General features: G+C 30.6%; 4 protein-coding genes across 8 annotated transcripts; 1 reads left to right on the forward strand and 3 right to left on the reverse strand.

Moving 5' to 3' along the window:
- Nucleotides 1-5474: 5474 nt before the first annotated feature.
- LOC148308134 (organic solute transporter alpha-like protein) lies at nt 5475-6544 on the reverse strand. The gene is made up of 3 exons (XM_088262222.1): nt 6403-6544; nt 5661-5809; nt 5475-5568 (listed from the first exon to the last, which is right to left on the reverse strand). Exons 1-3 carry the CDS (start codon nt 6460-6462, stop codon nt 5475-5477), a joined length of 303 nt encoding a protein of 100 aa, XP_088118348.1. The 5' UTR covers nt 6463-6544.
- A 6752-nt stretch (nt 6545-13296) lies between these two features.
- LOC148308135 (organic solute transporter alpha-like protein) lies at nt 13297-20405 on the reverse strand. The gene is made up of 7 exons (XM_088262187.1): nt 19913-20405; nt 17993-18144; nt 16508-16656; nt 15670-15756; nt 15487-15583; nt 14762-15017; nt 13297-13821 (listed from the first exon to the last, which is right to left on the reverse strand). The coding sequence occupies exons 1-7, from the start codon at nt 20028-20030 to the stop codon at nt 13700-13702; spliced, it is 981 nt and encodes a 326-aa protein (XP_088118313.1). The 5' UTR covers nt 20031-20405; the 3' UTR covers nt 13297-13699.
- Nucleotides 20406-24467: 4062 nt separating this feature from the next.
- Nucleotides 24468-29390, forward strand: Prosalpha7 (proteasome alpha7 subunit). The gene is made up of 5 exons (XM_088262217.1): nt 24468-24642; nt 24910-25116; nt 26633-26881; nt 27633-27745; nt 29060-29390. The coding sequence occupies exons 1-5, from the start codon at nt 24622-24624 to the stop codon at nt 29235-29237; spliced, it is 768 nt and encodes a 255-aa protein (XP_088118343.1). The 5' UTR covers nt 24468-24621; the 3' UTR covers nt 29238-29390.
- A 108-nt stretch (nt 29391-29498) lies between these two features.
- On the reverse strand, nt 29499-60311 carry LOC148308137 (organic solute transporter alpha-like protein). Of its 5 annotated transcripts, XM_088262216.1 has the most exons (9): nt 60070-60083; nt 58507-58882; nt 41387-41538; nt 38754-38902; nt 37853-37942; nt 37660-37756; nt 35866-36118; nt 35283-35395; nt 29499-33409 (listed from the first exon to the last, which is right to left on the reverse strand). In XM_088262216.1, exons 2-9 carry the CDS (start codon nt 58649-58651, stop codon nt 33380-33382), a joined length of 1029 nt encoding a protein of 342 aa, XP_088118342.1. In that variant the 5' UTR covers nt 58652-58882; nt 60070-60083; the 3' UTR covers nt 29499-33379. The 5 variants fall into 5 exon arrangements, with proteins under 5 accessions (XP_088118342.1, XP_088118339.1, XP_088118341.1 ...); XM_088262213.1 differs by lacking the exons at nt 29499-33409; nt 60070-60083 and adding an exon at nt 60223-60311 and having other exon boundaries at nt 33427-35395; nt 58507-58778; XM_088262215.1 differs by lacking the exon at nt 29499-33409 and having other exon boundaries at nt 33427-35395; nt 58507-58778; nt 60059-60206.
- Between the last annotated feature and the right edge of the window lie 637 nt (nt 60312-60948).

The raw sequence follows: 60948 nt of genomic DNA on the forward strand, positions 1-60948 counted from the left end.
TATAACTGCTGACGAGAAAGCGAATATGCCAGAAAATTCAAATTAATTGTAAATGAATTTTTTTTATGGGATTTGCAACTCTTTTTTGCGTGTGATAAATTAGACTCACATTATTATTGATTCTATTAAAGTTTTTAGGGACTTTTTTTTAAATAATGGCAAAGAAAACAATAGCAAAAAAAAAACGCCATATTTTTATGTCATTCATCTTCGATCTATAATATCAGCGAACATTTAATTTTCGCAAGTAAGGCATCATTAAGATCTATATATTATGTCCTTACTTTGTATATTTCATGTTGTGTAATTATCTTTTACTTGTATACTGTATCGTGTTTAATTATGAATTGAAATAAATAAGCAAAAATGTAATATAAATGTTTTTTCTAAGTGTATGTATACAATTCTTTGAAATTAAATTATTTTTAAATTTTTTATTATTTAATTAAACATACATATTTTGTTTGTTGTAACAATGTAATTACAGTTTATTGACATCTCAACATCTGGACGAAGAAGACAAATATAGAAGTCTGGGATTTTCCATGGATTAAGGGCTGTCATAGGCTGATTAAAGTGATCACTTTGTACACGAGTAACATTTACAATTCTACCCATAATTGAAAACCACACTACTCAAATTTTCGGAAATTGTATATAATTATGACACGTTCGTTCACATGTGAGTTCTCTTACTCAGACTTCCATCTTCTTCTTTATCTTTGTTGAGATATCAATACAAATAATTCTTAAGTGGAGAAACCCAGATTTGTGAATATACATTTGGACACATTCAAAATATTGTAATTAGAGTATCTTTGTCTTTTTCGTCTTGAGCAGTAAAAATTGGCATGGTCTCCTGCAATTTCTACGACGTGTTGCACGATTCGCCCCCATTTCCTCGATCCTGGGCCAAGCTGAATACAGCGTTTAATCAAAATAATGTGACGAATGAAAGGGAGAGTGTTAAAAACTTAATTGTTATGTCCATCTTATAGGAAAACGTAGTCTTGATGGCTCCCCTCAACTTTCCTATTCATTACCACAAACTTTTCGATGCTTTAATCTTCCTGGAAATATACATAATACAATTCCATAATGGTTTTTCATTGTCCTGCTCTAAAAAGAGTAATTTTTTACAATTTTCGTCTGATCTTTGTATTTAGAATGATAGACACCTATTGATATATATTTGAAACAACTTATAATAGTTGGTTTGATTCTTTAATTCTTGCATGCTTTGATGTTAAGATTCGTCAACAGAGGGCAGTAGTAGTATAGAAAACTGTTTTCATATGTACATATTAATTATATGACAACAGAGTCCGAAATCATAACGTGTATTTTTTACATGTAGGTATATTAAAATACCAAGCATAGGTATTTTTTATACTCTGAATATTATTTTCTTTGTAAGGTTTTAACATTTTTTTTTTCCTTAATCATTCTTAGTTTTTTACTCTTTACCTTTTTTCCACCTATGATTCTGGTTTAAAATTACAGTATATACTCAGGCTATGTATACATGGGATTTTGTGAAGTTTTAAATATATATACCAAATATAATATAAATGAGTATATGAACCATAAATATGAGAAGTTATAAGTATATAAACAACAACAAAAATTAAATAGTTACGTAATATGTTAAGAAATATATTTAATTAAATTAAATACAATAATATTCGTCAGTCTTAAAAGGTTTATTAAAATGGCACTAGCTCATATTTTAATTAATGAATTTTCCAATCCTAATATTTTTGAATCCTTAAATTAACTAAAAGTTTAAAATCAACTTATCACTTAAACGTTTTTTATTTAATTATTATTAAAACATCATAATTATAAAGTTACAGTAAAAAAAAAAAACGACAATTAGAATTTTCAGTAGCCTAAACATATAATTTTAACTAGACACACCACGGTTTCCTTATATTTTATTATTTTTCTGCAGGGTATAACTGCAAATGAGTAGAGAAATTCATCTCTGGTTCAGTGTTTACAATGCTATAGCTAGGTGGTGCAGGTCGGACATCTTGTAATTCATATTCTAGATCAGGAAGGATCCGTTTATATAAGCTTCTAGCCCAACATGCAAGAATTACGGTCTCCACAAGCATCACACAGTTGTAGATCACTGAAAGAAATGAGAAAAATATATTAATAGCCATGCAATTAACAAAACATGTATATTATAATGTGCTTAGTTTTGAGATATTATTCGTAGAGTGTACAAACAATTATCACAATTCCATCAGCTTTAAGGCCTAACTTACGATAAATCAAGACTTAATTTTATTTAACCCTAGTAACATTTGCGTAATTGAAATTTTTGCTTAAAATACTTTTTATTTTGGTATTGAAAAAATAAGTTACTTTGAAATAAAAAGAAAAGTCTTACTAAAAGTTATGAAGTATTTTTTTTCTATTTATTCTTTAAAAATGTCACATTCCTAAATATTCTAAAAAAAATTAACGCAGAAAATACGTGTGATTACTAGAGCAGGCAGTTGCTTACTGAATTGGATTTTCATACTCGTAAAAACCGCAAATTCTCCCTTAACTACAACAATTGGATTTTTTCTTAAATCGTCAGCTAGAGAGTTGAACAATATTTAACATTGTACGAAAAAATAAATAGATACCCGTCAAGTTCTTGTATAAAGAAGATAGCATGATGATTAGTACGTCGTATACCTGAAATAATGACCGGTACGGAAGCAAACGTGTCCGCGTTGTTACGATTGATTGTTATGATAAATACCAAAGTTTGTATACGAACACAGCACCGAAAGAAGAAAAATAATGAATATGAGAAGAACTTCATGATTTCGTGTTTAACAAGAGGGAATCATCTACCCGCCCGACATTATCTTCTTCCTGGCTCCATCCCAACTTATCGTCTTTGTAGACTGTTAAGGTCAGCTCTCCTCGTCCTCAGGTATTAGGTCCTTCTATCACATGCAACGTCACTTAAGCCATGCCTTCGAATCATCTTTTTGTAGCATCCATTAATTTTTTGGTCATCCTCTTGATGTATTTCGAGGAAGATCCATCCGCCCGACATGATTGATTCATTATAATAATTCATCCTAACCCTCATTCGCACCCGATGGTGCATAGGGCACTGCATCATATAAACGCAGTGTTACTTGATCGTTAAAACATGGAGAAAAGGTGATCAACCCTCCGCTTCAGGTACCACTCCAGTGAAAATTCACTCATATTTATTTAACTCCCCCTGGGAATCGAGCCCGCGACCTCCAGGACGGTAGCTGAGCGTGCTGACCATTACACTATAATAATAGCATACGCAAATTTAAATAATTTTTTAAATAATGTGTCTTCTAAAATTAATATGCAAATATGTAAATCTTGATTATTGACACTTACAACTGCCAAAAACTGCAGGATTCAGTGGTGAATAGCAAGGCAAGGCATTGGTGGATATTAGAATCCTCGTCAAAAGTCCCAGGAACTGGGAGGACAACGGTACAAGTTGTAACGCCAGGAACTTTCCGGTCAGGCAGTATCCATCCAGGACTCCGCGCAGGACGTTCGTCGTCATCCTCATGGCCCAAATTCCAGTAAATATTGTGGTCAGTACTATGGGTTGCCAGTACCCGAGATTCACTTCGTAAGGTCTCTGTAACACAAATAAGAATAAATAAATAAACAGTTAAAAACTGACATGTCAACATAGATGATGAAGAATATGGAAGTAAATCATAGATGGCTCTTGTGAATTCAATCGTAGAACGTCATGAGATTTATCATTTACGCCTGACTTCCAGAATTATAGTAGTGTGGTTGTCAATCATGGTTAGAATGTTGCACGTGTGTAAAATAATCCGAAAAAAGAGCTGATTAGGTTAAAGCCAATAATTAAAAAAAAAAACATGTATACATATGTATATTTGAGACTCTTGCGCATTAGAAGTGTATCTTTTTATTCACAATTTTTTTATAAATAAAAATAGCTGCTCAAAAAATAAACTGAAAAAACAATGAAAATTGCATATATCCAAATAAAAGGGTCACTGCTAAATAAAAGCTTTCTCAATCCAATCATAGATGGCTACAGTGAACTCACAAGTACAGATTAATGATATATGTATGAATTCCAAAATTTTAGTAATGCGGTTGTCAATCATGGGTATAATGGTGAATGTTACAAGGGTGTAAATTGATCATTTAAACACCCTATTACAGGTCGTAAACCCCGTAAATACCCTGACTTCCATATTTTTCATTATCTTTCATGAAATGTCAACAACAACAATAAAACTCCTAAATGGAAAAACCTAGATTTGTGAACAAGTATTTGGACACATTAAGAATATTGTAAATAAGAAAATACTAAAAAACTTTTTTTCTATTATAAAAAAAAATCTAATAAATATGACAATGTTTTTATCAATAAATAAAGAAAAATAATACTTGTCTATCTGCCCATCCTACAAGGGATATCAAATAGAGGATTCCTTGTACTAATGGTAACTGAATTATCAAAATTCTCAGCGTAAGCAGGGTTTTACTGAAAAAAATAAACAAAACAAACTTATCATTTCCACACATTTACGTTACGCTTTAATTTAATTTATAAATAAAAATTTAAAAAATATTATTTTATTTTATTTACACGGAGACAGAGATATACATAAGTTTATTGCAGGGGAGACCAGGTCCAATATAACAACGAGCGGTTGTAACACTTATGCAATACTGAAATATATCGCTCACAGGAGTGAGCTGAAAGTGAGTTGTGAATTGAAAGGATTCAACAACGACATATATCAAAAATCGTCAATTTTTAGTTGCGCGTGTTTTCGGAATGCCCACACAATGGTATTATATCCCAGCAAAAGCTGCATATTTCTAACTTAATGTTTATCCGCTACAGGGCAGAAAGTGTTGTTTTTGCATTTTGAAGAAAAGGTATTGTTTAACTTTTTTTTCAATATACTAAATATTTTTCAAATGGAGAAAAAAATACAGGTTTTAACCTAAAAAGATCTGTTAAATGAAATGCATTGAAAATAAATATCAAGCCACTTATTGAACTTTTTACTGTGCAACAGATCTTTTTATGTAAAACCTGAATGTTTTTGCTCCATTTGAAAAATAAAAAGTTAATTTAAAAAAAAATAAACAATAAACTATTCTTTAAAATGTAAAAACAATACTTTCTGCCCGGTAAAGGGTAAATATTAAGTTAAAAATATGCCGCTTTGGCTGGGATATAGTACATTTTCTGGGCATTCCGAAAAATGCACAACTAAAAATTGTCGATTTTTGATATATGACGTTGTTTAAAAAAGTTAGCGATTTATGAGGAGATTCATGAATGTGGAAGAATCCAAGAATGTTTGCAAATACATAGTGATGTGGCGATCTTTTCTCTCTGCCACCCCTGAAGCGGCGTGAAAATTACGTTGAGTTAATTTTTTTTTTTTTTTTTTTTTAAATGGTGCTTACTTGTTTACGGATATTTTGGGTAAAACGGAACAACACGGCCAACAGCAACAAGGAGGAGCTTTTGGATCCAGCATGTTTGGATTCACCCTCCTGGAAAAGAAAACAAACAGCAAATCAATACAACCCTCCATTTTTAGTTTCGCATTTTGTTAAATTATGTTCATTGTGAATATTATTCTAACCTGATCATTTCTGATTCTCCTCCACAGTAAGCTAGAAATAATCGGAACATTTGGTACACAGCGCACATGAACATTATTTGTGCCGCTGTTTCTGCTAAAATGAAGGCTCGAGGGACAAGAAGGGCGCAAAATGTCACTAATGCGACAACCTGAAAATATTTTAATATTATTTTTTTTAAATAAAGACATATCGCCAATTAAAATAGGTATTTTAACAACATTTTGAGTGTGTCCAAATACTTGTTCACAAAACTGGATTATCTCCAATTACAGGAGTTAATTTTCATATTATTTTTTTCACATCTCATCAAAGATGAAGTCTATATGGAAGTCTGGGCATTTACGGGGCTGACGACCGTCATAGGCTGGTTTTAGTGATCACTTTACACAGTGTAACATTCACCAATTCTACCCATTATTGACAACCATACAACTCAAATTCTTTGAAGTTCTATAAATATGAACCAATTCAGACACATTGTTCTTGATTCGCTAGAACTTTTTCATCTCATCAATAGATGTCTCTAGTGAATGTACTGAAACCCGGTCACTGGTCAAATAAAATACATGTGGAAGGAATTAAATACATACTTAGTTGTTATTTTATTATTTCGCTTTGAATTAGTTGGAATAAAAATAATAACAATCTTTGTTACACATTTTTAACCCTTATATGTATAATATCTGAATATATCATCAAAAATTAAATTAACATCATAAATCGAAATATTTGAATTCTTACTGGATATATGCTAATGATGATGGCTGTAGGAGTTTTAGCCCTCGACATGGAATGCTTCATAACGAACTTTAATGTGTCGACATAGATACATAATATTATAACAAACGCCCCAGCTCCATACGTCAGTAATATCCTTCCATAAACATCCATGGCTGAAATATAATTAATTAATATTTTCTTCTAAAATCGCAAAATATATATGGCAACATTTCTTCCACTATCAAAATGATACTTTCATGATCTGTTTTAAACTTTTAATTTTTATATGGACATATTTATAATATAGATATTTTTGAAATGTAATTATTTAATATCTCCCATGAATTTTTTTTTAATCGACTTAACATAACTGTGGAATAAAAATATCATTAAGTTATTATCAATATGCTTAAAGTTAATATTTTTCTTACAAGAAATGAACTGAAAAGCATAAGGAAATTACCGCATTTTCATGTGTAAAAGAACGTTAATATATCATTTCAAACATTTTCCGTATATTTTCCACTTAATGTTCACATATCAGTAATTTATTGGTTTATAATTTTACTGCACATCTAAAACTCATTTCGAAAGATACGATTAGGGGATTCAAGTATACCATGACAAAAATATTTATCATCAGACCTTTTATAGATTATCAGTTTCAATAAACCATGATTATCTATACATTATGACTTAACTTTTATCAGAAAATTGGATCAGGTGACTAGGAAATAGGTACTTATTCATTGAAAAAAATCGCTTTATTTATTAAAATATGCATGTAGTCACCTCTATTTTAACGTGAATTATAAATTCAGTTTTTCGATCCCTTGTGTCTCTTTCGCACTTTCGACGTGTGCATTTAAGTTGAATGAGAAGAGCATTTGATATTATGATTCTCAATGCAAAAACAACTCTTAACCAATAAAAGTTTTCTTGGCGACTGGTTTAAAAACTTTTTATTACCTTCATAAAAAGTATATGTGTTTATGTTTGTGTATTGTTGTAATATTGTGTATTTTGAAATGAAAAAATATTTGTAGACTTTTGTATAATGATATCGAGAAAAACAAAAAAAAATACAAATGAAATAAAACTTATTATTTGATTTAAGTTTTGTACTGACATTTATTAATGGAACTGGATTTTATATAATAAAATAACGACTTCGTAATTTCTTCCACACGAATTATTTAGAATTACAAAGTTGTTATTTAATTATATAAATTAATACTTACATATGTATTTAATGCTTATTTAAAGCATCTTTTCAAATTTATTGTTGCTATTGAAAAAATCATATGCTTATATTAATATCATTTTCTATCAACGATGTATAAATTTTATTTTAATTGTAAGGAGATCAGTCCCATACTCCAATTCTTTTTAATAATTTAAATTAGAAAAATAGTAGCAAAAGGTACTATAATATTGTGCTCACTCCAAGTTGATTGCCCAGTATAAAAGAGTAACAACTCAATAAATATAGTTTTAAAATAATCAATATTGAATACGCAATTATCGTTCCAAATTTTCAATATCGTTTAAAATTTGACGTACATTAGAAGGAAATATTACTGTTTTTACTATCAATTATAAAAACTAACTAACTAACTAACCATCACGCCGCTTCCCCGCAGGGATAGGCAGAGAGAATAGAGCGCCACACCACTCTGTCCTTGCAAAAATTCTTCGCCTCTTCCACGTTCATGCATCTCCTCGTACATACCCGCTGATTGTTACGACTCCTAACCTGACCACTTTCAAGTATTTGGCATACCTGATCGTGCCATGTTTTTCTCGGTCTTCCTCTGCTTCTTTTCCCGCTAACATTCGCCTCATAAATTTGTTTTACCGTTCTTTCCTCACTCATTCGTCCAAACCATCTCAACACACCTTTCTTAATTTTATCGATAATGCTTATCTCAGCTTTGCATTCCTTCCTTATTTCACTATTCGCACATCTATCATACATCGTTTTGTCACACATTCTTCTGAGAGATCGCATTTCGACTGCATTCAGTCAACTTTCATCCTTCTTTTGCCAACTCTATCTCATGTAAAAGAATCTCAAAAGTTTTCTCCAACTTTTAGACTTGCTACCCTTTTATATGAAGCAATTTGAATAATGTATGTAATTTAATAAATAAATCAATAACCTCATACCTGTTGTATATGTGTAAAAATCTGGAACACTTCCGTTCGTGCAGTAATCGTGTAATTTGGTTTCATTTTTTATGAAATTCACACTATTTTCTGTAGCGTTCATATCGTTAGAATTTATACCATATTCCAACATTCTTGCCAATAATAAATATGCGTCTGTATTTTCTAAAAATGCCTTTTGCTTTCAATGAGATCCTTAAATCCACTTTTTAATACAACAATATCACTTCACAATCATGTTTGGTCACATTTTTAGGAAAAGAATATAAATTTTATATTAAATCACTTCTGCATTTAATTTTTGTATGAAAATTTAATCTTTTCATATACAAGTACATGACAATATTTTTATTAAAAGCTGTGTTTGGTAATTTGTGATTTGAGTTAAACAACTTTTATTTTTATCGTATTTTATCGCAGCAAAATTTCAGGACTATGTCCAAAAGATAACTGAGTAACTCCATGTGATAATGTTCAGCGTTCTGTTCGAATGATAGCAATCAAGTTTGTTATCATTCAACTAAGCCAAAATAATTATAACACTCCTCAATTTCTGAGTAAAACCAATATATTTTTTATTACTCACAATCCAGTATTATCTCATGATCATAATTAAATTAGCTCCACTCGATTTGGTGTAAAATCATAAGGACATATATTTTTATATTATTTATGATAGTACCCAAAATGCAGATAGTTCATATACAAAGAACATTTGATACTTACGGTCCAATATTCGTTATGTCGCAACATAATTTTCGTAATTAATTTTTTTTCTAAAACATTGCTTTTGCATTGAAAAAAAAATTATTTGAAATAATAGTATGGTTATCAAAAAAATGAGTGATTGAAAGAAAAGGAGTTAAAAAATATATTTAAAACTAAAAATCTCTATACATTCTGAAAAACAAACAAAAAATCCAATATCATCCACTCTTTAAAAAAAAATCGGCGTGAAGAGACGTGTGACCACTCCGGTGGTCGGCGGGTGATTAACCTTAACCTTCCGCCCTTAGATGCTGTGTGCTTATGTGTTGTGCATGCAAAAAAATGCATGCACAACACAAACCTATATTTGTCATCCGTCGAGTGTTGGTATATTTTTCTTCCAACCCTTACCCACACCCAGTGGTACATAACTTACTGCATTGTATCGACGCAGTGTTATCTTGATCGTTCATTGCAGGCAAAGTGATCAGTCTTCCACTCCTTGAACCAATATAGGGTGATATGAAATAAATGTGACAATAAAAATCAAAAACATTTATTTTAAGCCTCCAGAAAATCGAACCCGGGACCTCCAACACTGTAGCCTTTAACGTGCAATTAACGATCAAGATAGCAGTGTTATGTTGATCGTTAATTGAATGAAGGCAAGGTGATCGGTTCTACGCATCTTTTATCAGTTCAATATGTTATTAAATAAATATGAGAGTGAAAATTACCCATATTTATTTTAACCGCCTTGGAATCGAACCCGGAACCTCCACCGCGGTACTAGCGCACTACGGAGATATGATATAAAAATGTGATATACAGAATTTTGGAAATACGTCCACATGTCTGATAACACAAAATCTAATGACACAAAATAGATTATCGAATAAAGCACAATAGATAATCGAATAAAGTATAAAATATTCATAAAGTACAATATAGACAATCGAATAAAGTACAAAATGTTCATAAAGTCTAAAATAAATAATCGAATACAAAAGATGTCAAAATGTTTATGTTTATGGTAGCTGAATTCCTTTGTCAATATAAAGATAAACCTGCTGTTGAGTTTTAAATGTGTATTTTTCTTTGTTTCATTTATATTTCTCTAATGATAATAAATTAAATATATGGAAAATCTTCAAGATATGTTTTATTTTATTTTATTATTATTATTTATTTATTAGCATTTGTTCTAAAAATAACCCCACGCCCTAAAACACAACTGTTCAGAAAGTATAATTAGTTTGACCTACAACACTATAAATGATTAGATTACCTCATTTTAAATCAAAATCATTTTAATTAACTTAATTAATGCTCAATTTCACATAAACTGCTACAATTTTTCCTTGTAGTTCAAAAGTTCATATTAAAAATGTATTAAGCATATTCTCATCCCTTGTATACTGCCCTTATCCATTCCAGTAAATTACCGTCGCTCAGTACCCACCTCCGAAAAAGAGGACCAAATGCAACAGAATTTATTGCGTCAGCAAAATCTTTAACGACAACAAATTGTAAAACTCTATTTTTCTGAGCTTTCTCTAAGCTTATTTTCTCAATTTGCCAGTAAGGTTTTATTAAATTGGTATTTGCTCGCTCTATTACAATTTCAGAAGAAAATATCGTTTTACGATCTGAAAATGTTATATACACGCTATACCTGTACGAAAAATACTGTGGAGTAACGAATCGAGAACATGTGAGGTTTTTTTCGTATTGAAAATTATCTTATATCACTTACAGTATCCCGATAAACCAAGATAAAAACGTGGTTTACTTTTGTGTAGAATGAAAAGATAACCATGGTACTTATTTAAGTATTTTCCCGGAGTATTCTCGACTATTTGAAATAGATAAAACTTTGGAATAAAGGAAGAAATGAATATTTTATTAAAAACCTAAAACATGTTTTAGATTGTTGTTCGTTGATTTATATGTTTTCTGATAATGTTACCTTTTTGTTTTTTCAATACCTACCTGTATATGGCCTATCCCGTTGAAAAAGGTGTTTTCATTCATTTTCTATATATAAAGGGTCCGCCAAATAACTTTTTTTTTTGAAAATGCTATAAAAAAAAAACTAACTAGCTTCGGCTGTGTGGCACGTAGCGCCGTCCTGTTGAAACCAAATGTTGCCAATATCCTCCTCTTCAATTTTTGTGAACAAAAATCCGTTCAACATGGCCCGATAACGATCGCCATTGACTGTAACGGCCACTCCTTGCTCATTTTCAAAGAAAAATGGCCCAATTATGCCTCTGGACCAAAATCCGCACCAAACAGTGACTCGTTTTGGGTGTACCGGCTTTTTAATGTATGCGTGCGGGTTTTCTGTGCCCCAAATACGACAATTTTGCTTGTTTACATACCCGCCAAGATCAAAATGAGCTTCATCCGAAAAGATGATTTTTTTGGCAAAATCGGCATCTTCTGTAAGTCGATCGCAGGCCCACTCAGCGAAGCGAAAACGCATTGGATGGTCAGTTGGCTTCAACTCCTGAACCAATTGGACTTTGTATGGCGTCATACCAAGGTCTTTATGCAAAATTCGTCTCAATGATGTCTCCGAAATGTTCAATTGTTGAGAACGACGGTGAATTGATGTTGATGGCGCTTCACGCACACTTTCTGCCACAACATCGATATTCTCGGGTGTACGCACTGTTTTTGGCTTTTCACGCTTTGGTTTATCGATGAGGATGCCAGTTTCTTTCACTTTTTTCACAAGATAACGAACATACGGAGCTGACGGTGCTTCTCTTCTTCCAAAAACCGTACGCAATTTTCGCACACATTCTGCAACATTACCATGATTTTCAAAGTAATGTCGCAATATTTTCCAGCGTTGTTCAAGCGTATACACAACCATATTCGCTCAGCGGAAGGATAAAACTAATTATCTGTCAAATCAGACATGAGCTAAGTGTTACCATTCACGAAATAAGCACTAGTTGAAAAAAAAAACTTTAGATGGCGGACCCTATATATATATATATATATATACATATATATATTTTTTTTTTTTTTTTTTTATTGGAAGGAAGAACAACAGTTACAATATATGATACATACAGAATACAAAAAATAAAATCATGAGTACCAATTATAGTTCTTCACAACTATACATAAGAGAGGTCTATATAAAGGAAGAGACATGAGACAAGGATGGGATAAAGAGAAAAGGAGATGGCAGTGATAGGAAAGAAAGAAAAGGAAAGGACAAGGAATAGAATTACTTTTTTAGGTTTATAAGATTTCGAACAATTTAGCTTTAAATTTTGAAAGATTGGAGTAGAACATATCAAGGTGTGTACAACATTCATTAAATTTCCCACAACTTCGATAAATAAAGGAATTTTTTGAATAGTTCTTTGTTGGTGCTGGATTATAAAAGGTATGACTATGCCTATTGATTCTAATTGGACAGTGAAAAGGTATCTGCGCAAGAAGATAGGGGCTCTCAGTCATATTATTTATAACTTTATACAAAAAACATAAATCTGATATATTCCTACGTTTACTAAGTGAATATATATATATATATATATATATATATATATATATATATATATATATATATATATATATATATATATATATATATATATATATATATATATATATATATATATATATATATATATATATATATATATATATATATATATATATATATATATATATATATATATATATATATATATATATATATATATATATATATATATATATATATATATATATATATATATATATATATATATATATATATATATATATATATATATATATATATATATATATATATATATATATATATATATATATATATATATATATATATATATATTAATATACCAATCCAGGATAATATTCAATAAGCATTAAAATAATTGAATTTCGACACACTTCCATATTCTTCTTCATCATTGTTAATATGTCAGAAATGTAAAAATAACCCCTAGATTAAATAAAAACCCACATTTGTGAATATGCATTTGGACTCAAAAATTAGTGAAAAAATTTCTGTAAAAAGTTGTGTTTATTTATTTTCACACTCCTAGAAATCGAACCAGGTATATTCGCCAAGGTTTTCCTTTGAACATTTTAACTATATCTTTGTAATTTTAACAAATTCAGATACAAAATCATTCAAAAAAATATTATCTTGTGATGTAAGTCTCTCTTGTTATCTATCTTTCTTTATCTTACTTTCCCTGGTGATTCAATAACAATCGTTTAATTGATTACTTAAAATTGCTTGTAAAAATATTTCGTAAAAGAAGAAAAATAATTTGGTCTAATACGATTTTATTTACAATTTTTCATAGCATTAGAGATTCAAGCAAGTAGTCACACAAAATATGTACAAGTTTCACGCGTGTTAAGGAATTTATATAATAAAGTCTCCGTCAAAGTGAAAAAATCAAATACTTTCTTGTGCATCAACTTGCCACACATCTGTCTGTGGAAGAGGTCTCTTGTACAGACTCCTCGCCCAGAATCCAAGAACGATCATCTCCAAGAGTAGTATGGAATTGTACATCACTGAAACACACATTTCCACATACTTATTTCAAGTTAGATGTATGGAAATTTATCTGAAAAGATATATATTTGCATTTTTCCAATAGGGTGATTTACCAATTATTGACATACCACAGATTATTTGTAGAGTAAAATTAAAATTAATATCAATAGGATCGGACAGTTCAGACTATTGCAATTTTAACTGTATATATATTTTTTTCATTTAAAAACTCTGGCGTCGTAGCTTAGGTGGGTAGAGATACCCAACTTCAAAACTGGCGTCTCAGCTTCACTATTCCTGACTATTGGAAGATTCATTTTCAAGCGTTTAAATATTTGTTATGTTTTTTTTTTATATCTTTGTTCCCCGTCCTCGATTTACTAACAAGCTTTTGGAATGCAGATTTGAGGATTATCCGTCCGTTTTTAGATATTAGTACTGTTTTTCTTCATTTATTCGGTAATAAAGTCATTTAAATACTTTATATGTTAACGTTTTGATAGTATTACATTTCAATAACTACATTTTGTATGAAATATAAAAGATAAAAAATCTGGGATAAGTTCAGCACTCTCTGATGAGAATAAAGTGGTAGATAAGCACTCAACTAATTTATTAAAATTTTACTTTCAAATAAACAAGTAAACCGTATTGGATTATTCTATTTTAACTATTACTCATTGAAAATACATAGTTGTAATTGCTTTTGAAGGAATAACCCACAAAGCGTCTATTTTAGATGCTTGTCTGCAATTAGGATAGGGAAGGTAAATGCGAAAAATACATCACAAACACCCAGACCAATGAAAAATAAATGTTTTTTTAATTGATTTTGCTGTAAATATTGCTGAAAACAGTATATTAATTTGTATTTTGCTGTGTCAATAATTGGTTGTATTTGCCTATTTACCGTATTAAGCAAAGTTATCTTAAACGTTAAATTTGATAGTTACTTACAATTGGCGAACACAATGGGTGTGAATGGAGGAAAACAAGGGAAGACATTCGTCTCCACTAGAATTCTTGCCAACATTCCGAACATGCTTGACGATATCGGGACTAGTTTCAGGGCCGCGAACTTCCCTTTCAAGGAATGACTAGGATGAAGGAAGTCCTCGATTAGATTGATCATCATGAAAAGTGCCCAAACTGCTATCATTATGGATATCAAAATCATAGGCTGGATGAATGCGAAATTCGTTTGGTAAGTTACCTGAAAATAAATGTTACATTTGTAAACAACGAAGTTCTTTTTTCATAATTTTTTTAATTAATCACTTTTTCCAAATTACACAAAAAAAAGATATGTTGGGTTTGAAAATGTATGATGAGATGCCTGAATGTATGAAGAATGAAAAGAGTCTGAAAGAATTTTAAAATAAATGTTTTGTTTACTGTAGGAAAATGTAAATACATTTATATAAATGTATATATATATATATATATATATATATATATATATATATATATATATATATATATATATATATATATATATATAAATATATATATATATATAAAAATATATATGTATATATATATATATATATATATATATATATATATATATATATATATATATATATATATATATATATATATATATATATTATATATATTTTTGTATACGTATATATATATAAATGTGTGTGTGTAATCAATAAGTAAAATAAAACAAATACCTGATTTTCGGCCCAAACAACGAGAATGATTAAATATGATATCCCCTGAACAACGGGTAGTTGAAGTATTAAAATCCGTAAAATCTGTAGACTTGATCTGTAAAAAATAAATAATATTAATCATGAAAGCTTATCAAAATGTATTGAAATTAAGTTAGAAAAAATATTACTTATTATACCTACTTATTTACAACTACCCTTGGAAACAGACAACAAGGCCAGCAACAGCAGGGGAGTGTTTTAGGGTTGATTGTTTTAGCTTTTATAAGTCTGAAAAGAAAGCTCATTTAGTACAATATGTCTTAGTATAATTATTATGCATTATTTTAAAGTGAAACTTCTTTAGGCGTGGTTAGGTAAAGTGGTTTGGATCAGAGAAAAAGTTTACCTTAAAAAAAAAACGCTTTACCTTCACTGTCCTAAATTCTTGGTATTTAAAGGGCTTACGACCTGTCATAGGCTGGTTAAGTAATCACTTTACATAGTGCAAATTCACCATTCTACCCTTAATTGACAATCTCGATACTGAACATTTAACCCTTTGCTGCATAGTGTATCAAATTTGTTACATACCCAAAAGTTAAAACGTTATTTAAAAATATAAGCAATCATTCTTTGTTGTTACTGATTAGATACATTCATAACTCACGTATATAGTTCATAATTTAGCCAAAAGACGCGCTATGAACGCCAAAATAATAACTTCACTTGTCTCTCGAAGACGAACTGTCAATGCAGTCATGCAGTCATGCAGTGAAGGGTTAAGGACTACTACATATATAATTAATTTCATTACACTTTATGTGAGTTCATTAGAGCCATCTATTGTGGGATGAGGAAAACTTTTATTTAGCCGGGCCCCTGTTATTTGGATATATACAATTTTCTTTTTTTTTCAGTATATAATTAGACCCAGTTTTTTTTAACAATATTTTTGTGAACAAAAAGATATACTTTTCATGCGCAAGAGTCTCATATATACATGTGTTCATATGTTTTTTTTTAATTTATTGGCACTCACCTAATTAGCTCTTTTTCCCCACCGCAGTAAGCCACATACACACAGAACAGGTGATACATTCCACATGAGAACATTCCCTGTCCGGCAAATTCTGTCAAGAGGTAAGCTCTCGGGACCAGAATACCACATAACGACGCGACAGCAACTACCTGAAAGTATTCACAAATAATAATAAAAAATGATTATCAATTGGGGAAGGTTTTTTTGAAAATGTAACGTTCATACATTTTTGACATCTCGACACAGTTGAAGAAGAATATGTAAGTCTAAGTTTTTACAGGGCTTATAAACCTATCATAGGCTGGTTAAGTGATCACCTTACACACGTGCAACATTTATCATTCTATCCATGATTGAAAACCCACTGCTCAAAATAAAACTTCTACATATCGCTCACTCCTTTCAAGAACGTCATAAATCAAAAATCATCAATTTTCAGTTGTGCACGTTTTCGGAATGCCCAGAAAATGTACTTTATCCCAGCAAAAGTGGCATATTTTTAACTTAATATTTACCCGCTACAGGGCAGAAAGTGTTGTTTTTGCATTTAGAAGAAAAGGTATTGTTTAATTATTTTTTTTTAAATATACTAAATATTTTTCGAATAGAGAAAAAACCTTCAGGTTTTACCTAAAAAGATCTGTTGCACAGTTAAAAGTTCAATAAGTAGTTTGATATTTATTTTTAATACATTGTATTATATTTTTAAACTTTAAAAACGTTCTCCTGAGAAATCAAGTTTTTTGATTTATGACGTTCTTGAAAGGAGTGAGGGAAATGTCAAAAATCTCATGACATTGTATAAGTGAGTTTACTGAATTCATTTATGGTGAACTGAGAAAGCTTTTACTTAGCGGAAACCCTTTTATTTGCATGTATGCAATATTCTTACCAGATTATTTTACAAACTGGCAAACGCCATTGATTGATTGAAAAATTACCCCTAAATAACTCTAAATTGGAGAAAACTGTGATTTTTGAACAAGTATTTAAACACACTTTAAATGGTGTGAGGTGTGAATGTATGAAATACGCCTTCGCTGATAACTTTAAAGAAACGTCTGAGACATTACTATATATGATTAGAATCCTAACTGTCCATCAAACCTCATTCCTAAGTTTTTCCTGTACCTCCTTCCCTAAACTCCCTTTACCCTTTGCCTTCCTTATTATCATTAATTAGCAATTTTTACAAATATTCAAAATTAATTAGTTGCTTCATTAATACAGCAGTAAATTGTAAATTACGATTTTTTTCTTTCTCATTTATACTTTATGTTCAAACACAATCTACTCTCTGATTGCAAACATCTATATAAGGTATCAAAAATTTTGACCAATAAAACAGTATGTTTTTGGTTGGTTGGAAAATATTATTTCTTAGCAACAAGCCCACCAACGTACTTTTTTCCGAACATGAAAATAAAATAAATAATAAAAAATAAATTGAATAAAATCAATGCAGAATAAAACTCTGTTTCTTACCGGATATGCGCTGACGATAACTGTGGTGGGGGTTTTAGCTCTCGATGAAGCAAATTTCAAAACGTATCGTAATGTGTCGATGTACACAAGGAATGTTAAGAGCACCGCGATTATACATACCACTATTATGCATATCACGTAAATTTCAAGAGCTGAAAAAAATGCAGTACGTCAGAGAATTTGACTTTCCACATATATCAACAACAAAAAATAATCATAATATATTCAAACATCTACTAATTCATAGGTGAGGAAATATCTAATTATGATAACATTTTTCGAATGAGTCACCAAAGAACTGTAAAACAAATACAGTGAAACGTATATCTATCGTTTTTAAAGGAACCTATTGAAATAAAGTATGAATACGGGTTTAAGAGGTCATATACACAAGGAGATACGATCGAGTTTGGGTATCATCCTCCCAACCTTCATACCCACTGGTAGGTTAAAATTCTAAGAAGAATTCATGTTTCAGATGTGAATTAATGAATTTATTTTTTTATAAGTTTATTACATTATAAATAATAAAATGAATTAAATGAAATACATTAAAATGTCCGCCTCTGTAGTGTAATGGTCAGCACGCTCGGCTACCGTTCTGGAGGTCCCGGGTTCGATTCCCAGGGGGGTCAAATAAATATTAGTGATTTTTTCACTGTAATATTTATTTAATATTACCCTGGACTGGTACCTGAAGCGGAGGGCTGATCACCTTTCCTTCGTGTGTAAACGATCAAGATAACACTGTGTTCATATGAAGCAGTGCCCTATGCACCATTGGCGTGCGGATAAGGGTTTTATTATTATTATTATAAATAATCTCTTATCGATATTTGGTTGTTTAATGTTTTATTTCCGCAAGTAAACAGTATATTTTCAGCTTTCCAAATAATATTTTTTTCGGCATGAATTATTGAATGTGCGTAGTAGAAAGTTTTTAATTTTTCAAAGAGTGTGCGTGTTTCTGAAAATTAAGGTACAGGCAGCGGCCCCTCTTCATCAATATCGACCTCTTCTGCTGTATCCATCAACCTTGCGTCACACAAGCTTTAGAAAGCTTTTGTTGAAGCTTCGTCGAATGTAAAAAATATATAAAATTTACAAGAATGACAAAAAAAACACAGATAAAATATATCAAATATGCAGCGTAATTCAAACGATGAATGGGGTAAAATGATGATAGAGAAACGATCAATGCGATTTTTGTATGAAATGAATTCGGGGTAGGATAAATAAACGATAAATCTGGGAAAGCGATTTTTCAAGGAACGATACGAGAAGTTTCACTGTATATGTATAAAGCGAATGTGTTTAGATAGAGGACCAGAGGAGATGGAATACATGATCAAGTATTTCAAGTACTCGAAAGCGGTCAGGCCAGGAGTCGAAATAATCGGCGGGTATGTATGCGAAGATGCATGAATTTGGAAGAGGCGAAGAAAGATTGGTGTGGTGTTGTATTCTCTCTGCCTACCCCTGCGGGGAAGTGGCGTTATAGTTAGTTAGTAAGTTATTTAAAGTATGGTATACTCGAGGTTTTTTAATGATGTAATTGCCATTAACAAAAAAAAAAATTATCAAAAAAAATAACTACTAACCATCACGCCGCTTCCCAGCAGGGGTAAGCAGAGAGAACACTACACCATTCTGTCTTTATATACAATCTTCACCTCTTCCATATTCATATGTATCTCCTCATACATACCCGCCGATTCCGACTCCTGACTTGACTACATTCAAGTAATTTAAATACTTAATCATGCAAAGTTTTCCTCTGTCTTCGTCTGCTTCTATTGCCGACCATATTTGGCTCATAAATTTATTTAACTATCCTCTCTTATTCATTTTTAAAAAATATTTACTTTTTCATTTTAAGTTACATTTTTTATCTCTAGTAAAATTTTAACTATCACTTACCCGATGTGTATGTTTCAAAATCCGGCATTCTTTGAGCCGTACATTGATAAGAAGTGTTATCATTATTATTTATTAACAATCTGCTCACATCATCATGACTGGTTGTGTTTAACTCCATTGCTTAATAAAGTTACCGTTATATTAAACGAAAAACAATTTTTAATTAATTTAATGAAGAAATCGTCCTGTGACTACACCAGTGACATTCCTGTGCACTTAAATATATAAATTTTAAATCGATATATGTTTCCAGGTTATGTACACAAAATATTATTTCCGAAACGCACAAATTTTATATAAATATTACAAATATTCTCGAATAACGTCTCTTTTTTGTAAAAATTAAGCGTGAACTTTTTTTATAAATTGTTGACAAACATGTATTATTTTAAAATCACTCTTAAAAATGACAATCGTTAAAATAAATTATTATGTTGTAAAAAAATATGGAAACTACAATACATTTCAACACTCTCGTAGCTCGCTGATAACTGAATTACTATGTAAACAATAATTCAGCATTTGGTCATGATGTTTAATAAAGGAACAAAATTAAATAATATACAGAGTGTTGAATAACTATACATAACTTTACATTTAATAATAGATTTATATTATCCACTGACACTTCGTGATGGAATTGCATTTTAATATATTATTAGATTAAAACCAATATTTGTAGCTTTTCCACTTTATTTTTATTTGACCAGCGACCGGGTTTCGTCGTTACCGACATCATTAGACTGGTGGGAGGCTATACAAATTGTTGTGTTATATATAAAACAAGGCAGGAGTTGATAACCATGATTTGATATAATTTTGTTGAGAAACCCGGTCGCTGGTCAAATAAAAATAAAGTGGAAAAGCTAAAAATATTGGTTTTAATCCAATAATATGTACATTTAATAGTTTACCTTAGGAATGTAGAATTCCGTTTTCAATCAACGCAAAAAATATATACACTTTTGACATCATTAACAGTGCTTATGACCTGTCACTGGTTGGTAAAGTGATCACTTTACACAAGTGCACATTCAAAATTCGCCCATGTGCTGTATAACTATGGGTATAATATTTTACCTTAAGAATGTCTTCGGTAAACGCATTTTTTTACATTTTTGACATCTCAACAAAGACGAAAAATAATATGGAAGTGTGGGTATTAACAGACCTTACGACCTGTCATTGGCTAGCTAAGTGATCACTTTTCAAACGTGCACATTGACCATTCTACCTAACATCAACAACTACACTACTAATTTTTTGGATCTCCTTCATATATCATTAATCTCATGACACTACGTGTGAGTTCACTATGGTTGGATTGAGGAAATTTTTATTTAACAGAGACTCTTTTATTTGAATATATGAAAGATCCTAACCGGATTATTTAATATGCTAGGAATCGCCTGAAAACATAATTTTCAATGTCAAAAATGTATATAATCAATTCAATGCAGTACTATATAAAACTTTTTCTTCTTATTCTTCTTCTTCTTTCTTCTTCGAGGATCGGTCTGTTTCGTTTTCCGTATCTTGTGACGTAGACTGCCAGCTGTCACGCCATCGCTTTGGAGGTCTTCCAGGAGGTCTTCTTCCGTCTGGGGTTCTCTTCGAAATTCGACCAAGTTTATTTTCTTGTATTCTACTGACATGGGCATTCCTGAATCGTCATCGCTGTCTTCCCCGTCTGACTATATCCTCCGTACTACGTTATGCACATGAATGTCGTCCTTTCTAAAGTTCTAAGAGGAAATTTGGTTCTCGCTGTGTCTGCTCTAGGCCCTATCCCATATGTGGCAATTGGTCTTACACATATCGCTCACTCTTTCGAGAGCGTCACTAATCAAAAAACATGATTTTTGAGGAGTTTTTAAAGTTAAAAAATATAATACAATGTATTGAAAATATATATTAAGCCACTTTTTTAACCTTTTACTGTGCAACAGAACTTTTTTGGTAAAACCTGAAGATTTCTTCTCTATTTGAAAAATATTTAGTATATTTAAAAATAATAATTAAACAATACCTTTTGTTCAAAATGCAAAAACAACACTTTCTGCCCTGTAGCGGGTAAATATTTAGTTAAAAATATGCCTCTTTTTCTGGGATATAGTACATTTTTTGAGCATTCCGAAAACATGCACAACTGAAAATTTACGATTTTTTATTTATGAGGTTCTTGAAAAGAGTGAGCGATATCTTATATGTTTTTATTATGCATTCATGTGCCTTTTTCTTTCAATTATTTCCTCTTAGGTACTTCGATATTGCAGCCACTTTATTGAACTGTCTTGTGAAGTATAAAATACGATAAATGTTTTGTTTTATGACATTTTTATAAGCGAAAATGTATTCGATTTTTTTATATTAATTGTGAAACTCATTGAACACCATGTATAAAACAAGGAAGATCTATATCTGTTATTTTATCTATTTTATAAACCTCAGCAAATCGCTTTATCATAATAGAAACATGTAACTCATTTTTTATTAATAAAATTTTACCGTTAAAATTACTTTCAATTATAAAAGGCATAATTTCCCTTTTCCTTCCGCCCGCCCCTCTTTCAGGTATTTATATTTAACGACATAATATGTGAAATTTTGTAAATGGAATTTTACAATTACCTGTTTTTTGTTACTCATTATTGTTAATGTATTTACGTTACGGTTCTGTGAAATTTCCAAATTCCTTTATACAATAAAATAATAAAATAATAATAACTCATTTATATTTGAAGCACTAACTTTGTGATTTTCCATTTTATAGTTAAAATGTAACTTTGTTTTAAAGTAACTTTAAATATTTTATTATAACTTAATTATAATGTCTACCGGTTTCGAAGCTAACCGCTTCTTTATCAAGACTGATTAATACTAAAAATTTGTATTCATTAATATTAATCATATTAATCAGTCTTGATAAAGAAGCGGTTAGCTTCGAAACCGGTAGACATTATAATTAAGTTACAATAAAATATTTATAGTGATTTTGAAAGCAAAGTTACATTTTAATTATAATAATAACTCGACTACAGTGTTAAATTTTTTGAGTTTCTAAATTCAGTCACATCACCAATCTATTGCAACAACTGCACTAGTTACGCTTTCCCCAAAACGGTCGAGTATAAACTCTGTCTACTCATGTATAAATCAATACATAAAATGGCACCAGAGTATTTAAAAGAGCTGTGTATTCCAGACGAACTGTTTGATAGACATATCACGTTTCAACCGGCTTCAGCGACTAATATGGGTAAGTGATATTACCAGCTCGCAACCAGCGCGCAAAATTTGGCAAGCGTGCCTTTGCTGTTGCAGAGTGATGGCGTGGAATACTCTTCCACTAGTAGTTAGAAATAAAAGAGTGAGATGATATTAAGAAAAAAACTAAAAACCCATTTGAAAGCTAGATCATTTGCACTACCTCCTTTCCCCAATTAAATCACAATTCGATCACAGTTCACGCCCTTGAGGTAGTGTTTTTACGAAAATAGCGTTATATAAATGAACCAAAATTACTATTATTATAACTGTTACAAAGATATAGAATACTTCGTTTCCAGTTAAGACTATAATCCGTAGCTACTATCTTTGAAATAAATAATAATAATGTGCTTTTTTGCCGAGTTAATTCTTGTGTAAACACTACTTATCTTATCTTAAGTACTTGGCGATACATTATGACCTACCTACCTTGATTTTAAATGTATTAATTTTAAAAAAAACAGCAAAGAGGCGACATGCCTCAGTTTAAGGCCAAGAGAAGGAAGTAAGTATTATTATATTTTAATTTGTAGTTTCTGCAGGGAGGCGTGCATAAGAGAATCTGCAAATTTTTCTGATTTGCCTGGTGTGGAATATGTAGGCACCACGAATTTTAAGGCAATAGGGCGTTTGTGCACTATACGGGATTTTACCGTCCGGCAGTCCGATTTTGAAATTTGAAAGCGACTACGACAGTTTAGCGTGATCGAATTTACGCCCAACGTGTTCACGTACCGATCCGAAGAAAGATGGATAAAAGCACAAGCCAATCATCCGTTTTATATGCTAACTGAAGTGCCGGACGTTAAAATTCCGTGAAGTGCACAAACGTCCATACTCCCATACACAGAATTCAATCAGCGGCCTACCGCCCCAGAGGTAACACGTCTCTCCGCGCCCGATTTTTCTAAATAATGTATTTTGGATATTTTTTTAGATTATATATTAAAAAAAAAATTTAAACTCCTTGCCTTTCAATTACTCTTTTCTTTTCAAAACCATATAATTATTTCGAAGAAAAACCAAATTTTTTCAATGCAAGAACGGTGTTTTAAGAAAAATATCAATATCGTAAAATGTTACCTGGATTTAGAGAAAATTAAGTTGCGACTTAACGAATACTGGGCCTTAATGATAATAATACTACGCCAAATTCACTAATAAGCTTTATAATTTTATACTGACATCTACCGGCAATAAATAAAATTAATAAGATTCGGTTGGTAACATCAAACACTGTTATAACTCTACGGCTTTTCGCAGTTCTCTAAATATACAGCAGGTGTCTCTAGTCTCTCGTACTTACGTGCTGAGAATTGAGAACGAAATTTGGCATTGTCATTTGTCAGAAACAAACCGATTTTGCTGTTGCATTTTTTAAAAAGACGTTCGTGTTGCTGAATTCACTATATTTATACTATTAATAATAACAAATTAAAATGAGTTCCATCGGTACCGGCGTAAGTACTACAGAAATTTCTTATTTATTTTTTGTTGGTTTGTAGGTTATAACTTAAAATTGGGGTTTTGAAGGTACCGATTTCATGCTGTTTATTCTATTAATCAAGAACAAATATATTCCTACTATAAAAATCGTATGAATTTTATGTTTTGTTTTATGCTTTTTGTCCAAATTGTGGTTTTCATAAGTTGCTAGTCATTTCTTTCTAGGTTATGTTCGATACTTTTTTTATCTCAAAATGAATCGTTTATGTTCTCTTTTGCAGTACGATCTCTCAGCATCACAGTTCTCTCCTGATGGCCGCGTATTTCAAGTGGAATATGCAGGAAAGGCCGTGGAAAATTCTGGAACTGTCATCGGACTTAGGGGCAAGGATGGAGTTGTTTTTGCAGTGGAGAAATTAATCACTTCCAAGCTTTATGAACCGAAGGCAAATAAGAGAATATTTGACATTGATCAGCACATCGGAATGGTGAGTTTATCTCAATATTGTAGCGTTCATAACAAATAAATAAAATGTAATTTTTGCTTGTAATTTAAAGGTCACATTTTGTGCAATAATGTTAAGTAGCTATGTGAAACCATATAATATTTTTTTAATGTAGTGCTGCAATTGCACACTACAGTCGTAGTTTTCATTCTATATATGAAGGTTTTGCTTTTGTGTAGCTTAACACATTGTTTGCGGGAAACACTTAAAAGCGTCTTTTACATACTGTTGGTAGAGAGCGACAGACGCTAATAAGTATTCTATTTGCTTACTTTTGGTAAAGCACGAGAGACGCCAAAAAACATTATATAGTTCGAAATTGGGTTTGGGTTACTTGTGAATAGTATACTGAGGGTTGGGTGGCATTCCATCCTCTCTGCTTACCCCTGCGGTTAAACGGTGTGATGGTAGTAGTAGTATATGAGTAAACGCTGTTATGCAGCACTGAAACCTGATAGATGTTTCATCCTTTTTATATCTTATTCTTCTTCTTCATGAGCCCTCTGACCTCCACTGCTGGATATAAGCCTCTTCCCCTTCTTTCCATTTCCTCCGGTTGGTTGCTGCTTGCACCCAGTTTTCACCCCCTATAGTGACTATTTCGTCGGACCATCTCATTTGGGGTCTTCCGACACCTCTTTTGTTCTCCCAAGGTCTCCATCGTAAAATTCTTGGGGTCCATTCTTGGGATCCATCTTGCAATATGTCCTGCCCATTGCCATTTGAGTTTTGCCACGCGATTTATGATATTCTCTACTTTGGCTCTTTTCCTGGTATCTTTTTATTTTATTTTATCCCTCAGGCTTAAACCAAGCATGGATATTTCCATGGATCGCTGTATGCATTTGAGCTTCTCTGCATTTCTCTTAGTCAGAGCCATAGTCTCCAGTGCATATCGCTCACTCCTTTCAACAACGTTATATATCAAAAATCGACAATTTTTAGCTGTGCATGTTTTCAGAATGCCCAGAAAATGTACTATATCCCAGCAAAAGTGACATATTTTTAACATAATACTTACCCGCTACAGGGCAGAAAATATTGTTTTTTGCATTTTGAAGAAAAGGTATTGTTTAATTAATTTTTAAATATACCAAAAAAATTTCAATTCGAGAAAAAACATTCAGGTTTTACCAAAAAAGATTTGTTGCACAGTAAAAAGCTCAATAAGTGGCTTGATATTTATTTTTAATACATTGTATTATATTTTAAACTTTAAAAACTATCTCCTGAAAAATCTTTTTTTTTATATATATGACGTTGTTGAAAGGAGTTAGCGATATGTGTTCACTGGTAGTATGCAGGATTTGTACAGTTTTCTTTTTAGACAGGTCGGAATCTATTTATTTTGCGAATCTGTTTGAGTTTGCAAAACCCGCCCAACTCAGTCCTATTCTTCTAAGTAACTCCGCCATTTGGTTCTCCTTTTTATGTCTACTGGTAAAATCAAAACAATTTTTCAATTTTAAAAATATGTATGCTTTTAATATGTTTATAGGCAGTATCAGGTTTGATTTCCGACGCCAGACAGATAGTAGAGACAGCTCGCTCAGAAGCTGGTAACTACAGCTCTCAATATGGAGTGCCAGTTCCCTTGAAGTACCTGAACGAGCGCGTAGCCATGTACATGCACGCCTACACCCTGTACAGTGCGGTCCGCCCGTACGGATGCTCGGCTGTTATGTGCTCGTGGAACAAGTTTGATGGACCAACCATGTACATGATTGATCCCAGTGGTGTTTCATACGTAAGTTATCTTATGAGTGTTTTATTTATTTTTAGATAGGCTTTTGGAAAAGTTATGATAGATAATTGGGGCTCTTCTACCACTGATCTGTTACACTTTACTGACTGCACGGTTTTGCCAGAAATTTACGCCTGAAACCATTTGTTTTTTTTTGCAAAAATTAGCACTTTAACCACTGCATACTCCACATTGGCGTCCTATATCATCCTTGGCATCCTTAAATATATGCAACTTGGGTTACAAAAAACATCTAATATTTATGCTTCCAAATTTCACCACTGGTCGGGAAGATATACGTATGAAATATCGATTAATGATTTTGAATTTTTTTTTAATCCTTGTTTTCGACAGATGTCAGTCATTTTAACTATACGCTGTGGTTAAACTATGAATTTCAAATGTATATGTAATATTCAAATATGGAGATTAACACATAGAGATTAACATTTAAGATATTTGGAAATAGTTCTAGTGTAGCATTTTTTCTTTTTTTACCTAATGTGTTGTGTTTCGATCGTATTTTTTTTTAATTTAGTTCAGAAATACATATCTCTGATTAGCAATCTATATAAAATATTGTCCTTTCCGATATTTCTCCATTTTGTTTTGTATTCACATTTTTCCCCTTTTTTTATTATTCTTCACCTGTCATCGCCAAAATGTTATACATCTTTTTAATTATTGTATGATATATATTTTATTTTGTATTAATAGTAGTATTTAGTACAACTTTTATATTCATTATTTTCAGTCCTATTTCGGGTGTGCTGTTGGCAAAGCAAAACAGGCTGCTAAAACAGAAATCGAGAAGCTTAAACTAGCTGATATGTCCATCTCAGATCTTGTCAAAGAAGCCGCTAGAATGTAAGTATCTAGGATTTTTTTTAAAAACAGAATTGTTGTATTGTGCACCAGGAGAGATAAACTTAAAGAAACTCACTCCATTATAATTGTAAATTTTTACAATTTTTATGTTAATAGGATGTTTATAGGATGGGACTATTTTTTTCAATTCTAGCTAACGAAACAAGCTTACAGAGATCATTATATTTAGAAATTTATACAAATATTGAGCTTTATTGAAAGTGGCACGAATACTTGCCACAAAACTACATATAAAGAGTTTTACCGATTTTATACTTTTATGTGTTTCAATAGCACACTCATTCATTGCCAAAAATAAATTTCAGTTGATTTTCTTGTAGGATAATTGTGTTGCCTACTTTCGAAATCCGCCAGATCCGATTTTATAAGATTTAAAAATAAATACTTTATCGCAATGCTCATTGTGTGTTTTATTGTTTAAAATATTTATTTAATTGAAAACCCTGCTAAAAATACTTTAAAATAGCGTTGTATTTCATAACAATAATAATAATAAAACCCTTATCCGCACCCCAATGGTGCATAGGGCACTGCGTCATGTAAACGCAGTGTTATCTTGATCGTTTACACATGAAGGAAAGGTGATCAGCCCTCCGCTTCAGGTACCAGTCCAGGGTAATATTGAATAAATATTACAGTGAAAAAATCACTTATATTTATTTTACCCCCCCTGGGAATCGAACCCGGGACCTCCAGAACGGTAGCCGAGCGTGCTGACCATTACACTACGGAGGCGGACAAATTGAATTGTATTTCAAATTCTGCTATATTCATGGAACTTGCCTTCTGACCCATATCGGCCAATCAGAGATCGGGGATATGTCAAAAAATGAAGATGACGTCATTATCGGTTTGTGTCTTGTGTTTTTTTTTTGATACTGAAAAAAGGGAAAATTCACCATATTATCTAAAGATAGACAAATCTTTTTAACATAAATGTAACCTGGAAAATTTTGCATTTTTTGTAAAATAGACTTACATGGATCTGGCGGATTTTGAAAGTAGGTGACACAATTATCCGCTACTGATAAAAGACTTCAAAACATTACATTAATTTTCGTAGTTTTTAATTTAAAAGTCTTCAATTTTCTGGATTAATATTTCAGTGTTCACCTGATTGTTAATTATACAAAAACATCCAATTTGAAATAAATCACTTAATTTGTTATGACCTGTCCCCTAGAAATCAAACTCAGGACCTCATACCTATTGGCTAACACACTAATCAACATACTTAAAAGCTGGACTTGTCATGTGTCAAAAATTTTGCCTTAAATTCCTTTGTTCTTTTAGTATCTACCTTGTCCACGATGAACTTAAGGACAAGAACTTTGAACTGGAACTGTCGTGGGTGGGAGAAATAACTAATGGGGTTCACCAGAGAGTCCCTGTCAACATTCTACAGGAAGCTGAACGAACAGCCAAGCAGGCCTTACAAGAAGACTCCGATTCTGATAATGAAGACATGTAGATCAATATTTAAATCAATTTCCTTGAAACACGATTTACAGTAACCCTGTAGATTTGTGCATCAACTCTGCCCCGAGTATTTTTCTTGCAGAAAGTTAATTCATTATTGGTTTAACATTTTTTTATAATATAAGATAAATAAAACTTTTATATATAATTTCCAATGGTTTTATTTGCATATGAGCTGGTATCCCCATTGATAGAATAATCTACTGAGACAAATTTATTGAAATCCTCTTATTGGTATTATATATATATATATATATATATATATATATGTCGTAGTCGTACAGGAGAAAGTGACCAAGTGCATTTTTTACAAAAAACGTGATCATTGACTATTTGATATCTTACTAGCTTAATATTGCCCTGAAAAAAAAACCCAAAGGATTTTAAACTTGAAAGTAAAATATATTGACTTGTTAAAAATGACTAACTGCATTGATGTTTATTTTCTTGCCTAGCAAAAGTGACTTAAATGGCCCTTCTGAACATTTTAAGTTTTGTTAGTTGGTCACTTTCTCCTGTACGACTACGATGTGTGTGTGCATTATTATTATAGTTTTTAAATATCGCTTATTATTTTCACATGCACATGCTATAAAAATACATTGTTATATGACATATCCTTCACAAAATTTACAATTAAAACAAGATTGGGTTTACTATAGTGCATATATTTATTTACACAAAACACATGTTAGTTCTACTCGTTATGACCATTTTTACATACACAATTATGTTTTATATTTATACATTCTACTTCATTCAATTAATACTAGGTTCATTAGAAGCATAATCATTTTTAAACGCACTTTCAGTCCAAAGAAAATGATAATATGTATATAGGTTGTAAGAAATAATGTTTGAATTTTTTTATTCCGTGGCCCATTTGACTAACAACTATGTCACCAGAATCATATCAACATTATAATTAATGAGGTAAAAAAAAATATTTTTCACAGTATGAATTTAAAATCAATAAAAAATTAATATGCATATATGTATTTCGATACAATTTTTTTATTATTAACACACTAAAGACGGGAAAGGTATTTCTATCCGTTCGGTCGAGTGATGCTTAAGGACAGGAAGGGTATTTTTACATTCAGCACCCGCCTCATTTTAAAGTCAGAAAATGAGTTATTTAATGTTTTCATATGAATATTATTTACCAATCTCTTTGTTGAGGTTTAAACTATATATGTATACACAATTATCAAATCCCGTCGCTAGCGGTCTGCAGGCGTTAAAAACATCCGTTTGGAAATGTGTTAATTTCAATATTATTTTTTGCTGGTTTTACTTTAAAGTGGCTGCCGAATCAATTAATAAAGACATTAAAAATCTTTAAATAATTTTAAAATAATTTCATTAATTGATTCGGCAGTCACTTTGTGGTAATATCTATCCATTTTTAATTAATGTTTTACTTAGTAAATACCACTATTTCTTAAAATCTACTGTGACACAAGATTCGATGCATTCCGCATCTGTTTAAAAATGATGCGGAATGCATCGAAACACATGTCACTGTAGATTTCAAGAAATAGTGGTATTTACTAAGTAAAACAATAATTAAAAATCTTAAAATAAGTTTAATAAATATTAATACACAATTTTGTAATACAATTTCTGCAACATGCCACATAAAAACAATTGTTAGTAAAAGGTTAATGCAGAGGTATAAATGGGAAAAATGTTAGGAAGCCTTCTTTGTTGAGAGAAACCATAACTAAGACAATACAAGCCTATATTATACTTCATATTTACATGCATAACTCACCTTGGCATGTATCCACTGAGAAATAATAAATATTTCTGTAAAAGATACATATTATAGTCGAACATCTGCAGAAAAGCTGACCTAATCATTCCTCAAGCATTTTAATCTCTTATTTGGATACCTCATATGTTTTAGTGTGGTGAATTCATTAGATACACCACAAGTATACATACATTTGTTCAAAATGATTGTGCGTACTCATTTCTTTATTTATTGTTTCGGCATTAACTTTGTGGTAAGACATGTTACAATGATTAAAGAAAACACTTCGTTTTTTACCACTTGAGTTTTATTATAGACTACATGTTTCATGTTTCGTGTGGAGATTGTGATAAAAAAAAAATATATATATTGGCCAAACTGCGAGAAATTTAAAGATTAGAATTAAAGAACATCATAGCGGTCTAGTTAGTAATTATTTTTCGGAATTTGCAAATCATATAATAGATACTAATCACTCATTTCACTCTCATAAATTAAAATTATTACACCTTGTTCCATATAAAGGCCAAATTATGAATTATTTTGAAAATTTAGAAATACAAAAAAAACCTGAATTCTAATAATAATTTATTAAATAATATATTGTTTCAAAATTCTTCGCCATTGCTTTCCATTTTTCCTTTGTTTTCAAACTCCGTTCCTTGACTAACCCCTTCCCCTTACTTTCCCCTCTCCTTATTTATAGAACAATGTTATATTTTATATTTTAGTTATTATACAGACCTGAATGATGGAAGTTTAACTTCTGAAACATGTAGTCTATAATAAAACTCAAGTGGTAAAAAACGAAGTGTTTTCTTTTAATCATTACTCATTTCTTAATGCCACAACACATAGTTATAATTTGCTTGAACGTACATATTTAAAATTTGTAAAAAATCGTGCCTTGCTGTTAATACTTTTTGACAATGGGTGTACCATATGTAGAATTTGCTGGCACTAATAGAATACCACACAAAAATTGTAGGAGTATAAATATTTCAAAGGGCATAAAGAGTCAATCTATTAAGAGAATCCTATAAATCAGAATGCGTATTTCTATTTGCGCTTAAATAAATGTAACTTATTGTATTCCTAATGCCATCAGATTTAAAATAACAAATGCACGCTCGGGTAAAAATTAATACTTTTTAGCGTCAAACTGTAAATAAAAGTATATTCTCCTATCAACATTGTTCTACAATTATACTTACATTATTATAAGTTTGTATTGTATACCCATACAGGTGTATGGGGTGAAAATGAACACTTTGTAAGTTTTTAACCTGTCCGGGAGTCAGTTTTTGCATAGAAAACTGTATCTGGGGAGTGAGTTTTTATAATTTTTCCTCATCGTCAATGCTATATATAAGCAACATATTTTCTTGGACAGCATCATAACGATGATGTCGCAACAACTTTATTTTAAATAAAATGTCAGAAAAATAATCTAAAGTGCAGTTTTAGTGTTTAAATACAACCACAGATGGCAATAAAAGTACCATTTTATCAATAAATGCCACCGGGATTTAGTTGAAAGCTCGGCCGTTCATGTACGCCCGTACTTCTTTTAAGAAAGTTTTATTTGCACCACAATGCATGGCCACACTCCAGGACAAGTTATCACCATACTTTTTTTTATCAAAACTGTTTTCTAGCCAACTCTGGTGGAATTAGGTCTACGATTTTGTAATAATGTTTCATGAATGCTTTAATTGTATCAAAAACATTTTTTAAATGATTAAAGGTACTTTAATTATCCCATTTTAATTCGCTTTTTAAACGAAAATAAAAGAAAATGCAGTACACTGCGACAAGTAGATATAAAACTATTATTCAGAATGCGGATATGAAGAGAATTTGCTGAAAGAAAGTTTAAGAGCAATTATGTAAACTGAAGCCTAAAAAACCAATAAAAAATTTGTGATGAGTATTTTTGTTGAAAGAAAACTGATTATATGAAAGGAATGTGTTGTTGTGTTTAGAAACCAAGTAAGAACCATAGAAGCTTAGTTTGTGTGAATATAAAAACAAAAACTGTAGTGTGAATTTCAAAAGAAGATAAAGATGTTTCATATTTTTTAGAAAATATCCTTTATGTATTGCTATGTATTCTTTGAATACTGAGAAATTTTTAAAAGCGGAAACGAAGCATCTTTTGAAATGCAGCAAGCAAAAGAATAAGAAGTATTTTTTGTTAATAATTTTTGAAAAACAATACCTCGTTGAATTGTATACTATATTTACCCTTTTTTAATGGATATATAATATAGCTTTTTAATTAAAAATCCAACTTCGTATTTTGTATTGAAGATAGTACCAATTGAGTGGAACATTGGTTTTCAATGTGTGATGCTGCACTTAATCCATATTCATTATTTTTGAGAAATGTCGACAAGCGGAACCTAAACATAGAAAATGTGTTAGTGTCGAGTAATGTAGAATGTATTAATAAAGTCATTTTTGTGCAGTAAAAAACATTTATTTAATTCATAGTTATATTACAGATTTATGCATCTGATTTAATAATTAAAATAGTTATCGTGGTTTATACACATTTCTTAAATAAAATAAATCATTCAGATGAACACATTAAAGCCCTAGTAAATTAATTAATCTCAATTTATAATATATCAACTCTCGATTCATTAAACTCATTTTTTTTAAATGCTTGTAAATAATCATTTATGCCAGAGGCAATGATGAGTATTTTTGAAACAACTATCGTAACTAAATTAGGTGATGGCAACCTACAAACAAACACAAAGCCTTCTTTAGTTTTCTTTTTAAATAGCCGTGTATAAAATCTATCGTTTATGGTGATTAAATCTTACTGCTGCATAAAAAAATATGATTGACTTATTTTTAAAATGTGTTTGCAATAAAATTATACCTTTAACGCATATTCCCCAAAAAATTGAATTGTGTAATAAAAAATTGGAGCATAATTTAGGGTGAGTGTACTAGAATTTTTTTTGACGGGTCATCTTAAATTCATTAAATTAACTGCACAATTACACACATATTTAGTTGTTTTAAGTATGCTTCTTAAAGAATTTATAAATGTTTTTTTTCCATAATTATCCTGCCATCAAAATTTACTGCAGATTGAGATGACGACATTAGAAAAATCCTTTTTCTCAATAACAAACTTAAATTCTTAGCTATAAATATTTTTGTTTTCCTTCCTTATAATCGAAGCAATGAATAAAATACAATTACAAGTAAAAGGTAATTTTGTTAATTTTATATAAGCATATGATTGACAAACTATTTACGATTAACAAGTGCATTTTTGGTATAAATAATGTGTTGCATATTTTAACATTTAAAGTCAGTTGAAGATTTAATGTAAAAAAAAAACAGTCCATAATATACTTAAACATAATTTTATACAAGATAGTAAGCTGATACAAATATAATAGTACACTTACCACAAAACAAAGTACATTTAAAGCCTTATCAAAATATGTATACAATCGCAAAGGTACATAGAAATTATTAGTCTAAAACAGTGATTCTCAAAGTTATGGCAAATTTTCCACCCTTAAAAAAATATCAAAACAGTTAAGGGCCACTTGCAAACTTGACGTTATAGAGACTGTCTTTGTTTAAAAGTCAACTCTAATATTTCATCATTGAGTATCAAAATTGGCTAAGAAAAATAAAGCTAATAAAGTATTAAGACTTTTGATTGTGTTTCCGATGTTTGAAATAACCATGAACAACTCATCTACGTCATAAGGACGAACGGTTCTTTACTTTGAGAAACACTTCTCGGCTCTATCCACACCCAAGTGGTGCATAAGGCATCACATTAAAACGATGTGGTATAACCCGATCGGGATTATGCGAGGTTGATCATTCCTGCGCCTCAAATTCATGGATATAGCAATAGAATATGATGTGATGTAGATAACGTAAGTAAAGAAGTTCAGAGTGTAGTACATTTCTAGTACATGGGAAATTAAACGGATAAGAAATTGTTGGTTGTATAGTAAAAGAAAAGGAGAATAGCAGTAATACAGTAGGTAGGACATTCAGGTGAACATACCGAAGAATTACTAGTCTACAACACACAAAATTCTACTAACGCCATGAAAAAATTATTGAAATTTCCAGCATTTCAATTCAATACATGTTTTACAATCTAACATCGATAAAGTTCTGGTTATCAAATCTATTTGTGTTATTATTAATCCTCGATAAACTGGAGTGGATACTTTCTCCATCTGGTTGTTTCTCTACATTGCCACTAATTGTCGGAAGGGAACAAACCTGCTGTACTCCTTCCCTGTAGGTTTCCAGTTCTGGAATGGACTTTTTGTATAGACTCCTGGCCCAAAATCCCAACACAATCATCTCTAAAAGCATTGCCGAGTTGTATATCACTAAAAAGAAAACAGGCTTATTTGAGTAATTAAATGGATGAGCGATTCATTCCAATATTGTGGAATTTATATGTAAGGCAAACACAGAATTTGTTAAATAATAATCATTTGTTAAAGTAGAAAGTAGAATAGATATGATTTAAATGTGTACTTCCTCTTCTTCTAACCCTTATCCGCACCCAATGGTGCATAAGGCACTGCATCATATAAACACAGTGTTATCTTGATTGTTAACACATGTAGGAAAGGTGATCATCCCTCTTCTTCAGGTACCAGTCCAGGGTAATATTTGATAAATATTAGAGTGAAAAAATCACTTTTATTTATTTAAACAGTACAGTACAGTAGCCGAGCGTGCTGACCATTACACTACGGAGGCGGACCAATGTACATGTAAGATAAACTTGTAACAAACCCTTAGCTAATGAAAATTTAGTAGTTTTATATTTTTAATTAAATGAGGTACTTACAGCTGGCATACACTGAAGGAGTAATAGGCGGTTTACAGGGAAGCACACTAGCCCACACTAGGACTCTTGCCAATATACCCTGCAACTTAGACGATAGAAGAACCAGCTGTAGAGCGAAGAACTTAGCTGGCAAGGAATAGCCTCCCAAGGTCTCCCGCAGCATTCTGAGAGTCATTATCATAGCCCAAATTCCCAGGAATATAGAGGCCACGATAAAAGGTTGCAGGTACATGTAGTTAACTTGATATAAGCTCTGAAAGAATTATGTCATTTGAATTTGGTTAGTGTCGCAGACTCTTGAGCCACAGTTTCTCGGTTCGAACCCCCTCTACCACAATTTGATACCTATTTTTAAAAATGAGCCGCTCAGGCTCACAGAAATAGTATGAAGTTAAAGTATTTTTGTAAATAATAAAAAATAATAAAATAATAAAAAAATTACGAGTCTTTTGGTATTCAAGGATTAAAACCTGTATATTGATTTTTTTAAATCTCAATAACACAGACAATTTTAACTACGATGCCAATATGCGATGCATTAAACTAGATTTGATTATTTTAAAGCTTCCCTGCTTAATATATTGGCTCAAGGATATTATGTTTTCTTGGAATGCCTATTTTCTATTAGATGAGACCAATTGCTGTGTCAGTCCACTAAGCCATTCCTAAGACTTATATTACAATAAATTAACTAGAGGACATTCCTTTGTTTTAGAATGCATATTCACATGATGCTAATATTGACTATGTTTTAAAAATTGACTTCTTGTGTAAGTTGCAGAAGTTCATTTTACAAATTGCCGTGAAATACATTTTTTTCATCATATTCTCTTCTATGCTTAGGAAATGGTCATTTTTTCGGATTTTGACTTGTATGGTATACTGAAAATACATATTATCTTATATGTACCCATTTTTTAAATCATTTTGATAACCGTAGAGTGGAAATGTCTAATAATGGGTATTTTAACTACATACCACGTTAAGTAAAGTAAAAAAAAATTGCATTAACCTTTCTCTTTTATCATTCAAAATTTATTTTTTTAAATTTATGTATTTACAAATTAATTCACTGTGAAGAACTTCCATTCCTAAAACCTTAACCATTGGTCCTGTGCTAGCTAAAATTAAATCCAACCGATGTATACGTATAAGTATTAGTATAAGATTTATAAGAAGTTGTAAAGTAAATTTATATTTTTAACTCAAAATTATCTATTGGGTAAAACAGAACATGTGTTCATTCGAAAATAAATTCATGCCGATTTGTCTGAGATTGGTCCTTAAAGGTTGTTACGCACTAGCATGTGACCGATCGCTAAGGTGTCAATGTATTATTTGTATTTCATATGAACACACTTAGGACGAGAAAGGTATATCTACCCGTTCGGTCGATTGATGCTTAAGGACGGGAAGGGTATTTTTGCCTTCTGCGCCGGCCTCATTTACAAAGAGGAATTATTCAATATTTTTATATTAATATTATGTACCAATTTCTTTGTTAACGTCTAAACTATATAAACACAATGATCAAATCCTGTCCGAAATGTGTTAAAAGTCATTTAAATGAAAAACAATGTATGTACATGCCAATGAACCCAATAAGTATATTACAAAAGTAAACCAAATGATTTGTACTTTTCATTATCACATCATGAAGTTTTCACTAACCAAGTGATATATTTTACAATTACTTTTTCTTGAAATGAGTTATTTTTTCAAAAAATTTTTTTTTTGTATTCGTAATTTCAATAATATAAATATAATATTCAATAATGAGTATAAAATAATCACCTGTTCTTCTGCCCACATTACTAGAAGGATCATATATACAAGTCCTTGGACTACAGGAAGTTGTAAAACTAGCATCCTCAGAAACCTCACGTTCCGCCTGGAAATTCACACATTTGTTACAGGTTTTAACAGAGTTTCAACAGATTATCATTTAATGATTTTAAAAAAGTACTTTAAATAACTTTGGGCTTACTTGTTGACTGACAGAAGAGGCAAGCAACAACAACATGGCCAACAGCAACACGGAGCGACACGAGGGTTCAATGAATCAGGTTTCACTTTCCTATAACATGCTTTGCATTATAATCCTGCATGATTGACTTTCAAACTAATAAAAACATATCTTCAAAAAATACTTTATACAATATACCATGGTTTAGTCAAAATCAACATCATCCTCTCTACAGGGGTAGGCAGAGAGGATGGTCTCACTCATCTGTCCTGACATACAAGCCAGAGTTGTCTAATGTATTAAGGAAATTGTATATAGCAACAATCCCCGCTTTATATAGGCAATATAAGCGTTATCTTTCACTATTTAAATGAAAAATGGCTCTATAACGAATGCTGCTAAACATCCAACATACAATTTAAATGAATTATTATCATTACTTATTCTCTTCCTTAAAGTAGAGAAAACTACTACTATTACTACCATCACATCGTGTCACTGGGGTAGGCAGAAGGGATGGAAAAGCAATCGTTCTAGGCTATCCTCATTTCCACACGCAATGTTTCAGAACTGAAGAATCCGTCGTATACAGACACTGGCTAGACTCAAGTTATCCAAGTACAACTCCTCATGGACTCATCGGTGCGTCTATTCCATTCGCAAAGAATCCTGTGCATTATGTATTCTCTATAGATATTAAACAGGTCAGGAGAGAGTATGCATCCCTGTCTTACACCTTTCGTAGTAGGAAAACTTGCAGTGTTTACACCATTGATTCTAATGATTGCCTTACTAGGAGTTTAAAAATCCGTGGATGAGCTTTATCAAACGGGATGGGACTCCAAATGTCCATGAGTACTTTCCACAGACGTTCCTATTTCACGCAATCAAAAGCTTGCAAAAAATACATTTATAATCTTACCTAATAAGCTCTGCTTCTCCTCCACAATAAGCAACGAAAAGACAAAATAGTTGATACATGGCAAACATGAACATTCCCTGAGCAACTGCTTCAGCCAATAAATGTGCTCGCGGGACAACAGTTGCACAGTATGTAGCTAATCCCACCACCTAAAAGAAATCACGTTTATCAAAAAACATTTAATGACAATTCAAAGAACAAATTTGTTTTGAACCTTACTGTAATCAAAATTAATATTCTAGGTGATATTATGTGATGCCTAGGGCAATCAAATACTCAAAATTTTACATATTCATTTTATATAATGTTATAATTCATTGAAATATTAATATTAATATTATACAGGGTAAACGAGTTTAGAGGGGACACTTTTAACTGTACTGATTTCGATATTTGTGATTATTCCATATTTTTTTTAAATTATCCCATTTTTATGCTATGAAAATACTTCCTTTAGATTAACAATTCCGGTATATGTATTTACAACAATTGTTTAACTCCAATGACGAGTGACACTCAATATGGCGTAATACGTCTCTACTACTGCTACTACTACTACCATCACGCTGCTTATCTGCAGGGGTAGGCAGATAGGATGGAACCCCAGATTTTTCTGCACTGACATACACTCCTCGCTTCCTTCACATCCATATATATCTAATCATACATTCCCTCCTATTGCGGAGACTTTTGACACCACCAGAATTTAGGTTCTGATTGATCTGATTGTGACAAGTCTTTCTCGGCCGTCCTTGTTCTGTTTTTATGCTCACATTCCCCATATATGTATATTTTTTTAGTCATTCACTCGTTATCAATTCGCACCACATGTCCATACCACCTTAAAGAACTCTTCCCAATCTTTTCAATTATCCCTTGTCCAGCCTTACATTCCTTTCTTAATTTTAAAATAGTTGTTGAAAGAATTATACGTTCCATGTGATAGATAAAAGTATTTAGATGAGATTTTTTTTAATAACAAAACTAAAACTAAAAAAAGAACTTTGGCGGAAACTGGTGGAATAAAAACCAATACAGGCTTGGATTGAAAAGGGTTAATGTGTAATCCTATATGTTTTCAGTATCATTAGTTGAATAATTATGAAAAAATGTCAGAAAAAGACAGTCTTTTGCTTCAAAATTACATACAAAATTAATTAATCAATATTGTGGTAATATATTTTGTTATATCCGGCACAGCATACATATAATAATATTTGAGTCAGGTGTGTTTTTAAACCACAAAACGTGCTTTAGAAAAACATTTCTAAAAACAGGCAGTACCTTTCATGCTCGACCCTAGGTAAATTTTAATTTGATAAACCAAATATTGACAAGAAAGGTTTTAGGAAAATTAGGAAAACTAACATTAACGTGGTTTTGAAATAGACGGAGCTTAAAAATAATATTGACTTAGCTTGCCTTAACAACATAATAAAACGATCTAATCTGAAGCCACACCCCATCAACTAACTACCCTAACTATTCATACAAACACAATAATAAATTCTTTCATACATTTATTAGGAAAAAATGTTTGAAGGAAGAAAATACTTTTTTTTGTATGAGCTTTTGTGTAGTTTTTATTTAATTTCTCATTTTAGTGTTACGAATACTCAAGTACTGTCCACCTCCATACTCTAAAGGTTGGCGGGTTTGGCTGCCCTACTGGAGGTCCCGGGTTTGATTCCCAAGGAGGTAAAAATAAATATATAAGTGATTTTTCACTGTAACATTTATTTATTAAGACCTTGGACTGATACCTTCAGCATAGGAATGCTAAATGTATGCTGATGGTATGACGATGACTTTGCTTAGTAATATATATTGCAAAACCAAAATGTGAGTTTCAAAAACCCCCAAAAAGAAATTGATTATTTCCTATCATTTTTTATTGATTAATATCTATCCATTTTAACTTAAATTTTACTTGGTAAATGCCACTTTTTCTTAAAAATCTATCGTGAAACTTATATCGATGCATTTCGATTTCAGTACGATGTTCGAAAATGATGCAGAATGCGTCGAAACGCGTGTCACAATTGATTTGAGGAATAGTGGTATTCACAAAGCAAAATTTAAATTAAAAAAATTATATTGAATATTGTAATTACATGAAATACAAATACTTGAAATTTTTGCCAAATACTTGAAAGTGGTCAGGTTAGGAGTCGTAATAATCGGTAGGTATGTATGAGGAGATGCATGAATGTGGAAGAAACGAAGAATGTTTGTAAAGACAGAGTGGTGTGGCGTTCTATTCTCTCTGCCTACCCTGGGGTGAAGCAGCGTGATGGTTAGTTAGTTAGTTTTTTTGTAACTACATTTAATACATAATTACTGGATAAAATTCACAAATTTATGTGATATAAGTATTTCCTTAATTATTAGTTTTATAGCCTCAATGTTTTTCTTAATTTCTGAAAGCAATCCTTTGTATGTGTCATGTCGTGTCGCCTTGATGTCAACTATCCTATACTATACTAGTAATTATCCTTGTCTCGGGCAACTCTAAACAGCGCCTCGACGATCTTCATCCCTGTCCAATCTCCTATATTCTGAATCCAGGAGATCTGTCCTCAGCCCACCCCAAAAACAATACTTATTATTTTGTAATTTGAATATTTTCTCACCGGGTAGACGCTGACTACAAATGCCGTGTGAGTCTTGACACCCGATGACGCGTGTTTCATGACATGTCGCAATGTATCGAGATACAGAGCCAACATGATCAGCACTGCCATCCCCCCACAGGAAAACAGTATCACCCCGTACATGTTGATGGCTGAAAATCAGATAAAACCATTCATTGTCTTTTAGCTACTGAAATACCTCAAGTGAGAGCTAAATTGATCAATCAACTTCTTTTAGATTTAATTGTACCAAACACCTAATGGCTATATATGAAGATGTATTTTGTTATTAAAAGCATTGATAACTTTGAGGTATGGTAATATAATACTCTCCTTATCATTCATCGTTCACTTTGTGTAATGCCATTAAAGTGGAATTACACAAAGTGAACGATGAATGATAAGGATAGTGTTATATCAAGATGTCTTGTATATTAGGTATCTGAATAGAGGGAGAAGAAAATATGAAAGACTAGGCATTCACAGGGCTCAAAACCTGGCACTGGCTGGCCTTAAGCGATCACTTTATACACTGTGTAACGTTTACTGTTCTGCCTATCATATTGCCTCAATTTTCATAAGTTGTTATTTGAATACTCCATATATACTTTCTACTAAATTAAAAATCCATATTGCCTTAATTTTCTATTTCAGTATTCTATATTTATTTTTCAAGGCACTTTTCTACTTAATGATTTATTTTTTTCCAGTAATACTTCAATTAAAAAAAATTAAGGCCATGATAATCACAAATATATAATAAGTCATATCCTTGGAGGACCTCTACTGGACTCCGAGAAGGTGAAGCTCCTACCACCAAGACAGGTCGTGAGTTACATAACACACGTAGGTCTTGGGAGTGAGCTGTGATACAGAGGGAGGTCACAATAGACCTAATATAGTCGCAGTGACATAAGGGATGCAAGATCCCTTGACCTCAAAAAAAATCAAAAATTTAATTTTGTTTGTGTTTTGTATTGTTCATTTATTTCTAAATACAGTTATTTGATTTATTTTGAACCGATTTTTATAGAACGGACTTTCGGTTCTAACGGAGGGGGTTCTCCCCCCCATTAGTCCGTTATATCGAGGTTTAACTGTATTTTTTACCGAGCGATATCTGGCTTTACATAGTTTTCAATTACGAATTTTACATTTTAGTTTAATTTAATAAAAAAGTGACGTAAAAATATCAATAGGTATCAGCGATACAAGGGCTTTAACCCTGTGAATCTATTTCTGGTTACAGCATTGTGAGACAATGATATTATGAATAGATAAAATTGATAAAATACGAATATAATACATTGATAATTTGTAAAAAAAGTGGTTGCCATATATATTACATAAATCAGTTTCAAAGAAAAGAAAATTGTTTACTCATATCACATTTACGTTGCGGAATAACATGATGTTTTAAATATAAAAATTAAACACTTTCATAGCACCACTTTTTAGTTTTTTAATGTAAACACGACTAGTTTAACCTTGCATTTTTTACCTAATGATGAGAACATCTATAGTTGTCGAAACTATTCGCTACATTAATAAGCTCAAAAATGGTCTAATACATGTGGTTTTTTTTTTTAAATATATTTTAAGTAAGTTTTGATGTCTTTGATCATTTTCGCTGATTAATAAATTTAATATTGGATGAATATTAAAATATAATCATTCATTATATCGCTCACTCCTTTCAACAAAGTCATGTATCAAAAAAACTAGATTTTTCAGGAGATCGTTTTTAAAGTTTGAGAATATAATAAAATATATAGAAAATAAATATCAAGCCACTTATTCAACTGTTTTGAAAATTTAAAGCATTAACTTTGTAGATCATATTGATATATTATTTTAAATAATATACTTATTGAACTTTTTACTGAGCAACAGATATTTTTAGGTAAAACCTGAAGGTTTTTAATCCATTTGAAAAATAAATGTTTATTTAAAAAAAAAAACCTTTTCTTCGAAATGCAAAAACAACACTTTTCGCTCTGTAGCGGGTAAATATTAAGTTAAAAATATGCGGCTTTTGCTGGGATATAGTACATTTTCTGGGCATTTCGAAAACATGCACAACTGAAAATTGACGATATTTGATTTATGACGTTGTTGAAAGGAGTGAGCGATATGTTTTCAGGTTTGCCTTCTTGCATATTTAATCCAGTTATTAAACTTGTTTGATATACGAGGTCGGGCACAACCACAAAAAAATATGTTTGTTTATATTTAAAATATACATAATAAATATTAGATAAAAGTAAACAAAATAATATAGTTAGCTTAAACTATTTCTAAAATAAAAATGGTTAAAGCCTCAATGACGGATATAGTTCACCCGAAAATTAAAAACTGCACTACTAACGATATATAAAATATTGTAATAAAAGGCATCTATTTTTAAAAGAACATTATTAGTTTTATTCGCGCAGTAAAAAGTAATCTTAATATGGAAAAAAATATTTATATCACTAATTTTGAGAAATTAATCCCTTATGAGTATTTGTTACTTTTCCTTGGTTTACATTTCATTCCAGCTTACGGGTGTACTCTCAAATATATGTACAAAGTCAGTACGCGACCGGCTGCGCTAGAAGCCACACGTGTTGCCACGCATTTAATTTTTAGAACATATATTGGAATTAGGCGAATAAATATATTTTTTAATTTTTTGAACTCTTTACCTTCCAATAACTCCTTTCTAATTTTAAAAGCATGTATCTATTTGGAAGAAATACTTATTTTTAGCCATACAAAAATAGTGTTTTAAACAAGAAAAGCTAACGTTAAGTGCTACCTGGGTTTGGCGACAATTAAGTTGTGATTTATCAAAAACTCCGCCTCCGTGGTGTAATGGTCAGCATGCTCGGCTACCGTTATGGAGGTCCCGGTTTCGATTCCCAGGGAGGGTCAAATAAATAAAAATTGATTTTTTCACTCTAATATTTATTCAACATTACCCTGGACTGGTATCTGAAGCGGAGGGCTGATCACCTTTCCTTCATGTGTTAACGATCAAGATAACACTGCGTTTATATGATGCAGTGCCCTATGCACCATTGGGGTGCGAATGAGGGTATGGATTTATCAAAAACTAGGCCTAGGTATTGATGTAAAATTGACAAATTTATATTAGGCGCAATACGCAACGAATTTTGTGTAGTGATTGACATGATAAGCTTTTAGTGGTCGAATCTAAAACCGAATTAATTAACGACTCCCATTAAAGAAATCCACCTGCACGCACAGTAAATAAACCATACATATACCACATAAAATAATAAAATGAAAATAATAAAAACTGTTTGAAATTACGATGATATTTGACTGTAAACGATAAAATCGTAAGAATTTCCGCGTATATTAAATTAAAATATTATCTAATATGATATTGAATAATATTACGATATCAAAGCAAACTTATGTATAATACACATTTCAAAAATCATTGGTAATTATTTGATAAGTAGGTGTTCAGGTAAATATTTCATTACGATTTACGTTTAGTACGCTCGAAATCGTTCACACGTTGACGCAAGATTGAGATATGCAAGAAAATCGTTCTTATTTCATAATAAACCGTCTTAAGCCAAGGTAAACGAGTCTTTCCGGTTTCTCGCGTCTTTCACTTTCGGAATACCAATAATCTTCTCCGTAAGGTGAATTGAGATACTTGCGATTCCATTGAATTGTCGGTTTCACCGTAAAGTTGACAATATTGGAACATTAGGTCATTGGATTATGTACCTACTTATGTATATGTAATACATGTAACGCGGAGGAACGGCTTTCCGGCACCATTTTTCCCGGATGTATATTTTTTTAAATTTTCAAAATCAAATATACGACACAATTTTCATGCTTACGTAATTACAATCTATATTTATATAATTCATCAAATTGATAAAATATAGTATTTTAATGAATATTTCAATGATATTTGAGTACATTTTTTTAGTAAAAAGCTTGACATGAAGTGAGTTCCGAAGACCTTTTTTTTTTTAAAAAAACCCTGATAATAACTTTGAATAAATTAATAAGAAAATATAAGGATGCATTTTATACACACTAGCTGTATCCGTCAACGCGTTGCTGTGACTCGGTCTGGTTGAATTGAAAAGAAAGAAAAGAAATAACAATTTTTACTTTTATGTTTCATTTCACAATGCTTACATCAAAAATCTATTAAAAATTATTTTCAAAATATCAAAAATCTATTAAATAAGAATGCAATCGAAAACAAATAAAAATGCATAGTGAAAGTAGATGTTCAGAAGCTGTCCGCAATGAGAAATGTTAAGTATTGCGTATGTCGCTGTTACGTTCAATAGACGGCGCTGACATTGTGGTAAAAAAAAAAATAGGTATAAACGCCTGTCACAAGTAGATAAAACACATCTTTATTCAAACGCAACGTTGTTTCAACATTTTCATGTTTTCAGACAATTACTTTGGGATATTTAAGACTTTTTTGGACTACCGAATATATATATATATATATATATATATATATATATATATATATATATATATATATATATATATATATATATATATATATATATATATATATTTATATATATATATATATATATATATATATATATATATATATATATATATACATATATGAATATATATATATATATATATATATATATATATATTTATATATATATATATATATATATATATATTTATATATATATATATATATATATATATATATATATATATATATATATATATATATATATATATATATATACATATATATAAATATATATATATATATATATATATATATATATATATATATATATATATATATATATATATATATATATATATATATATATATATATATATATATATATATATATATAAATATATACATATATATATATTTATATATATATATTTATATATATATATATATATATATATATATACATATATATATATATATATATATATATATATATATATATATATATATATATATATATATATATAAATATATAAATATATATTTATATACATATATATATATATATATATATATATATATATATATATATATATATATATATATATATATATATATATATATATATATATATATATATATTTATATGTATATATATATAAATATATATATATATTACTACTACTTACTTACATTTTTACTTCATTATCAATAATGAATTTGGGCAACCAATGAACTCTTTTAAATATGTAATTGCCGACAACCTTTATTTTTTTATCTGCAAACATATACATTTGGTTTGTCACAAATATTTCTAACAAAAAAATAGAAAGAATAGATTTTTTTTGGAATAACACGCAAAGCATCTATTAGAGGCTTGTCTGCAGATAGGATAGTGAGGAAAGGGAAGGTAAATGTGAAAAATACATCACAAGCACCCAGACAAATACAAAATATTTTTTTCAAATTCATTTTGCAATTGGCGAGAATCGACACAGTTGAGCGTCTACCCAACGCCGCGGCGCCTGTCTGCGTCACTATATACTATATGTATTACTTCCGGTGATTAAAAAAAATGTATATGTAAATAATACATTAATATACATCTTTCAAATTAAAAGTGAGTGGTTAGTTTATTTTTGTACGACCGTGAAGACATCTGACTTATTACTAAGAGGAAACTTGATTTATTTTTAAAACTATCATGTATTAAACTTAAATATATGACATCATAAATTGGCGTTGAAAATCGTTGAAAAGCTCATGGAAATTAAAACAGAGAAACAAAAGAACTGATTGTTCAAATAATAGACATTTTAATTTGTGATTTTACTTAGCTTTGCCAGTGATAAGGATTTTTGTATTAGTTTATTGTTTTTTTTTTTAAACTAAAGATGGAGGACTAATTTATTATTTTTTTAAAGTATGATGGGTACATTTATTGAGTATTTTAAGATCGTACAATATTATTTTTTGACATCTCATCAAAGATGAAGAAGAATATGGAAGTCTGGGCATTTACGGGGCTGACGACCGTCATCGGCTGGTTTAAGTGGCCACTTTACACACGTGTAACATTCACCAATTCTACCCATTATTGACAACCACACGACTCAAATTCTTGGAAGTTCTATATATATGAATCAATTTAGAAACCTTGTTCTTGAATCACTAGAACTTCACTAGAGACATCTATTGGTGAGATGTAAAGAAGCTTTTTTACTAAGCAGAAATTCTTATATTAGTATGTGAGGTCCGAATCCTGGATTATAATCACACACATGAGAAACGCCAGAAAATACCATTTTCATTTTTATTATTTTTTAAGCTTATAATTTGACCAGATAATTTATTTTAACATTTTGAGTGTGTCCAAATACTTGTTCACAAAATCTGGATTATCTCCAATTACAGGAGATATTTTCATGAAGATAACTCCTGTAATTGGAGATAATCCATATTTTGTGTACAAGTATTTGGACACACTCAAAATGTCGTACAATATTGTTTAAGGAGGGATATTCGAAAGCCAACTTAATTTTCTTTACACCCAGGTAACATTTTACGCAATTGAATTTTTGCATAAAATACCGTTTTAGTATTAGAAACATAAGTTTTTTTCAAAATAAACATATATTTATAAAAAAAGAGTAATTGCGATGTAAAGAGTTTTAAAAAATTATAATTTCTCAGTATATATTCTGTATCGGGTTGTGATCTCGTGGTTAGTACCACGGACTCTTCTTCTAAGTCAGAGTTTCTCGGTTCGAACTCAGTGTACCACAATTTGATACCTATTTCTAATAATGAGCCGGTTAGGCTCACAGAAATGAAATTGAAATATTTGTGTTAATAATAAAAACACATATTTTACTTTTAAAAAAATCTAATTCCAATATATATATATATATATATATATATATATATATATATATATATATATATATATATATATATATATATATATATATATATATATATAAAAAATTGTACGCGGAAACAAGTTTGGTTCCTCGCGCAACTGCAGCCGGTCACGTAGTGAATTGTATATTTGCAAGTACCCCTTTAATATTCGACGGGTATTCTCTGAGGACAGAAAAAGTCGAGTCGTTTAAAATCATGAGCGATAACAATTTAAGTATTATAAACCTAGGTTTGTTGCAAAACTGCAGTTTCCTATTACATATACTGTAACAGTTCTAACACGATGAGATAATTAACCGGTTCTAAATGTAGTTCAGCGAGTTACCGAGAGGAGAAAGTGTTTCATCTGATTCATAAAAAATATACGCAAAGATCTGACTTATCTAGTTTATTTTGTAATCAAGTCATAAGATTATTCGATTCACATTTTACGATCACACTTAACACAATTAATTCTCGAAACGAAACAATTGCATATTTACATATTTTGCAATAGAATTGTTAAGTCTCATTTGCGACAATTTATATATATATATATATATTTATTTATATATATATATTTATATATATATATATATATATATATATATATATATATATATATATATATATATATATATATATATATATATATATATATATATATATATATATATATATATATATATATATATATATATATATATATATATATATATATATATATATATATATATATATATATATATATATATATATATATATATATATATATATATATATATATATATTTATAAATATACTTTTTTTACTGTTCCTTCTTCACTCATTCGATCCACATGCCCAAACCATTTTAATATTACCACCCCTTTCTTAATTTTTTCGATAATACTTATCTCAGCCTCGCATTCTTTTTATATTTTTTTTTATTCATTTAATATATTTACATTTTTATTTATAACATAATACATTTGGATCATTAATACATATGGAGAACTTTTATATTTCGATTCGCTGTGCCTCTCCATAAAAGAGACTGTGCTCTTATGCTTGTCTTATATTCTTCTCTTGTCTTATATTCATATGTATGCATATATATTAAACTTTTTTTTTAATTTTGAAGAAACGCATTGCAATACAACAGTACAACTCACATTGCATCACAATGTCCACACAAAATTTCACAACACTTCCGTATAAGCGGGTACAAATATGCCTTGAAAACCGGTTTTAGAAGAAAATTTCTATTATTTAGAGACTGGTGCATCATAAACTCAGTAGAAATGCGTTTTGACTTCGCATTGCATGCAATGACGAGTGTATGCCTCTTTCGTAATCGCAGATACAATGTAAGGCCCTTTGGTACCTATGTACCTCGTTTAAATTTACGAGATCAGCAGATCAGCCACCTGCCAAACTCGATTAAATCCATGGTTACCTTCAAATCCCGTCCTCGGTTTATATTAAAATGCTTATATTCGTATCACGCTAATATATGAACTATTTCACGTTTTAATATTATTTTGAGAAATCAAAATACTTTTTTTTTTTTATCCACTCACATTTTTATTAACAACCAACTAGTTATGACTAGTCATAAATTAAACCCTGAAGAGGGCAACAGGTTGTTGCCGAAACTAGTTGGTTGTTAATAAAAATGTGAGTGGATCAAATAACAAAGTATTTTTATTTCTCAAAATAATGATCCACAAAGATCTCAATATGATCCACAGAGTTAATGCTTTCAGTATTCAAAACATATTTCACGTTTTACTTGATTTTTTGTTGTATGGATACCTATTTATATTATTTATTGACATTTCAACATAGATGAAGAAGAATATGGAAGTTTGGGTATTTACGGGGCTTACGACCGTCATAGGCTGGTTTAAGTGATTACTTAACACACGTGTAACATTCACCAATTCCACCCATAATTGACAACCACACTACTCAAACATTCTTTGAAATTTGATCATTTCTATAGATTTTCCAAGAATTTGAGTAGTGTGTTTGTCAATAATGGGTAGAATTGGTGAATGATACACTGTGTAAAGTGATCACTTAAACCAGCCTATGACGGTCGTCAGCCCCGTAAATGCCCAGACTTCCATATTCTTCTTCATCTTTGGTGAGATGTCAAAAAAATAATATGAAAATTAACTCCTGTAATTGGAGATAATCCAGTTTTGTGAACAAGTACCATTGTTACCCACATAAAATCTATTGTATGGATGATTTGGTTATTTACAGAGGGTTTTAACGAAATATATAACAAAGAAGACACCGTACAGGTTATTAAGATTAAACTTCTTACAACATAAGGAAGAATTCCGTGATCCGATATTTTCGAGATATTACATAAGACCTAATATTTATTTGATATGAACTTATATCTGAAGCGCAAGTCAACTTACTTTCATTAATTTAATGATCAAGAAAATACTACTTTGTCCGACTAATGGTCAACACACACGGCTAACGTTCTGGAGGTCACGAGTTCGATTCCCGAGGGGGTCAAATAAATTTAAGGGATTTTTTCACTCTAACATTTATTCAATAATACCCCGGACTGGTACCTGAAGCGGAGGACTGATCACCTTTCCTTCGTGTGCTAACGATCAAGATAACACTGCGTTTATCACGCAGTGCCCTATGTACCGTGGGATGCGGATGAGGGATTTTAAAAAAATACAACACAAACGTAAAAAAATTAAAGTATTCACAAAACACAATGATAAATATTACTTAAACAACGCGTGGTATGTCAACTGTTCATATATAGCATCTGACGTGTACACCTACAACGCGTACATGCGATACACTCTATGTCATATATTTCTACTATTCTGTAAAATTCCCAAATAAAAACATTAAATCTTCTCTCTTGTGTAACGAAATTTGCCTGAAAACGTGACGCGTCCTTGAATTCACACCCAATTCTCATCCGATTTTCAATTATCGAATCGCTGCCTAAAATGGATCTCTTTAATATGATTATAAGATTAAAAAACTTTGTTTACGCTTTGAATGAAATTTGTGATATTTAATTAACAACTCATTTTCAATCATGGTCCTGTGGGATACAAAATATACATATGTACGAGTTTAACAAGAATGTTTAACCACGTGAGTTTAAAACACACCTTTAAATAAACATGCTAAACCCTGAGGAAAAGGATAGTTAATTTGATGCAAACAACTCTTTTTCCTAATTATTGGCTGTATACAGGGCTGGAATTACAGTGAAAAAATAACTCGATAGCTACCTAGTGTAGATAGTTTTATTATAATTAGTTGTCTTAACTTGATTTGAAACATCTATCGTTGTTTCCATATGAAAGAAGATGGAATTCTGAGCATCTCAGGGCTTGCGACCTGGCATTTGGCTGGCTTAAGCGATCACTTTATACACTTGAGTAACGTTCACCATTCTGCCCATTATTGTACAATTTTTTTTTTTGTATTATTTGTTCGGGAATTGTACAGCTTTGCATTTAAAAAAGTATATAATAAACAAAAGTTACATTAACAATAATAAACATTACATTACGTTAATATATTATTAGAAAAAAACCAATATTTTTAGCTTTTCCACTTTATTTTTATTTGACCAGCGACCGGGTTTCGTCCCGCGACCAGCGATCAAATAAAAATAAAGTGATATATTATTAGATTAAAACCAATATTTTTAGCTTTTCCACTTTTTTATTTGACTAGCGACCGGGTTTCGTCGTTACCGACATCATCAGACAAGTCTGATGATGTCGGTAACGACGAAACCCGGTCGCTGGTCAAATAAAAAAAGTGGAAAAGCTAAAAATATTGGTTTTAATCTAATAATATATTAAAAATTCAATTCCATCACGAAGTGTCAGTGGATAATATAAATCTATTAAAAATAAAGTGGAAAAGCTAAAAATATTGTTTTTTTTTTCTAATAATATATTAAAAATGCAATTCCATCACGAAGTGTCAGTAGATAATATAAATTTACATTACATTAACAAAAATAGTTACATTAACAAAAATAAAGCCAATTAAACAATACCACATTTTTAAAACACCCAAATTGCTTGAATTTTAAAACTTGTATATAAGCAATGGTGTCGATTACTCAATAAATTTATTATAAAAAACTGACTAATTAATAGCTACGCCACTTCTTTGCAGAGATAAGCAGAAATAATGGAACGCCACACCCTTCTGTATTTGCAAATATTATTCTCCTTTTCCACATGCATCTTTTCATACACACTTACCATTACGATTATTCCGACTCCCTAACCTGGCCACTTTCAACTATTTGAATTACTTGATCATGCCTTTTTCTCCTATCTTCCTCTGCTTCTGTTTTTAACTCAATTCATTTTCCTCACTCGTTCATTCCACGTGTCTGAACCTCAATACACCTTTCTTAATTTTACCGATAATGCTTATCTCATAAATTTATTAAAATTGCATTTATTTCTCAAACAACATGATATCCAACAAAAATAATAATTGAAGATTTCAACCCTCAAATTGATTTCCTTTTTACTGAATAGAGTATTCCCTGTCCTTTATTAGTATGAATATCAAACATACCAACTCCTGTTCAAATATGAAGATAAACACCATTTTTTAATGATGAGTATTAAGGAATATATTATTTCGAGAAATAAAAATACTTTGTGTTCTGATCCACTCACATTTTTATTTAACCAACTGGTTTCGGCAACAACCTGTTGCCCTCTTCAGGGTTACATTTATTACTAAATATATATACATTTTTATTTAACCAACTAGTTTCGGCAACAACCTGTTGCCCTCTTCAGGGTTACATTTATTACTAAATATATATATATAAAAATAAACAGTGTACAAGTTGTTGGGTTTCAAAAGGGTAGGGGTGGGGGTAATGGTGTTTTAAGGAGGGGTAAGAGCAAGGAAGGGGATAACTCTGTTTAGGTTGGGTTTGATTTTATGGGAAAAATGTTAAAAATGGGACTTTGGCTAATGTTTATTTGGTTATTAATTATATTTAATTTTTGTTTAACCGCTTTTTTTATTTCTAACACCTCTAAATTATTAATTTGGCTAGTTCTGTTATTACAATGCAAATTTTTTTATCCCATCTTCAAAATTTAACGAATGATTATTAGATAAGATGTGGTCCGCAAATTCCGAAAAAATATTATTATTAAGACATCTCATGTGTTCCTTAATTCTAATGTTAAATGAACGCGATGTTTTTCCAATATAAAATGCGTTACAATCATGGCAAGTTAATTTGTAAACCCCCGATTTATTTTAAATAAAAATGTGAGTGGATCAGAACACAAAGTATTTTTATTTCTCGAAATAATATATCAAGATGATCCACAAAGTTAATGCTTTCAATATTCAAAACATAGTATTAAGGAAGATTAAAAAAACGTTTACATTGTTATATGTACATATATGCATACCTATTGGTAGCTAAATTTTAAAGTGGATTAAATACGGTTAATCAATATTTGATTACAAATAATAGAGATTAAATAATTAAACATTTTTTATGGAGTTTGTTTTGAATCAACAAGTAATCACACATTTGCATAAGTGATTATGTGCATGCACGAAATTGTAAAACTTTACCTTAATACAACAATGAAAATTTTATCTTTTGTATGTCAATATAGTTACCTAGACGTTATTTACAAAGGCTTATTGTTCCTGCTATATAAATATTTTATTACACACTGTCTTCTTGTTCGGATTATATACTCTTCTCTATTTTTCTAGTGTATTTACAGTTATAGGGATGCTGGAAAATCATAATGGTTGATTCCCTTTTTGTGGCAAATTCTATCCAAAAATACTAAATTTATCCTTATTATTTTTTGACATCTCATCAAAGATGACGAAGAATATGGAAGTCCGGGCATTTACGGGGCTGACGACCTAATACGACGAAATAACTCCTGTAATTGGAGATAATCCAGATTTTGTGAAGTAGTATTTGGACTCACTCAAAATGTTATAAATTTATCCTTTTTTATTTATTATTATTATGATAAAGTATACAACATACGGAATGTAACTATGTGTAGATACGTCATATTATAATACATATGTTTGTATAACTTAGAAATTTTATTTATTAATTTATTTATTTAAACTTCATGTACAGAAAATAAATAAGTAGGTACATTGGCGGGCTTATTGCTAAAAAGCAATATCGTCCAACCAACCAAAAACAGACTAGTGATATTGATCAAAACGTTTGATACCATTTATAGCTGTTTGCAATCAGAGAGTAGATAGTACTTGAACATTTAAAAAAACTAAATAAATTTATCTTATACTTTTGTAATGATTCCCTGTTTTATCTTTATATTCTGTTTATTTACTGTGTTTATCATATTTACCACTACTTCGTATAACTAGGGGTAAATAAATAAACGTATAATTTAAGCATATAAATGAACTATCCTTACTACATAAGTTATACTGTAATCTAAACTATGTAATATATTTTGTACAAATTGTCTACGGCCGTTCATAAAACTAAAAAATAAAATATTAAAGTATTATTTTTTATCTCTTTCCGCAGCCAAAGGTATATAGGACACTTCGCTGGATTGACGCGATGTCAACTTGATAGTTAATTACATGAAGGCTGGTGATCAGCTCTGCACTAGTGTGTAAGACAGGTGCCGTGACGTAGTTAGGTAGACGCTCGACTGCAAAACTGGCATCGCGGGTTCAATTCCCGCCAAGTGCAAAATAAATTCAAGAAAGATTTATTTTCATTGATCTGGGTGTTTTTCACATACCTTCCCTAAACCTTCCATATTCTTACTATCCTACTTGCAAACAAGCCTCTAAAAATAGAGGCTTTGTGGGTTATTCCTTTAAATACGAAAATAACAAGAGTATAATCAATTTAACACAAATACGGAAACGATATTATAAATATATTAAAATTAAATACTTTCAGAATTATCCGTTTTAGAACTGATTTCACTTTGTAGACATTAGTTGATATTTTCTGCATATATTTTTTTATCAAACACATGATTACAATTTTAAATTAAAATATAATAAATCTTCACTGAGTTTTCCCTCGGAAAGGGCATATTTTACAATCATTGTTTAATTGGTTTTCGTAAGTTATTAGTTTGTCATATAATTATAGATGATATGGCTAAATGACGCGATCTATTTGGTTTCTACCCACCTCCATCACCAAATTATAAACAGCTCTTCTTATAAATCTTTCAAAAAGAAATAAGTGGAAAATGCTTGACATTTAAATAAATGTATATTTTTAATAGAAATACGTCTTTCAGTAATAGTCACTACAATATTTTGAGTGTGTCAACAGTTTTGTTCACAAATTCAGGATTTACTCAGCGTTAGACATATTTATTTTTAAAAAAATTATGAGTATCACAACATAGATAGAAGTCTATTTGAAACGGAAATACAGAAATCTGGTCTTTTACAGGGCTTGAAACCTGTCATTGTCTGATTAAAGTGAATACTTTATACACCGTGTAATATTCACCATTCCACCTATGATTGACATATCCTGTAAATGCTCAGACTTCCTCATTCCCACCTCAATAGACTATGTTGATATTTCAATAAAAATATTGAATAAATTCGATTAAAACTATAAAAGTAAGTAAAAATTGTTCTGTGATATATCGCTCACTCCTTTCAAGAACGTCATAAATCAAAAAACTCGATTTTTCAGGAGAACGTTTTTAAAGTTTAAAAATATAATACAATGTATTAAAAATAAATATCAAGCCACTTACTGAATTTTTTACTGTGCAACAGATCTTTTTAAGTAAAACCTGAAGGTTTTTTCTCCATTTGAAAAATATTTAGTTCATTTAAAAAAATAATTAAACAAAACCTTTTCTTCAAAATGCAAAAACAACACCTTCTGCCCTGTGGCGGGTAAATATTACGTTAAAAATATGCCGCTTCTGCTGGGATATAGTAAATTTTCTGGGCATTCCGAAAACATGCCCAACTGAAAATTGACGAATTTTGATTTATGACGTTCTTGAAAGGAGTGAGCGATATATGAACACGTTTTATAAACAGACATGTACATATATGCTCCGAATCATTTCCACTGAAAATTTACTAGCTACAAGCGATGTGTTGTGTATACGAGTAATTACAAAATTTAATCGATAACTTTTCAATGAATAATTAATTTAAAATTCAGTTCGATAAGGCAGAGGCGGCTACATGACGCCACCATGAGTATTCTGTTTGATATACAAATAGTATATGACATAGTAAATATTTTGAAAAGGTTACAGTTTTTTTACAATCAATACTGTCTATCCCCTACCTTGAGGTGAATTGAGCAAGCCTCCTATGGCATATACATTATATAACATGAAATTTAAAATACACATACCATACATGTATATATAAATATATATATATATATATATATATATAGATATATATATATATATATATATATATATATATATATATATATATATATATATATATATATATATATATATAAATATATATATATATATATTTATATATATATAAATATATATATATATATAAATATATATATATATATATATATATATATATATATATATATATATATATATATATATATATATATATATATATATATATATATATATATATATATATATATATATATATGCTTGACTCTGGCCAATATCTGTACCCGACGGATTCTCCAGTTCTTTGGACACATTGCGCGTGGCAACGAGGATAGCCTAGAACGGCTAGTTGTGATCGGTAGCCTGGAGGGAAAGAGAGGGAGAGGAAGATGCCCACACGATGGACCGATCAAATTAAGGCAGCAGCAGGTAACTCAGTGGTTTGAGCGCTACGTGCAGCGCAGTCAAGGGATAACTGGAGAAGAGTCATCGCTTCGCAAAGGGTCACAACCCTCAGCAATGAGGAATATGACGGAGAAGAAGATATCATTAATTAAGAAAATCGGTTTGATGTATATATATTTATTAGGTGTCTCAACCGAGGAGTACCATTTTTTAATACGAAGGTAATACGGAAGTCTAATTATAATTGGCATTACCTTGCTAATTAGAATTTTCTTTTTACATTATCAAATACTTTATTTTTCTACACTAATATATTTTAAGTTTTTACTCCTTTTTACTATCATAGTTTAAGTTTTTACTCCTGAATTCTTTCTACTTTTATTTATTATTTTAGAGATAGCATACAAAAAAAAACTCGTATAAGCTTGTGTAAACCAATGGATACAAGCCTCTTGATGAAGTTGTACATATTACACATACAATGTCCAGTAACCCATTTTTGTGCGAGATTCAAGCAACATCTTGCGAAATTATTGCGATGTAAATAGTAATATCCTTCTTATTAATAAATTATGAAAGCTATTTACAGATTTGGCGTTTAATTAGTACAACTCTATTTTAATTTATGTATTAAATGTTACATTATACACTGATTTTTTGAGTCTAAGAAGTTGTATTTTGTTGTTACAAACTGACAAAATAATCTACTTTTTCGCCTGGTAATGGCATTTAATGTCATTTAATGGCAAACTAATGTCTTCATTCGTTTGAAAATGCCATAACTAGGCGAAACAATTGTCAAAAAAAAAATTTATGTGTTTTCTAAACAATAAAATACAACTTAGTAGACTCAAAAAATTAGTGTTTGATTTAACGTTTAATACATAAATTATCAAAGTATTTCTTTCCAATTCATCGCTTTGTCTCTGCAATACATATCGCTCACTCCTTTCAAGAACGTCATATATCAAAAATCGTTAATTTTCAGTTATGCATGTTTTCGAAATGCCCAGAAAATGTACTATATCCCAACAAAAGCGGCATATTTTTAATTTAATATTTATCCGCTACAGGGCAGAAAGTGTTGTTTTTTGCATTTTGAAGAAAAGGTACTGTTTAATTTTTTTTTAATATGGAAAATATTTTTGAATTGGAGAAAAAACATTAAGGTTTTACCTAAAAAGATCTGATGCATAGTAAAAAAATCAATAAGTGGCTTGATATTTATTTTTAATACATTTTATTACATTTTTAAACTTTAAAAACGATCTCCTGAAAAATCAAGTTTTTTTTTTAAATATGACGTTGTTGAAAGGAGTGAGCGATATATAAAAGGGTTTTTTTACTATTCCATTTATTAGTAAAATATATTTGGCAAAAAAATCTATTCATACCTGAAAAATAAGAGTAAAGATCAGGAAGCTCCTCGTTGGCACAGCCGGGAGAATCCAGGAAGGAGCCATTTTCGAAGGTTGAGAGATGTCCATGCCTTCCGCCAATATGTTTTGCCACCACATCCTTGCTGGGCTGATCTTCCATAGTCAGGATTCACAGCACCAAAAACTTTTAACTTAACACTTCAAACTCATTATATTTATTTGAAGACACATTGAATTTTCCACCCCTTGCAGTATTTATTATTTTTATCTCATTGTTTCGTATAACTCTTGGTTTATTAATTAAAATATGTAATTATTTGTATCATACTATTGATAACCACTCTCCTCGGAGCTGTTTTCTACCCGGAGAGCAGAATACAACTGAAATAACCTAAACTATTACGTAGCCTTAACGCTTTCAACACATTCACACTACCTGCGTGCAGATGGTGGCATAATGTCTGTGATAGAGAATTGGCACTCAATAATTTCAAATATTCTGTGATAGAGAATTGACTCTTAATAATTTCAAATATTCTGCGATAGAGAATGGACACTAAATAATTTCAGATATTCGAATAATAATTTAATGGACATTCATAATACCGACAAAAATTTATTCATTTATGTTTGGTCAATATTATCATATCAAAAGAATTTATCAAAACTGAAATAAAAATACGTTTTACATCAATCGTTAATTAATTTGAATCATGGTGTTCGGAGCTTCAGCCCCGGGATGATATTTAATGCATGTCGTCTTAGTGAGAAATGATTTACTCATAATCTTAGAAATCTCATTATGGATCAATTTTTTATATTATAAATATTTACAAAATATCTCTTCATTTAACTCTTAATCAAACAATCACAGGGCACAAACGTAAAAATATGTAAGTTAGCACCAAACACAATGATAAATATTACTAACACAACGCGTGGTATCTCACTGTTCATATATAGCGTCTGACATGTACATCTTATTCTATCGCTTTGTATAGTTGCTTTGTACGTTGCTCTATTTTGCTACAGCTCTCTTTCTCCTTCTCTCTCTCTATATCTTTCTTATTTCTCATACAATCAAATGTGCTTTACAAAGGTAACGCTTCCTTCAAATTTCAATATCAATTTTTTTCCAATTATCAATCATCGAATCGCTGCCTAAGAAGTTCACCTCAATAAAAAAAAAAGTATTTTATCTTTTATGTGCACTCAGTGGTGCATAGGGCACTGTTTTGCACAGACACAGGGTTATCATGATCATCAATAACGTGAACGCAGGGAAATCAGTCAGATAAATGTTAAGAGTATAAAATCTCTTTTATTTCTGTTGACCCCCCCAGAAATCGAACCCGGAACCTCCATCGCGGTTGTTAAACGCGCTAACCCTACGCACTACAAAAAACAATAATCAAATAATTTTAAACTCAACAAAACTAATACTTTTGAAGTTTTACTTCAAAATATTTTAAAAAGTACAGAAAAAAAATGATGTCACGAAAATATTTTTAGCACAAAATATCACGTGTGATTCAAAAATAAATTAAAACTCATAATTTTTACATACAATGTTATTACGTGATTTCATATTTTTCATTGTTATTCAACATGCCAAGTTGCATGTATTATTTTCGCGGCATTCAACTACAAACTGTAAAGCAATGTCCGCGAGGTAACTAAACATTACGTAATAACAATGAAATATTTAAAGAAAAGCGAAAATTCTTTTACCAGCGAAACTGGAAAAGGCGGGGAACGAAAGCGCTCATGCGGAATTATTCGCAACTACACTCCCGAAGCGAGCGCCACTACTTTCTTCAGCGGCCGCTCCACGAACTATGAAATTTTGGTATTTTGTCTTGTGCTGGCGCGCACGTGCATTATGCAATAGGAACCGTCATATCTATCAAACACAGTGGACATATTAGTATTTTTCAACGCTCTGTCATACTTTCAAATATTCTAAGCAAATTAAAAATAGGAGAAATGCTTGTCTTCATGAAGAAAACAACTACACGAAATAAATTGATGATGTTGGACTGCATTTGTTTTCATGTTATTATTATTGGATTGACATGACATAAAATTTTTAATAATTTTTCACAATAAAATTTTTATTTAAGAAAAAAATCGCACAAATCAATGCATACTCCTTATATAATAAACCATTTAAGTGCAAAATAAGTCTTTTCTATGCAATTCATGTCGAATTGTTTATGAATGAAATTAAGAAAATAAGCATGGTTAAAAAGCACAAAATTAAAATAATATGCAAAAAGAAAAGGACTGAATTGCATAAAATAAAATTGCGAAGGTTTTTTAAAAATTATTTATGACAGGGGTTGTTATCAATATATAATTCATAATTCGATAAAATGAAGAAGTGATTGGGATAGCAATTTGTAAATCTCGCTATGTACAGGACTCACGATATATCATCGGCTGATTTAAGTACTC

Source organism: Brachycentrus maculatus, unplaced genomic scaffold, assembly GCF_059751285.1.
Source record: "Brachycentrus maculatus isolate JH-2025_06_01 unplaced genomic scaffold, ASM5975128v1 h1tg000175l, whole genome shotgun sequence".
NCBI classification, from domain to species: domain Eukaryota; kingdom Metazoa; phylum Arthropoda; class Insecta; order Trichoptera; family Brachycentridae; genus Brachycentrus; species Brachycentrus maculatus.

What these genes read in the sequence shown, in the direction of transcription:
- LOC148308135 (XM_088262187.1), bottom strand. Translation starts at nt 20,030, where the DNA reads ATGGAGTTAAACACAACCAGTCATGATGATGTGAGCAGATTGTTAATA. An exon ending in TTTTGAAACATACACATCGG is followed by an intron (nt 18,145 to 19,912) that starts GTAAGTGATAGT and finishes CATTTTTTTCAG; the next exon opens with CTCTTGAAATTTACGTGATA. An exon ending in GGGGAAAAAGAGCTAATTAG is followed by an intron (nt 15,757 to 16,507) that starts GTGAGTGCCAAT and finishes CTTTCTTTTCAG; the next exon opens with ACTTATAAAAGCTAAAACAA.
- LOC148308134 (XM_088262222.1), bottom strand. Translation starts at nt 6,462, where the DNA reads ATGAAGCATTCCATGTCGAGGGCTAAAACTCCTACAGCCATCATCATT. An exon ending in TCATCATTAGCATATATCCA is followed by an intron (nt 5,810 to 6,402) that starts GTAAGAATTCAA and finishes AAATATTTTCAG; the next exon opens with GTTGTCGCATTAGTGACATT. An exon ending in GGAGAATCAGAAATGATCAG is followed by an intron (nt 5,569 to 5,660) that starts GTTAGAATAATA and finishes TTTCTTTTCCAG; the next exon opens with GAGGGTGAATCCAAACATGC.
- Prosalpha7 (XM_088262217.1), top strand. Translation starts at nt 24,622, where the DNA reads ATGAGTTCCATCGGTACCGGC. An exon ending in TGAGTTCCATCGGTACCGGC is followed by an intron (nt 24,643 to 24,909) that starts GTAAGTACTACA and finishes TCTCTTTTGCAG; the next exon opens with TACGATCTCTCAGCATCACA. An exon ending in TTGATCAGCACATCGGAATG is followed by an intron (nt 25,117 to 26,632) that starts GTGAGTTTATCT and finishes ATATGTTTATAG; the next exon opens with GCAGTATCAGGTTTGATTTC.
- LOC148308137 (XM_088262213.1), bottom strand. Translation starts at nt 58,651, where the DNA reads ATGGAAGATCAGCCCAGCAAGGATGTGGTGGCAAAACATATTGGCGGA. An exon ending in TCTTTACTCTTATTTTTCAG is followed by an intron (nt 41,539 to 58,506) that starts GTATGAATAGAT and finishes TCTGATTTTCAG; the next exon opens with CCATCAACATGTACGGGGTG. An exon ending in TTGTAGTCAGCGTCTACCCG is followed by an intron (nt 38,903 to 41,386) that starts GTGAGAAAATAT and finishes GATTTCTTTTAG; the next exon opens with GTGGTGGGATTAGCTACATA.